This window comes from Frieseomelitta varia, unplaced genomic scaffold, assembly GCF_011392965.1.
Source record: "Frieseomelitta varia isolate USP_RPSP 00005682 unplaced genomic scaffold, Fvar_1.2 scaffold_653, whole genome shotgun sequence".
Lineage (NCBI taxonomy): Eukaryota > Metazoa > Arthropoda > Insecta > Hymenoptera > Apidae > Frieseomelitta > Frieseomelitta varia.
Window position 1 is genome coordinate 13,489 of NW_025110427.1, and position 66,142 is coordinate 79,630.

Genomic DNA, 66,142 nt, shown 5'->3' on the forward strand with positions numbered 1-66,142 from the left:
TCGATTAAACATTTTCCTGACAATCTACATTAATTATTGCTGTAACATTCTATTGTTACATTTCGTTCATTTATTCTATTGTTGCATTTTACGAACGAAACTCTTTCTAAAAAAAAAAAAAAATCATCCTACAATTTCTAAATTAGAGATAAAAGAAAAGAAACTTTTCACTCGCCGCACAAACGAAGCGACAGATTCTTTTTTTTTTTTTCTATCGCGAGATATCGAGCCACGGTCGTTAAACCGGCAATATGGCGTAATTATGATAAAATTATTCCCGAGCGTGATTCGACGCGGACTCGAATTTGCGTGGGAAATTAAATACGCGCAATTATACGCCGCCCGGCCGGGGTTAATTATTCAGCCGATCGGCCAATTAATTTTTGTAAGCGTCTCCGGGACCCGCTTGTAATTCGATACGCGTGTACTGCCAGCGCCCGGTAATCCATTTTCACTCGGCGCGTTTCCATGTATCGGCGCGAAATTAAACGACTGCTAACGAGCCCGATAAAAAGTCGACCGACCTAATTTCTACTGATCGCGGCATCGTTCCACCGTTGCCCGTTGATTTCACGATTTATCGAGCGCAAACACACACGCGCGTCGCTGCGCCACCACCGCCGCTGCCCCACGGTCTTCATTTCCTCTGAAAAGCGTTAATATTCACCCACCGTTCGTACAACTCCCCGCGGCTTCTCGCTTTTTGTTCCGCACTTTTAATTCGCTTTTCACGTCTCGTTTTCACGCCAACTTTCCCACTTAAATCCACCGCGAATTATGGGATAAATATTGCTTTAATTTAAGGGGAAATATTATTCGAATTTCTCGCGTTTCGCCAACGACGCTGCGAAAATTCGTGTTTTCATCGACGTAACAAGAGAGGCAATACACATGTAGAGAGAGAGAGACTCGTTTTATTTGCTCTCGCACCCTCTTTCCACTCGTTAATTGCACTCTGCGAATTTCCTTATCGACGCACCCTTGAGTTCGTGCTCTTCTGTGATTTTCTGCTCGTGCAAGGATCTCTCAAGAAACAAATGACTTGTTATTATATAAGTTCATTCTCGCGGGGATCGATCTTTTTCCACTATTAAAATCATTTATATTACATTATAAAATTAACTCCTCGGTTTAACGAATAATACCGAAATTAAGAGCCACAGAGAACGTGGCAAGCAAGACATCGTTTCGGCTTGCACGTCGCGAAATTTCGACAACAGGGCAGAAATTCGCTCGACCACGCCGCGGCAAGTTTACCAAACCGTTCCCAAAGGAAATTTGAAGGGTCGAGGCCCGAAAGGTGGTCGGAAGGGTCTGCGATCTTTTTCGCAGTAAAAGGGAAAGCCTGGTCAGTTTAGAGGGGTTAAAACTGCGTTTAGGGACACGAGGAAAGCGGAGGAGTTCAGCGACCATTGCTAAGGGAGCTTCTAAAAATCTCTCCACCCTTCCGCGTACGGCCCGTCTCGCCTTCTTCTCCTTTTTTCTCTCTTAACCGTAAAGCGCGAGGGAAACGAACGAACGTCGAGAAAGTGTCCGTCTTTTTTCACCTCGCTTTCACGTCTCTTTCCCGCTCGCTCTCTAAGCGCAGCTAATTCAAAATGGCGTCGCAGCCCCTATATCATTCGCAGCCTTGGCTGGCCCCCGTTGCACCCTCCCTGCCGCTTCTACGATCCACGACCCTAGTCTCGGCAGCGCGTCAGGGGTGGGGCCACCGAACTATGGCGCCCCGCGCGCGTACACCCTCCAGCCTGCACCCTAGATCCTGACGCTCCTCGCGTCTCGGAACTCGACCAACAAATTGAAATCCCGCATTTTCCACGAGCCTAAGCCTAGCTAGCTTTCCGTCTGCTCCGCGTACGATCTCTCGCGGGGCTTCCTGCTAACCTCTGCGCGCCATTTTTCACGACAAATGGATGGAAAACACACGCGTTGCTCTCTGATCAGCTACGAGGAAGGTTTTTCTTTTTGGACGAACGAAGAGGGATGTGGAGGGTCGCGCTTCATTCGTTATTCGGAGTATATTGTCGCTGTTGAAATATCACTGTTGCATACTATTAGAAATATTACGTTGTTTGTAAGATATTGGATTAGGAGTCTTTTCCTCTTGTCAATGAATGAATTTCTGATCAATTTCTTTTTTGAGTGAAACATCAAGTTAAGATAAATTGCAGCGTGATATATTGTAATGTACTGTTGTTTACAGGGTGAAATGTTTGACAATGATTTTTCAGACTGGTTTCAATCTTGAAATGTAGATGTAAAAGAATACACAGAGTGTCAGAATGCAAACATTTAAACCTATTTCCATTTATTTCTGCAGGAGTGTACAACCTACCGATCGAAAACAATATCCTAAAATGTTCGTTCTAAAACAAACAAACCCTAAAGAGGGATCTTTTGATGTTACCTAGTTCCCCCAGAAATATAAAACCTACTAACCCTGCAGAAAAAAAGATAATTAAAAAAAAAAAAGAACAACGTGTCCTTCTACCCTTAAACGTTCTAAACATTCTCCCCTAAAAGCTCCAAAGCGACAACTATCAAAAATGCAAATTACGTTTCCACGAGAGTTTTTCCCCCAGAAAGTCGTCGTTCGTTCGACGAAATCGCAGCCGACAGAGAATCCGGACTGTAGCGTAGAATTTTCACGCGAAATCTGTGTGTATGTGTGTGTGTGTGTGTGTGGGTGTTGGTTGATCGTCGAGTGGGAAAGCAGGAAGTGTGGGTTCGGCGTTGCAGCAAGGGGGTGGCAAAAGAGGGTGGGATGGCTCGGTTTGGTGTGTTGGAATGCGAATTCGGACATCCTGCCGGGGTGGCGGAGGGCCTAAGGGGAGGGGGAGGGCCGCGTCCGTCCCGCAAATTTCGACGACCGCCGAGATTTCGCTGTCCTGTCCATATAATCACCGTGCTCCGAATTCCAGCGCCCGAGATAGTTAGGGCACTTGTGGCGTTCGCGCGCCACTTTCGCACTTTCTTCTGATTTTTTTCCCTCCCTTTCTCTCTCTCTCTTTCCCTCTCTCCCACTCTCCGTCGTTGCCAAACCCTCCGGATTGCCAGCGAAATTGCCGCGCCACTACGGTGCATAATCGTCGTTCATCGCTAAACCGCATAATCGGAGCGGCCGTCCGATGACGGATGCTTGGCCACGCACCTTGCATCCAACTGGCATTCGGGGGAAAAAAAAAAACACAGTATGCACACGCCTGGCTCGCGTTTCTCGCCACCATCGAGACGACAAGGAATTTGATGATTCGAATGATCGTCGTGCTGGCGTTGCATTCTGCATACTTTGATACGTGACAGGGGCGGAATTTTTTCTGACGCGTGACGTGCTCGCTCGTTGTGATTTTGAATTTCTGCTCAATCATTGAAATAACTTCGCGCGTGTTAGTTAAAAATTGGCACAATTTTCGCAATTGACATTTTCACTGAAGTAAATAATTGGAGTGGATGTATGTACATCATTACGTTCTTGCCGGTTTTGTAAAATCCTGGTGTTCTCTCTGACGTCTAGTAATAAGTCTTGCAATGATAAATGATGTATAAAAATACAGGCAGATTAATTAAAAAGGTGCTGAATTTTAAAATTCTCTACTCATCGTGTCGTCACCCAATAAAAGTAACGAACAAGTATTTTAATATGACTTTATACTCACTGACTACTTTTAATTTCTTTCCGCTTGCAACGTCGTATTTTTACTATGAACTTGCACCCCTATTCTAAAGTTCTATTATAATCATTACATCTATTTTAAAGTTAAAAGACATGTGAAGAAACAATATTTAAATTGATACCGTATATAGCAAATACGGCAAGTATATTAATTTCAAATTACCAATTAGACTGTGGATTTTAATTGAAAAATTGTAAAAATATTTTCCTCTCCATATGTACCTATTAAAACTTATTACATTCTTAAAAATATGAATTATGAATTTGCATATTAAAAATCCGCAGTCTATTAACAATTCTTACAATTCTACGTTTGTTGAAAGCAAATCTTTTGACTGAAGCTGTGCATGCGCAACGTGCGGCTACCTGCATTGAATCATCATTTCCATGAAATTCATAAATTTCCCTTCAAAAGTCCTTGGGGAAGTAAAAAAATCCATAAAAAAAATACGTACTTCCGAAAATTTAAGGTAATAATCCAACAGATCGAGAAACATTATCGAAGACTCTCGGGTGATTCTTATGGTCGTATCCTCCAAGACGGTTCCATCCACTGTGGAAGGTCGATACACAAGTCACGATCTATTATGTACGAAATGTTTCACCTTAAAATTCTGGTTCGTTGGAGTGGTCGCAAGAGGGCCAGAGACAGCGTCGCGAGAAATTGCGTGAATTTTTCCACGGCTCGCGTCCAACTGACCTCGCCCTTATTTTTCGCCCCTGTTCGTTCCTTGTTCTCCGCCCCTCGTCCCCCCGTCGCCGACCCTCCTTCCCGCCACTGCGGGATTTTTACGATTCTGCGCGTGGAAAAATCGCCTTTTTCCAACACTCGAGCCTGCGCGCCGATTGCCGGCGAGGTTTCTTCAACCCAATTTATCCTCCAAATCCGTCGCGTAACGTTCTTTCAGTGGAATTCAAATGGGAGTGGGGGGAGGGGTGAGAAAAGTAGATGAAATTTTCCACTGACCTACAAAACACAGGCGAACAGAGTTCGTTTTGTTCCCCTCCGACTGACACGCGGCTGACGGGAATTTCTAAGAAAATCAGCATAAGCACCTTTCGGACGTGGAAGTTCCATTTAAACGGAAGTTGGTTCTTCCCTGTGTTGGCACAGGTAAATCTCATAGCCGGAATACCTAACTTGGCGAACATTTACTGTCAGAACTTCAGCTATTGCCTCAGATAACAATGAGCCCTGATGTAATGTAATATATCATCTAACTTTGTCATCGTGCATCTTCATTTCACGCTAATAACTGTCTCGAGCTACGATTTCGTCTATAAATTACCAAGTGCCCCAACAGCATCAGCGCTCTTCTTTCAAACTATTTGCAAAAGTTCCTGTCGTACTTAATCCTTTGCTTATCCGCAGCTGAGTTTTCTGCGATTTCTTTTTATTAAATTTTTGACACATTTCGAATCGTTAATAACTTAATGTGTTACAGAGTGTTATATAAATTTTAATTTTAATATTACTTGTTTGTAAGGTATAAAAATTCTTTGACGCGAGGATATATCCCCATGGGGGGGAGTAAATTGTTACTAAATTGTCCTAGTTACATATTGATTGGTGCACGTTGTTCTTGAAAGAAACAAGAGAAGCGGAAAAAGTGTAAAATCCATGCGCAACATAATATAATTACGTAGACTCAATGTACTGTTCAATCAAAACCGAGTGTATTGAATTTCACATCGTCTGGTACTGGTACTCGCTAATAAAAATAGAAATATAAAACGGAAACTCGTCGCGTTCTGCAAATGATTTCCGTAGCCTCCGTACGTCTAAATAAATAATTACGCGGAAAATTGTGCCTGGATCGCGGGTGCAAGGGGGTGGTGAACGTTCGCTGTCAAGGAATAAATCCAGCGAAAGCCCTCGGATCTTGGAGTCGCGTTGGCGGATCCCAAATGCGAGCGTAGAAGCGGGCAACTATTATTCAAGAAGAGAGACCGGGCGCGCTCGGGGAGGCGGGGGTCGGATAAGGGTGCCGTCTGAAGCCGGACCGAAGTCTAAAGGAATAGCCGGAGACGAGGCGAAGGGGATTGAATCGAGCCTCGCGAGACCATAAATTCGCTGCTCGTTGCGAAATTCCCGCATACACACGCCCGCGTATGTACGTGCTGTACGCGAACACGAGACGCCTAGACAGAACGAGAGGGAGAGATCGTGGAGGCGCAACGTGGTATATATATATATATATATATATAACGCACACATGCACAAAGAGGGTGAACATATAAATTCGCTTCGCGGAATAAGGATCGGCCCCTTTCAGACGTCGGCCGGGTGGCGTGGTGGCAGCGGGGGGTGGCGTGAGTTCTAGCCGGGGGTAGGTCGAGCCGGGAGGTAGGAGGGTGAGTGCCACCTTCTTGGATCAATAAATGATTTAACATTCACAAAATGGCGGGTGAGCCCCCGGCGGGGGCGGAGAAATAATATAATCTACCTTAGACTCTCTCTGCCGGCTTCCTCCACCCTCTTCGTACCCGGTGGTATCGTCGTTCAGGGGTTGACGGAGGGGTAAGGCAAGACGCAAAGGGGTCTCGTTGGGTGGCAGCGCGAGGGTGGGCGCGTCCCCCTTTTCCAACTACCACCGACACCACCGCCATCCCACCCTCCCCTGGCCGTACCCTCCCCGCGTCGTCAGCAGACTCGAAACCCTGAGAACTCCGGCAATACCTACGTTTCTGCTTGCAGCCGCCCGTTACCCGCCTAAGAGAACAGCGTCCCGCAGCCTTGGAAAATTTCGCCGCGATCCGACGCTGAATTTCCACTTTTCAGATTCCACGGATTGTTGTTGCCCCGACCCCGTCCCCCTCGCTTGCCGGCGTAGAAACTTCTTTGGCGATCGATTCGATCCAGATGATTAATCCGGAGCAGTTTCACTCGTGACGGTGAAAAGGAAGATTTTTTTTTTCTCTCACGAAAAAACGGAGAATTCTCAATGATGATAGTTAGTGCTTTTTATTCTGAAATCCTGGCAAGAATGAAATCGTATGAATTCGTAGATTCTCTGACAAACGAGAATCGAGAGTTTTTATGATGGAAGAATTCTTTCGTTCGTGGCAGATGGATAGAGAAAGGTAAATAATTGGAAGTTATTTAACCACCGAAAGGGATGAAATGGGGATTTTAAAAGGGACGAAAGTGCTGGGACTTAAAATTCGAGCCGGATAGTCGCGCAAGATCCCTAAATATTAAGGGGGTATTAACGTGGTCGGCCATTTTGCAGAGCGACTGTGCTGCGCGTATGCGAAGCCTTCTCTGGCGAATATTATTATATTATAAGAGGGTGCTGGAGCGCCTCCCAAGATTATGGAAATCGCGATGGGTATTAAGGGAAGGCGGTGGCGAAGCTGGAAAGGGAGCGGAAAGGAACGCGAGACCCAACCCACCCCTACCACCGGCGTCGAGCTCCTTTGAAATTAGGAGCAAAACTTGATTTCCCTGTATATAACCCCAGAATTTCTTATCACGGCCAACTTCGGGAAAATCAATAAAACGGCTGCCGAAATTCTAGACATGGTGAAAATGGAAAGCTCGAACGATTCGCGACTCTGAATTTGTAAAGTCAAATGACGAAAGAAAGAAGGGTGAGAGATTCGTGTGACAGGTGGTTAATTCTCAGTGGAAATCAAAACGTTTTTTTTTTTTTTTATAATTCGCGATCAGAGTCTCGAGAGTTGAATGACGATCTTCACGATGCAATTTCTTCAATTTATGATTAAAATCTTGAAAACTCGAAAGAATTTAATGACAAAGAGAAGAAGGATATCTAGAAGTTCTTATGGTGGTTGATTGAAGAACCATGGACGTTAATTCTCATTGTCAGTAAAATCCAAAAACAGCTTAATGAAGATTGAAAGAACTCCCTTTGAAGTAACTGAAAGACAGAGAAGCTCTTTCTAAAGGAAGTGAACGATAGAGAAACTGTTTTCAAAAGAACTAAACGACAGAAGGTTGGAGATACATAATGGTGGTTGGTTCTGTCACATATCTTCATTAAGAGGGTGGTAGCCGGGCAGGGCAGGAGGGTACTTAGTTCGCGGAAGGTGGCAGGGGCATGCAGGAAGGAGGCAGTAACTACCGTCGGAGAACCAGCTTCAGAGTTCCTCCAAGTTTGTTGTGTGAGAAAACAGGGACTGATTTGAATTTATATTACTTGGCCTCCCCTCTGAATACGGCGCTGGCTAAGGAAATTTCCATATATCTGAGAAAGCCCCGGCCGAGTCGAGTCCGCCGCGAAATGAATACCCGGTGGTAAATTCGAATTTTGAACGTCGTCGAACTCCAGCAAATCTCTATTCGTCGATCGGTTCTGCATACAGCGTGAGTCGCGTGCTCGCCTTCTCTCTCTCTCTCTCTCTCTCTCTCTCATTGTTATCGACTACACGTCAAACCATCGATTTGCATTCTGCGAAAGTGTCGCGGACGTGAGATAAGAAAATCAGCTTCTGTCGCATCGTCTGGCAAAAATAATGCATAACGTTTCGTATGTTGGCGGCCTGTAACTTTATTCTAGGAACTCTAGGAATTTTTATCCCCTTGACAAGCATGGGATGTGGAGTTCAAACCTGTCGCGACTTTTGAATTTCTAATTGTTTCATTTTGAAAAAATTTCAAAAATCATTTGACAAAAATGTAGACTCGGCGTGCAAGAAGCTCTTCAATTTTAGAAATCAGAAATTCACTAAATACTGCTTTTCCACAAATTTTTCTCAAATTTGATAAATTTTCCAAGGATAGAAAAATATTTGAGTAGTCTCATTTTTCTGCCCATTACTATCCGCGAAATGACGAAACAACTATTTTATCAGCTCGATTACATGCAAAGATTCGAAGGAAAATAGGGTTCTCGATTTTATTTCCGATAAATCGATAAGCTACCTAAGAAACCGGAGTGGAAAACGTGGAAAAAGCCGATTTAATTCACCGTCCCTCGGCTCCTCGGTCGGTGTCCGTTCTTAATTCTCACTTAACCTGCGGGTTTTTACGCTAAATTTTCGCTGGTCTCACCCTTGTTACCGCAAACGCGAGAGGATGGGTTAGGTAGCCGGCTACGCGTTTAAACACTTTTTAAACGTCCCGTATATTTATACCACCCCCGGTGGAGCCGGTGGAGCCGGGGCAGCCTCGTTCACGGAGCAGGTTCCCTTTCTCTCGTCCTGGTCTCTCCACCACGTTCTCGCACCGCGAGCACGAAACAATTAAAACGTCGAAACGAGGGTCCGACTGTTTCACGGAGAGCATGTTTTCGCACCGTCGTTTTCCACCGCCTCCGCCTCCTCGCTCTCGCACCCTCCTCGGTTACATAATCCGGAATGAGAAAGAAGGTGTCTGTCCGGCAACTCTCCATTTTGCACGGATTCTCCCCCCTTTCCCTCGTGTCCACGGAGTATCGCGGAAAATGATTTAATTCTCGCACGTACAGTTGCATTAACCGCGGATCGATTAACCTTCCGTTCAACACCGTTTCAACTCGCGGACGTCTCGTGGTCAACGCGCTTGATCAGCTTTCTTTCTCCGCGAGACGAAACACGTTCGAATCGTTCGTCGAATTATCACCTTCGCGTCGAACGAGCTTTTCTTTCGTTTTTTTTTTTTTTTTCTGTAAAAATGTAGCAAAGATCTTTTTACTGACAGTAGGATCCCCGAGAAATTTTTCTTTGAAAGAAATTGGAAGTTAGAAAGTTAATGGCAAAGCTGTGTGGCATTATTTTCACGTTGAGTGATTTTTCTTTTGTCTCTTTAATTAACCACCTGCGCTGGCAACTGATTGCGGACCATAACAAGTGACCAACACCGTATACAATAATTCGTCGCTTTCTTTTTGAAACTCGTCGGTATGATATCACTGGATGGAAATTATTGAGAAGTAATAAATTTATTATTTGTTTTGCCTATTTTGTTGTACTTAAATATTCTAAAACTGAGAAAATATTACAATTTTGGAACAAAAAATTCTCGACGTTCACGGCACGTTATTCCAGCGCAAGATGTTAAGGACGGACTGGGAAATTCAAAAGCGGACTGACCTAATCAATTCTCTCCAAGATGAAACTTTCGATAATCGAATCAAGCTCTTTTTACTAGTAACAAGTAGTAAACGATCCACGATCTAACTAGTAGTAGTAGATCCACGAGAAATCTTTTTGCAAGAGGACGAACGAGACGAAAAATTCGAACGATTGGGAATTGAAAATTTTTAGAAACCTGTCGGCTATTTGTGTTGGCGCGTTAGCGACGATCGATGCGAAAATCGCGATGTTTCTTCGGCCAGAAACGATACGAGACTGTCAAGTCCCCGTATCTGAGATCGGCGTCACCGGCGTCTCGTCCACTTCTAAAGATAAACCTGTTGGACACCCGTTGCTGACCAGTCACGTGAGAATCGCTACGCGGTGGCCCGATGAGCATTGTGAAAACAGATTCGCTTTCCGTGGGCCATGAATGTGGGACAGCTCTGCCAGAATTCCCACAGGACTGGTCCTAGTAACCTGTTATCGTTGTTTCTACTTGCATGCTCCGCAAATAGATACTGACCAGTCAACGACTGGTCAAGTCGGTTCGTCATGCTTCCAAGGAAACGTCCCTTGGAAACTTGCATCGACCGCATGGAAATTGAAAGATCGTTGCGACGCGACAGGAGAGTCTTCTCGAACCGTTGTTTGATTCGAACATTATCGAATTAGCGGTAGACCTTTGATTATCGGGATATTGACCGAGTGGAACAATCGATTGTTAGAACACTTTGTAATTTTTCTTGAGAAATTTCATGGACTTACAACGGATTTTTGAACGTTTCAATGATCTTTTGTGAAATTTTATTGAAAATTTCTACGAGATATCTCATGCTGTAGGAATATTTATATGTTCGTATCACCTGAAGTTTTCTGTCTAACGTGTTTTTCGTTTCTTAATGCTAAAACTGGCGGAATAGTGAAAGTGAGCAATTGATGTCTGTTTAGAGAAATTTTGTAGATTTAAAAAGGTGAATTCTTAGAGATCACGAACTGCCTTCTGTTCCTTATACATTCATTTGTCTGATACGAGTATTTCTCTTTCTTGTAGAAAATTACGAGATGACTTTTTTTGCAAAAGAAATTGAAAAATACGATTGAAAACTAAAGGAAGTTGTTATGTTTTTTTTTTCAAAAGCTCCTCTTTCTATTTAATATCAATTTTCAATTCAAAATGAATGAAAATTTATTACGTGAAAGAAACAAAGTTCTTCAATTATCTGAAAAATTCGATTATTTACACCACACGTAGTACTTCGATAAGGAAAATGAATTGTCAATGTTAGTTGTTTGAAATTCAGAAGATAAGGGGGTTGAAAATAAGATGCTAGTGGTGGAGCGCAGCCATTTTCCGACGGCAGATGAACGTCGCGACGCCCACACGAGACGTCTCGAAGATTTCGTCCTCTATCTCGTCGAAATATCGTTCAAGAAATATTCTAGAATCACACGATTAAATGCGACAATAAATACAATTTCCTGCGAAAAGAAATTCCTGTTCTCTCAGTCCTATTCCATTTAAATTGGAATTGATTTAAAGGTCCAGCTTTCGGGATTGTTCTCGAAACTTTTTTTTCTTTTCTTCTTCTTCTTCTGTTTTTTTCTTTTCTTTTTTTTTTTTTTTCTTGATAGTAGTACGTACATGTGTAAATCGCGATTGACAGTGAGACTCGTGTATGCCATTGTGGACAACGACGCGTCCACAAAGGCCGACAATGCTCATTGTCGTGGCCCGCAGGAGAAACTTAAGTTCTCAAAGGCGACAAGTGTACAATTAAGTCGTTAGGGGGACTTCCGGGAACTTGGACCGTGCAAGTTTTCGCACGAGAATGGACCTAAGCGGCCGTTAAACGGTTTGCAAATTGCAATTTCGTCGCCCTTTCGTGTCCACCGCTTGGATTGATCACTGGTTTAGTTCGCTGCACCTCTGCACGGTGTCTAAAAATTACGTCGCTTTATTGTCGTTACGAATTATTATTCTTCGTTTTCAAAAAATACATAATTGTCTCTATCGTTACGTGAATATTATTTTTCATTCTAAGAAGCTACGTGTTTAAATATTATCTATTGCACATATGACTAGGTATGCAGAGAACACTTGTGGCCAATGTGATCAAAGATTCGAATGGAAGAAAATTAATTACGAGGAATATTACGGTATTTTGAATGTTTCATATATTTCCATGTCTTCTCTATATCATGTGTAGTTTTATAACATAAAAAACAAATCAGCTCTCGCGTTATGTCTTCTCAGTTTTCTTTGTTTACTTTATCTCTTTCAATAATTTTTAATCTCACTGTATCGAATTCAGCTTTTAGAAGAATCGCGTCTTATATCGAATACTTAACAACTGGAGATTGAATAATTTTTCAGTTGTTAAGGAAGAGAATTTTTCAACAACTGGTATTTTTAACAGACACTATTTCTACGGAACACTATTTTTAATGGAAATCGTAGTAAAAATGCAAGTGCATCCGTTGATCTTTCATACAAATTCGTATTTTTCGTGGAACCGATTGAAAAAAACAAGTGTTCGTCGGAAAGTACAATACCCATTGAATATTACAACAGGTATTGTACTTTCGTACGTCAAAGTTCCCCATAAATGGAACGGAATATTCCCGCAAGAACAATCGTTCCCGACAAACCAGCACAACCAATCGACTGTTTCTTTCTCCGGGAAAACACGAATTTCTCCAACGTACCTCTCGGGGTTCTTGACAGTTCTCTCGACGAAATCGAGCGAAACTCGTTCGAATCGGAGTGTGAGGCTAACGTACGGGCACATAGGTATCGCGAGGGTGTGGAGACCGACGCGGTTCGCTTCGTAAGACCGACAAAGAGAAAGGTGGAAAGCGAAGGTCGGAGCTCGACTCTGCACGCTGTTCGTTCGATTCGATATTCATCTCGAGATTGAATTCAATTTCCCTATAGGTATCCCGCCGCCGTCGTCGTCGTCGTCGTCGTCGTCGTTGTCGTCGTCGTCGTCGTCGGCGTCGCAGCGCAGCGAGAATCGCGAGTTATTGGACGAGGGCGAGACGAGAACGAGCGACAGAGAAAGAAAGAGGGTAACAGAGAACATGTAAAAGCGAGAGAAAGAGAGAAAGAGAGAGAGGGGGGAGAGGGAGAGAGACGGAGACAACGAGATGGCTAGAGAAGCTGGAAAATAGGAAGGTGAAAGGGTGGGCTGCAGGGTGCAGCATTGAAAACCACCGCCTACCTCCTCGCCATCTCTAAGAGGAGATAAAACGAGCCATGCACACACAGAGGCAGCCCTTGCGCCGCTACCCCGCGAACGACACCCCCTTGCCATCCGCGCTGGTACCGCTGCCACCCCCGGCCGCCTCACCCCCCTCGTCAGCCAACTCTCTCACGATGGCAGAAGGTACTACGCCGTCTCGAGAAACTCTCGTAGAGTGTGCACGAGGGTAGCTGGAGGCGAGGTGAAGCGAGGCGAAGCGAGGCGAGGCGAGGGGCGGCGAGGAGCGGGAGTGGGAGAGGGGGTGCTGGAAACTGTTTTCCACTTGGTCTTACTGTACTAACTGTACCTAACCTACGCTCGTATCATTAATTATCTAAATTGAAGCTGCCACGGCGCACCCGAGTGTCTTACATCGAAATTCTCAAAGGAACAGCTCCACCCCTCCGCGACCTCCGCGTCACTCCACCCACACTCTCTTTCCCTCTTCTGCCTTGTATCTACCGAGGAAAATGGCGGATGCTGCGCCGCGCTGGAAACTATCAAGTTTTATCTTCGCCACTCGTTCCCAATCCCTTCCGGGGTTTGCCGTTTCGATTAACAGCGTCGGTCGAGGGCGAGCCGGAGACTCGTTTATAAATATGACACGACCGGTTCTTTCGTTTCGAAAGGGACTTGAGAGAGGTAAATTGGGAAGAGGGATACAAAAATAGTATTACTTCCTCCCTGCAGATCTGTATTCGTAGTTTCGGTTAATTCGGTTAATTTCTTTTTTGGAAGAAATTTTGCGGAAATTCTTCTTTCCTTTGGGAAAAATTTTGAAGAAACAAAGAATGAGTGACAGAAAATATAATGTAAATGACGAAAATCTTCTACGCGAAACCCAGTTCAGATTCATTTTTTTTTAAATTAATACTGATTGAAGGAAATTTCTTTTCTTCTTCGGCAGGAACAAACCACAGAAGAGGAACGACAAAAGGAACATCGAAAAATAGAAGCTCTTCAGGGAAAATCGCGGAATACGTGGAATACGTGGAGAGAACAGTATAGAACAACGCTGATTAAATTTTCGCAATACCTCGGTTCAAAGAAAGCTGTTGCCGAGGGAGGAATGGTGGTGGATGAAGGGAGGACGGCGGAGCAAAGACGAGGGTTCCTCAGGTCGTCTCATATCGACGTATTTTAGGCGTTTTCCCGGGATCGTCTTGCTTGAACCTAGACTGAGGATCGTGTGTGACGGTGTGTGCGTGTACGTGGACGCCTGTGAGTGCGCACGAATCTCCCTCTTTCAAGCCCTGGAGTCTCTGCGCTCCCCTACGCCCTCGCTCTGCCCTCTCAACCCTCGACTTCCCCGCGACTAGTGAGTAACGATTTTCCTCCATCTTACCCCGATTCCGGAACACACCCTTGGGGCACCGTCCTCCTCTCCCCCTTCCACCCTCTCCCCCGTTCACCCTCCCTCCCCCCAGCAGTGCCGTCAACCCCTTTCCACTGCCGCCATCCCTGATTCCTGCAAGCTGCTGCTCTCACGTGAGCCGAATTCGGATGAAATCGAACGATAGTTGAGCGGGAAAAAACTCTCCTTTCCTTTCAGTCGATCACACCGTCTAGTTTCCTTTTTCAATTGTCGGTGAAAATTACTCATTGAGAATCGCGCAGCACGGCTCGTTGCGAGTATTTTCTCAATTAAAGGGTTGTTGATAGTTGAAGATATTATTAACCTCTTCTTGTTTTTTTGTCTTTTTGTCGCGAGCGAAGTTATTTATCAAACAGCTTGTAATGTACAAGTTATACGAAAATATTTCAATTGAAAAATAGTTACAAGTGAAAATTCTCTATTAAATGGTGTGTACGATAGAACGATATCATTTTATTGTACTTTAATTTTCTCTTGTTTCATTCGAATCACAAGCGAAAGATACTTGGTTCGAACGAAATACCGTTTTACTAATTTTCTCCTTTTTAAATTACGAGCAAAAGTTGTTTAGGGAATATGTACGTGCAATGAAAATTTTCCTGCGATTAGACGCAATTAAAAGGAAACGGGGGCTGGATGGTTCAATAATCGCGGAAATGCATTTTCGAGTGGGAGTGGTAGGTAGTTAGTGAAACACACCGCGGAGAGAGAGGAGTCAGATTTTTCGCAGCATCGCGCGCACGTTTCCATGGAAAGTTTTTACCCGCGCCCGCTCTCTCCCGGCTTTCCTGCGCCGCGAAGTAGTGGAAGGGTGGAATGTGAGGAAAAAACGGGGATTCGTCGACGGAAAACGAAAAGTCACACCCACTGAGTCACGGAGACATCGATGCAGGGTGCAAGGATATTCTTTTCACCGCGTTTCACCCCTTCATTTTTTTTCGTCTCGCGCGTCCGTTTCATGCTACTCTCCTCACACCTTTTCAACAGATTCTGGGACAAATTGACTCTACTATAAGCAACTGTTCATCAATTTCTATGCTTTTCTTTAAACAATTTTAAATTTTCTAATAAATATGTCAACATTCGTTTGAATCCTTGGTCTTAGGCTGAAAATTTGGAGTATACTGATGTACTGATTAGAATTCTACCTTAATGAATTATATTTGTCCAAAAAAAAAAGAAAAAAAAATGTATTGATGTTAGTATCTTCTTTCTTCATTCATGTATTTTTCCATCTCCTTCCTCGAGATTTCCCTCCTCCCTCATTTTTCTCAATTTCCTCCCTGTCCCTTCTCACGATACGACGCTTAAATTTTTCAGATTTAAAGACGAAGAACTTTTACTCGATCTCTCCGAAACCTATTTAAAACAATAAATCGAACAAACGGACGAATTTCCAATTTATGAAGGATAAAAAAAAAAAAAGAAAAAAAATCTACGGAACATGAAATGAGTACTGTTCTACGAGACAGATTTTAGCCCGGATATTAACTCTGTACTAACTAATTACAACGAGCAAAGTAATTCAGGAATTGCAATCGATGCTGTACGCCGAGTTGTTAAGTAAATATGCAAGTACTCACGTCATCGGCGATGCGCGTATATCTCAGCTTAGCGACTCCTTTTCCAGTGGATTCTGTGAATGGTAGGTGAAATGGAATGGGGTTGCTCGGAGGAGAGAAACAACAGTTCAGTAAGGAGGGGGTGGCGGAGGATGACGCTTCAGCAATGAAAATCAGACGCGTCTCTACTGATTACACGAGACGAGCCTCGCGGGTGGTGTTGTCTTGCCAGTTACCCTGGAACGTTCGCCACAAGTTCCGTCGTGTTTGGTCTTAGCGCATTTTCAGAGGATTGCTTGTCGTACGTTGATGATGCCTTGTTCCGCGACTAGATCGTACTGCATAAACACCAAAGCGCTGCTCGCCTCGAGCCTCACCCTATCAATCCTTCTACGCCTCGAACATTTTTTCGGTAATATCTTTAACTTTGAGTTACGAGATAAATTACACAATTTATTAAACAGAAATTACACGTTTGATATTCAACAGCGTTTTACGTGAAATTGCACACGAATCTGAAAACTGATCTCGGATCTTCCCGGTTTATTATGTTGTTCGAGCACAAAGATTCAGATTTTAAGAGAAACTTCTTCGAGTAAATAAATATTTCGTTCCCGACACTTTCGTTCGATCAACTACCATTAAAAATTCCACGTTATAAATTCGACTGCTCGAAATCTTCAGACATTCAACCCAAGACACCGCCATCCATCTCAATTTCAAGTAACTGAATTCTCCCCTGACAGATAACGCGGACGCGGATGGTTGATTCTTTCTCGCCTATCCGGGCGGGAAAGCCCGGGGCCCGGGCGGAAACTTGTAAAATGCATAATCAGATGCAAATGGAATCGGGGTGTTCGGGTGGCGGCCATATTCCGAGGAAACGAAGCGGGGTGTTCCCAAGACAGTGGGTGGTTTTAGTAACGAGTCGGAGGTGCACCAAGGCATCAAGGAATGTACGCCGGGATCTGCGGAAAGAGATAGACGGGACCGGAGAGAGGGTTGGCGGTTCGTGGGCGGAGAACGAAGACAGGGAGACAGACAAGTTGCCCCTTCCTCCCGTGACGGTATCTTAAGTCTTACAGGGTGGCTCGGTACGCCTGACAAGCGACGTTAATGTATGTATGAGATCCAAGAGAGCGCAGAACCCGTACCTCATCCAACCCATCGTTTCATCCCTCCCCATCTTCCCCCCCGGTTTTCATTCACCACCCGCCACCTCGCGGGGGCATCGAAACCCACCCCCTCACCCTCCTCCCGCCTCGTCGTCGTTCGTCGTCAGTTCCTTCCAACATTGGTCCTCCTGCCGTCATCTATCTGCACGTGTACGTGAGCCTTTAGATTTCCGTGAGAGGCTGTGTACAATGAAACGAGAAACATGAGAGACTAAGTAGAGCGGAGATCTGCCGCCGTCAACCAGCTCGTCTCCTCTTTGCAGTATCCTCTTCCAGCGTCGTCGTCGTCAGTAGGGATGGGATCAAGTCCCGCGAATCCGAGTCTTGGTATTTTCACCTGAAAAATAAAAATACTTCATGATCAGTACGGGAAGTTGGTTTCGATTCTGAGAATGAGCATCGTATCACCGGAGATTTTTGGTGAAATTGACACACGGTTACGATTACGAAATGATCTTAATCTTGATTACTTTTAATTCCTTGGTTTTCATCGTAGAGAAAAAAAACTCGTTTCGTATCGAAGACTTCAAAATTTCGACTCGCCGATCGACAATGTCAAATTCGTTCTCGCTGTGAGTTAGATAAATATAATAAAGTCAAACTGCATTGATGTCTCAATGTTGTAATAATCATTAGGAGAGTAGTACATATTTCAGTTTTGAAAATCAGAATTTTAAACAAAGGCTACTTTACACAGATGCAATGAAGAAGCACATTCCTATTTTTCTGTTGCATATACACGTTCTATCTATACACGTATTCTACACACAAATACAAATACAAAATAGTAACACGCTTCCTAAGACTCGTGACAACTCGTCGGCAATTCCCTGAACTAAAATGTGCATTGTCAGTGTATTAAAAGGTTCGAATATATAACTTGTGAGGCACTCGTTCCCATCTCTAGTCGTCAGTCCCCGCGCATATTCATCCGTTGAAGACGAATAACCTGATGAAAGCGCGGCAAACCCGAACCACACACAGCCTCGTTTCCAAGGAATCTTCCTATTTGAATGACAAAGTGACGCAACGCGTTGGATGCGTCTCGCGCAATCAGAAACGACATTCCTACGGTATGCTGCCCTTTGCTTGGGAATTCCATCGCTCCCCGAGGAAGAACACCGGCTCCACCCGCTAAATGATTTATGCAATCTGCATTGTTACTGACTTGGGGAGTTCCGTGTACCGCAAGTCGCAGCGATGGCGGGTCGGGCGAAACATTGACAGTGATTCGGTCGAATTTTGTGGCGACGTGATTACTCTTGTATCGAGTAACTCGATATGAAAATTCTGGAATTTTCGGAATTTCTACAGATTCTGGATGTAATAATAGTATTCGTATTTCACATATCTTTTTTCTTATCTTTTCGATTTCCAAATTTTTACATTCCCAAACGGCAGATTTTTATATTCAGAGTTCAGGACATATTACATTTGTAAGTCATTTATTAGTATAATTATTATTAGTATTTATTTATTATATGGTTATTAAAGTATTTATTAAAGTATTTATCATAAAGTATATTAGTGTGGCATTAGTATAGTATATTGGTATGTATTATTAGTGTAGTATAGTATATTAATAATATATTAGTATATTATCAGTATAGTATAGTATATCAGTATATATTATTAGTGTAGTATTTATTAGTAAATATTTGTAAGTACACCTGATGATGACTTCAAGTTCTTCCCATCGACTAGCGCATTTTGCAATTTCCCGATCTTTCCGTTTCCCTCGCGGTTCCCTCTCTCATCGGGAAAACCAAACTGAATGTTTCGTAACACTTTGGAGGAAAGTCTCGAGGAATCTCGCCCAACTGTGGTTTCTTCCAAAGAGAGGATCTTCGCTCTTCCCTTCTACGAGAGAAGATCTTGCGAGAGAAGAGATTGGAAAGCCGATAGAAGGACGAGTATACGTCGGACTCGAGACGAAGGAGCATCGTGCCACGGGCAAAGGGTGTTTGCAGGAAGGGGGAGAGGTGGATGGAGGAAGAAGGAAAGGATGGTCGGGTGTGCAAAGGGTGGCCTGGGGTTTACAGTACAGCATAATATAAGGGTAGTTTGTGTTGGAGCAGCTAGTGGTAGTACGCCGTGCACGTGTCTCCCCCTTCGTCGACACCCGCCACCCCCCCAAGACGCCCAAGCTGAGCTTCTGATTGGTCGACATTATTCAAAATGGCGTCTTTGCCACATAAGATCCGTTTTATTAGCATACCGGGGAAAGGAGAACGTCGCCCGTTCTCCTGATGACGCGCGAAAAATCTTCAACCGGCCGCTGGCATTCCGCTGGGCCGCCGTTTTTCATCCATTCTTCGATCATCAACGCCGCGAGCGTTGTCCACCGTCGCGTCTGTCCACGGCAGAGGGTCGTCGATATTGACCTTGAAGGGTGCGCGAATATTTGGTCTAGCTTTCTACGGACAACACTTTCTAGAGGAGGGTTTTAAGCCGCCACCTCTAGCTAGCCGGGTACCGAGAGGGGGGAGGGGGAGGAAGGGGGGATCATAATGTTGGATCCCAGGAGCCTTGGATGTTCAGAGGGAAACTTTCATTACTATAGCGGGGCTATATATTTATCGCTATGTACTCGGTACTAGGAGAGAACGCGCGCGGTCGGCTGGGTAACGTAAATCCTATATTAGCGTCCTCTGTCTGAAGACCGTTGCAAGGAAATTTCGTTACGTTCTACTTCCTCGTATCATCAATTACGCTAAGGCGGAATTAAATTGCAATCCCCTAGGCGCGTCTCGGCCCGATCCCCGCAAGTATTCGTCCGGTACCGTTTCGCAGAGGGAGAGGCTCGAATGTTCCCTCCAGCGAATCCTTTAAGATTCTGATTAAACGCGTTTTTCATCCGTGAAATATACGTAAAACGGCGAATAATGTTGTACCATCATATTGTTCTCTCTCGAAATGTATGAAAATATAGAATTGGCAATTTCAATTGAATTCTCTTAGACGAAGGATTTCAATATTTTTAAATACTTTCGACTATTCTTTTTTTTTTTTTTTTTTGCGAAAAAATCAGTGGTAAATTTGAAAAGAACTTTCCAAAATCCACTATGATCTTGATGATTTGAATTTTTAAAAAGTTTAAGAAACCTTGACCTTAGATATTCAAAGTTCAATAAAATTCTAAAAAATTCTCCGCGCCCTTTCCCACGTGGAATGGAAAATTACAATATTTTACTTCGATAAACAGAGATTCACTATATACGTGCGTGTAATTTATTTATACGTACGTGTTCTTGCATGAGTTCGTATTTTAATAAATTATACAAACCTTTGGTCTAAAACTAGAACCGTCGAAATATCGCGTGAATTCAATTTTTCATCAAGGCAAATTTTGCATGAAACACAATCTGCGAATGACGAACGAACGACTCGAGAACCGGAAAGGCTAAGAATCCCGAAGAACCTTACCAGCACGATTGTCGAAGGACAAGCCGCCCTTAATTAGGCAAACGAGAGATTTACGCGAACTTTGAAAAGAAGTCTTACCAGACTGGTCGTCCCCTCTTGCCCTCGAAGGACGAGTCATAAAAGCAATCTCGCGTGTCCTTCGGAAACTAGACCAGCGATTCTGGTCAGACGAGTAAACGTGCGGTCGCTGTAGTTATTGTATCCTGTATGAAGGAACTGTGGATGCTTTTTTCTCAGGGATGCCAAGGTGGCGGACCACCCCGACGAAAACCTGTTCGCGTTCTCCCCAAACTCGCGGCGTGTGTCTTGACAGGAATTGCGTGGAAACTAATATCGAAACAAGTTTATCGAGATATCACGTGAACGGTGTGAGAAGGAACTGGAATCTACGCGATCCTGGCTTCGTGAGAAAATTCGAGCAAATTGATTTCCCAGCGATACTCTGCTATAAATAATCGTCCAGTCTTAAAACAGCCAATTATTTCGAGGATAATTATTTTAAGTTCGATCGAAGTGTATCGAACATTCACGACTGTTTCACTATTTCGAGGAACTTCTCGACGATACGTGTGCATAATTATTTTGCGGTTGAAATCATAGTCTGCGTATTCGTCTATAATGGATACTCTAATTAGATTATAGATTATCTAATTGAATCACTTTCTGAAAGTAAACTGAGATGTTGATTCCTTATCGCCTCGTACGAGTACGAAAAGTTGATTCACCGTTGCTCACCGTTAAAAATTGCTTTTCAGAAATAAAATGGTCGTGCGGTCTCACTTTTGGATTTAAGATAGGACGTTAGCTCGCCAATTCTCGATTAAAAATTACTCTCCAGACGGATGTTAATCCGGCGCTGGTTAACTAAATTATTTTCCAGAAGTGAAACGGAGTGTTCCTGAGAATAGTTTTAGAAGTAATGCATCGGGGGAACGATTCGGAACCAGTAATACCAGTGAAGGAGTTTCTAGGAAGCACACGGCACTTTCCCACCGCTGACCAGTGGTCAAGCAACACCGGAGACCCTTGAACTGGCACGTAGTAACCGATACCGAGCGAATACGGAGAAACAGTTGCCCCAGGTATCGAGCTTCTACAGAGCGAACCGGTGAGATTATTCTCCAGATAAGGGGTCAAATAAGGGGAAATACAATCGCGCTTGTGTCCCCAGAATTTTTATATTTTTTCACCCTTTCGTTCGAACCACTATTAACCTCTTGCGCTGGAATGACGTGCCACGCACGTCAAGAACTTTTTTGTCCCAATATTTTCTCAGTTTCAAGTTTTCTTACTCCTCAATAATTTCTATCCAGTGATATCATACGAGTTCAAAAAGAAAGCGACGAATTGTATACGGTTTGGACACTCGTTGTGGTTTTCAATCAGCTGCCAGCGCAAGTGGTTAAACGTACGTTTATACGAATAAGTTAAGTCTTAAGTAGAAACCAAATTTCACCATTAATCACTTGATTAAGAGGGAACAAAAATTATTTCATAAATGTAACATTGTGATTTTCTTTACTTTTCAATCTGTGTCATTAACGATCGATGTTCACAAAGTGTAATAATTTTCTGCTATAGTAATATAAATCTTTTGTTCTAATCACAATCTAGAAATGTTATACGAATTTTTTTAGGTCTGTTCAAAGAACTTTTACACCGTGGAAAACACAAGTAACTCTTATTTATAGCCTGTGATAATTATAAAAACACTCGGATATTGTTATAGAAACAATTACTCAACTTCAGTTTTTCAAATTATATCAATCGCTGATGTTACTAATAAAAAAAAATTCGATGAAATAACTGGTAGATCTCTATCCTTACCTCAAACCCACTCTGTCACGTGAATTACTTTGTTTCTACATCTGAACTGACGGGATTCCACGGTATCTTCAATTTATAAATTCAGAGTAAAATTACACACGAATGGAAGACTGGCTTTGCGGACGAAGCACAGAAATTGAAAGGGTTCAAATTCGCGACGCGGGGATTAGCGATCTTTCATCGATCTTGCCTGCATGTAACGTGGCTGCCAGACAACGCGACGGATTGTCAGAGAGGCGAGAGAGTTGCAGTCCGAAAATCCTATTCGAACATTAGGGAAGTTCGAGACGCGTGCACGGCCCCGGCAACAACAAACTCTAATTACCGTAATTAATCCCGTTTAACTCGGTAAATCGGATTTTTCAGTTAGGACTGTGGCCGCCTTGTCGAGCGGCGAGTTCCACGACTGACGTCGTCTGGACATCAAGGAACATCTCCGAGACAATTAGCGAAGACCGAAGGGCCACAGGAAACGCTGATGAAGACCGTTTCCTCAAAATTGTCCCGGTTGTTTCCCTAACTGCACTCCCGTTTGTCTCGTCTTGCGGCTTCGCTGCATGTACCTTGCCAAATAAGAAGTTGAACATGTTCAAACCGTGGAATAAGGAATACGTGGAGCTGTTTAACCTTTTGTCCCAAAATTGTAATATTTTCTCAGCTTCTTTTTGTCCCAATATTTTCTCAGTTTTGAGTATATTTAAGTGTAAACCAGGCAAAATTATTGAAAAGTAATAACAAGTAATAAATTTATTACTTCTCAATAATTTCTATCCAGTGATATACCGACGAGTTCAAGAAGAAAGCGACGATTTGGTCACTCGTTATGGTCTGCAGTCAGTTGCCAGCGCAACTAGTTAAAAGAGATTGACTTTGTATGTTAAGAAGCAAAGAGGGATTTGTCTTTTTGAGATCTGTATCTCGTCTTTATACACTTGTAAGATGTGTATAACAGAAACTAATTTGTGAGGCTAACCTGGCAACTAATTTGCGAAGCTAAGAATCATAGCGAAGAATTTTGAGGAGATTGATGAGAATCAGAAGGAAGATTGAAAAATAGCGTTCCATTTATAAATGACCAAGATGGAATCTCTGCAACCAAAAGATAGTTACCAAGGAGCACATTTTTCAATCTTCCTTTAACCGAGTTTCACTGTCTCGTGACTAGTAAGAAACTGCACCATACCACGCTCAGTAAACAAAATTCATTCGTCTACATATATATATATATATAGAAAAAAAGAAAGCCTATTAATTGCTCCAGTAATTAACGTCAGAACCAACCAACATTCCTAGCTGTAAAAACCCGCGGAGCGGAGAAATTCGCTCGAAGTTTACAAGTTCGCCGATCGGGGGGCAAGAGCGATTGGAAACAGAGACCGGGGCAAGACACCAGGTCGCAGATTCTTCGCACGACACCACGTGATATAATCCATCTCTCGGTGCAGCTACTTCCGCTAACTACCTCCGCGCGTACAGCCCGCGCCCAGGAGGGAGGATGGTGGGTTCTTTCGTGAGAGGTAGGACGATGATCGTTGGCAAGCGCAGCAGCGGAGCGAGGTGCGATGGCAGAAAGACGATGGCGGAGGCGGCGGTGGCGAGGACGGAGCCGAGGGGGATGGTGTAGCTGCTTTCGGGGCACATTAACGTCAATTTCCATCCAGGCTCTCGAGAACTTACTTCCAGTCCAAGTTGCTCGCAACCGAGGCAGCCCTGAAGTCTGCAGGTGGAGGGCGGTGCACACCCTCGCGGTGACGAGGGGCAGAGGCAAGAGGGGCGGAGGCGGCTTGCGTTCCCTCTTCGCTCGCATTATTAATGTTACGAGACACGTGAGCGCCGGGACGATAGAGCAACGGAGAGGAACGCCATCCCGGGGCCCACCGCGTTTCCGGATAAGACGGATTTAGGAAGAGAGGCGCGCTAAGGCACCGTAAGAGGTAGGCGAACGGAGGGAAGATCAGCAGTCAGCCAGCCGAACGAACTTACGCCTGCTGCTGTTGCTGCTTGTACGAGGCTGTTCGAGCTACGCTCGGAGATGCTGCTGCTGTTGCTGGTGCTGCTGGTGCTGGTGCTCGCAAGAGTCCCGCCGCCACCCGCCTGTCCTTTAGTCTTTGCTAATTGTCTCGGGGATGTTTCCCGAGGCAACTCGGCGTTCGAGTTCAGCCGAGCTGACGATTCGAGCGGCAGTAACGAGGGAAACGGTTGCCATCAGCCTGGAAGCTCGAACGAACGAGATTTTCCTACTTATTCATGGTGATCGATGGAGTTTCGTTCCGGTGTTGGGAGAGAAGGGTTGTTTCGACTGTCTACAGAGAGTAACGCGTGGTTCTTTTTTTCTTTTCGGAAAAAGATAGTTATTTTGGATTGGACGCATCTGTAATTTCACGGAATGCTTTTCCATTAAGGGTATCGATTCTTCTAATAAATGGACTTGCAAAGAAACGATCTCGTGATATATGATTCTATGGAAGATGAATTATTTCGAGTTAAGTATTTCTTATATCGAACCCTTTTCTACTTATTTTAATCGATACACACTTTGGTCAAACGTTATAGAAGGGATTTAATCTCATCAAATCTAATTATTTTATTATTAAACTATAAGAAGGAGTCGTCCATTTCTATCCAATCGTCCGCGATAACAAACACGTGTTAACGACAGACCACAAACCCGCTACTCCTCTCAATCCGTCAACGTACGTATTCTTTTCAAAAGAGAAAATCATCCCGGATTATACAATCCGCCTGAACCTCTCGGGCTCTGAATAAAATTGATTAAACGTAGCTTGGAAATTGGAGGAGACGATTATCCATGATTGAGGCGAACCCTCGGCCCGCCAAAAGGGACTTGAATTTCTGCGTTGAAAAATAGGGTTGCCGCGACATGGTCGGCGTCTCGTTTCTTGAATTAAGGCCAGCGTCGTCGTCGCTGGATAACACGTAGACCGAGGGTGGGCCGAGGTTGTTGGAACTCGGGGCTACATAAATTTCACCGGCAACCGGATTACCCTGGTAATTGCGTAATCGAGTAAAATATCGTCTTTCGCGCGCGCTCGAGGAATCGAAGGACACGAGGAAGGGTTATTCGCCCCGCTTCAAGGGAAAGCCGAGGCCGAGCTGCGGCGCAGAGACATCGCACGTTAGAAGCGCGGCTGGTGCTGCTCGTCGGTGTCCTCCTCGGCGTCTAACTTATCGATTTCTCAGGATATCCTTTCGCGCGCGCCGGGCTTCCGGATATGCCATTGGCCCCCCTTAAAGGTTCGCGAAAAGCGAAGAAAAGCGAGGCGCGGAGCCAATGGCCGTGCCAGGTCGCTCTCTCGCCCTCCAGGCCTTTTTCCAGCGACGATTTTTCCAGCGCGGCGACGCCTCTAAGAAAGCAGCCGGCAGCGAATCGCAGCGGCGCAAAATCCGGCTGGCCGCCAGCCATTGGAGGAGCAGCAGCGTCTTGACGCCGCCCCTCGAGGAACAACCCGGGAAAACAGAGCTCTCTCGACCGAGTTCGTTCCGTCTCTCTTCTCTACTCGGCTTTTCCTTCCTCTACGCTTCGTTTTCTCTCGCTTGCGCCCCGGTTTCTTCTCCGGTTCTCTCCTCGTCCGCCACACGGTGGCACATCTCTAGCTCTTCCTTTTCTCTCTAGCGGCAACGTGGACATCGTCGTCGTCGTCGTCGTCGACGACGACGATGACGACGACGACAAACACTACACAGAGAACGAGGCGCCGAGCCTCGTTTCAAACCCGCGTCTTTCCTCTCTTTCTCCCGGGTCGTTCCTCTCGACGCACGGTCGGGGCCTCTCTCTTTCGCCTCTCTGTCTTCTCGCGATCCTCCGCGTTCGTCCGCAGTTCGTTCTTTCCCCCCTCGATGCGCCGGCTTTCCCGAACAACCCCACCTCTCCCCTCCACCACTCGAGCTTTCATTTCTCTTTCTCCACCCTCTAAGCGTTTCGTTTGCTCCGTTTCCTTCTTGTTCCACGAGCCGCTGCTGCCTTCTATCGAAGGACGAAGAGAGAGAGAGAGAGAGAGAGAGAGAGGGGAGGGGGGTTGCCGAAAGAGGTGGCGCGTGGAAGAAGAGGAAGGTAACACGGAAGAGGAGGAAGAGGGTGAAGCTCGAACTCGGCGAGGCGCGCTGGTAGCACGACGACGTGCGCTTCCTCAGATATTAGATTTTACAAGGAGCGTGCTGGGATTTTAGAGGGGTCACGGAGAGGGACGCCACCGTCGGCTCGTACACAGCCACCTAAAGGGGGGAGGGAGGGAGGGAGGGAGGGGGTGGGATAAATATTAATTACGTTCCTAAGGGTTGCCTGCGGCTACCGGGGCCGTTATACTTCCCGGTGTATCGGTGTACAAGCCGCGCCACGGTCTTAGCTGCCACGAATCTGCGGAATTACCTTGCTCCCTTGCTTTCTTATTGATCATCTTCCACGGTTCCTTCGAGCTCCCTGAACCCAAGGTAATATAGGTCCCTTTCAGTCTTCGTGCTTATTTCTGTATTAATATCGCTACTTTTCGTTCGTTTTTAGCTCGTATTTACTCTTGTACCGGTAATCCTGCATTCGTTTATTTTTTTTACTTTTTTTCTCGTTTATGTTTCCCCTTGATTCATTCCTGTGGCGATGTGCTCTTTTCCAATCCCTTTTATTTGTTGTAAATAAGCAAAAGACGAAGCAACATTTTCGAAAGTTATCGACAATTGTGTCGATTTTTATTTCTTAATTTTGTGTGATTCCTTCTTTTGCTTCTCAGTGTTCTTCTTATTTCGAGAGACGAAAAGAATATTTGTATCAAAGTTTGCGTCTCTTTTCCACGTCACTATTATCCCACGAAAAGATAAGAAGATCAAAGATCTCGTAAAGTTAGAAAAATAAAAGCACTAAGTGCTACAGGCACATTAACTTTATTATTTCGTAGTCTCAAATCATGTGAAAAATTATAAAACGCAAGAAAATAAGTGAGGATGGTACATAGCAGGACTCGAGAGTTCCCGTTCGAACATGATTCATTCATCGTACTGGCATGTTAATTCAAATAGATTTGACAGATGACTTAACAGAAAAAAAAAGAAAAAAAAGAAAAAAAAAGTTTTCAGTATTTAAAAAACAGACGTCTATTTCGTATATACATACATCCGAAATATACATACATTCGCTGCAAGTATATACATATGTAAATAAATGTCCTACGTTCTCTGGAATGGAACTGGCAGCTTGAAAAAGAATCGAAGCGCGCTGTCGAACGCGTCGTCGATAATTTCAAGTAGTATCGCACGATGCGTGGTCGGACGTCCGCGCCTATTATTGGAAGACGTTCTTGCACAGCAGTCCTCGTCGCCGGGAGTGACGTTTATCGGCGCCGCGGAAAAAATACTCGATACGAGTCCCGATGCACGGACAAAAAGTGACTACTATGGCCGTTCGATCGAGTTCCACGGGCCGGTCTATTATCTCGCTCGCCGGTAAATTGATTCGCATTATTAAACGCAGGCCTGAATTGGCCGCGAAAGTTTTTCAATTTCCCTGCCACCGTCTCCGGCCGTAAATTACATTGATAAATTACACAATGCGGTTAGGTGGGAGGAAACCGAGCCCGAAGACACGTACTAGACGCGTCTAGACGCATTTGTGCAGTTCGAACGAGACGAAAATTTCAATTTCGCCCAGCGAAAGCGAGCGTCGTCCGCGAAATTCGAGATCGAAGCGTTTGTTTTAGCTTCTTCGTGAGGTAATCTTCGCGAAGGTAAAATGATTAGATAATCTTGAGTAAGACGAGACGACGATGTAGTCGATTGGAATTTTTATACATTTTGTGAGAATTCGAGGGTACGAAAATTCATAGAATAATTTTAGAGAAAAATTCATATATCCTTGGAATTTTTATGAACATTTGATAGGTAAGAAAATTTTTAGTTACTGCAAAAAATGAGCTAAATAAAAAAATATCGAAAGTGGAACATCTATTGTAATATTTAATAGATATTTGACAGAAATTTTTCTAGCCAAATCGTAATTCTAGCTAAATTAAATTAAAAAAAAAAACTTAAATTTGTACAAAAATCCGCACTCTAGTCGTGACAATATTTGCTAAGAGTGTGTTAAATGATATAAGACACAGAGGTGTACGATAACTATGAAATAGTCATCAACATTCATAACAACAATGTTGCTATTTCAATAGAAACAAGAAGTCAGAGGAAATAACCTTTTACCAAGAAATTCGAGAATCTCCGGATTTTTCTACGAACAATATCTATGAATTTTTCTGGCATTAACATTTTAAAGAAATCTGCTTACGTACTTTTACAATAATCAATCGATACCTTCTTTCGTTTGCAGGGTATGCTTGATTGATTTTCAATTACAATCGAAATTGAAGGGAAATACGATTAAACCACTCATCGACACCTGAGGCGTTTGATAGTTGATCCATCGAATCTGCGGGTAATTATACGAGGTGGTGGTGGTGGTTAAAATGGAATGATCGCGTAATTTCGTGTTATGCGTGGCCGGTGATCGCACTCGATTATCCGCAGAGTACTCTCTTTCGCTCACTGGGTAACGAACCAGATCAGAGTGATTCGTTGGCCAGCCTGCAGAGAGACGAAACGAAGGGGTTGCTGGTTTGAAACTTGGCTGAGATAGTCGGTGCTGCCACATCGTGGACGATTTGATAGTCGAGGATTGGTTATTGTACAACCCCTTCACATGCAAGAATACAGACATTGTAAATATTTTTAACATAATACTCCAATAAACGATACGTGATTTTTTGTTTTTGAAATGTTACGTAATTTTCTTTCATCAAAGAATGTTTTAGAAAATGTAACTTTTATTATCTTTGATGTGAGCTTCCGTAATTTTACGAAGCCAGTATTCCGTCGGTGGTTGCGGATATTATTTGAAAAAATTTCTAGAAAAGTTTAAGAGCTTCCCAAATGTACTTTGAGATTTTTATCAACCGAACTGAAGTGTCTAGATAGATTCAAGAAATTCTGAAAAATTGTGTCAAAATATTTCCAAAGAATTTCACGAGGTTTCAAACAGTATTTTATTTATAAAAAAAAAAAAAGGAAATCCAGAAAATTTTGAGAGCTTCCAACTGATAAAATTTCTTAAATTCATTCGTGACGTAAAATTCTGTTGCTGAAACGAATTTCTACAACAAAGTTCCCAAAATATTTCACGACTTTCCAAATTGACATAAACAGTCCTTCGAAGCGGTCGATTTTCTCAGATCGTCTTCGATCACGAAAAGGTCTGAATCGATCGATCGATCGATTTGAGGGATCATCAACAGCCGGGAACGCGGCGCAATGTGGCAATCGAACTTCGCCATTAACCACAAATGACGTACTTAGGTAGCGGTGATTTCCCATTGATTTGATCCTACCGTCAATGTTCTGTTCCTTCGGACAATGATTCCAACCCCTTGGGTGTACGGCGGTAGGTTCATGCCCCCTTCTTCGTTCACCCTATTGATTTTCCATTCGGAAGAGGCTTGCCGCTTGAGGCGGCAAACGTCCACGCGAGCTGCTCGACCGATTGACCGACATTCGATTATCAATCAACGCGTCTCGATCGATCGCCTTGCAACAATGAGCAAAACACTCTCGACACGCCTACGCGCCACGCTCCTAAGGGGCATCGACTTCTCGACACGGTTCGCGCCTTCCTCTTACCACGTTCTTTAATCTCGTCTTTTTATTCCCAAAGAATTCCTCAACTTTCCGGAGAACAAATACGTACAAATTTTCACGCGTTAAATCTATGCAAAAGTATCCTTTGATAATGGTGCTCTCGTAGATAGTTCTTTTGGGAGGGTATTTTTACCTAGATATACACGAGAACAATCAACTTGAAGTGATTGGCAATGCTGATCCAAAGTAAAGCAATTTGTAATATTTAGCATCTGATCAGGTTTACAACGGCAGGAAATTAATATAAAAAATAATTGTGCAAGCAATTATACTGATCCAAAATGAAATAATTGTTGTGATATCTTTAGCAGCTGGAATTGATCTCTTCAATCATACTAATTACGTAAAAATTCACGTCACATCGTCTCGAAGAGCGTTCAAATCTTTCAGTGAGGTAACACGAACTTTCCTTACGACAGGAGAAAAGTCAATTGGAAGAAAGAAAACCGCGAGGATAGGGAGACAGTAATTAGTCGTACTGTTTGAATTGGACGTCGCGGAAGATTCGGGGCTCTGATTGGCGTAGACTTGCGCCGGCTGGCGCCTTGGCTTTCGAAGGAAAGAACAGCCCCGGGCCTTTCCCTCTGAGATATGATGCGAGACGAAGGCAGAGGAGACGACGAACGCGACTTAAGGAGCCGGCGAAGTCGTCGAGTTCGGATGAGATGAGACACAGTGAAAGAGGAACGGCGACGAGACGAGATGAGAAACAGCAACGTCGGAATGAGATACTTCAGGGGCGGTAAAGGTGCACAAAGCTGGCCCGCGAGCTGTCTTCTCCGCTTGCAATAACAACACGCCGCGTTTCTGATAACAGTTCACCATCTCCTCCTTTGTGTTTTTCCCTGCTGAAATGTTTAAGTGAAATATCACATATCGTAATTCTCGATATGAATTTTTCTCGTTTCATTAAGGACTTGGAATTTCGTTTTACGAGTTAAAGAAGTTTACGTTTTGATGAGTTAAAGAATTATGTAGAAGACGGAAAATTTTTTTTTTTTTTTTGTATCTTTCAGACTCTGTATGGATGTACACGTTTCTTGTATTTTTTAATCATTTTTATGTTGTAGAATAAACAGATCTATGTTTTATTCTGTGATAGTAAAAATATAGTGTATTGTATTACAGAATATATATTATTATATAATTTTTAATATAATAATATTGCTTCTCTGTTTGGAAAATAATATTGTGTCAAAATCCTTTGAACCCTCCCTCGACAAGTAACACTACACGCGAATTATTCTCCAATTTCTTCAATCAAAAAATTTTTTGATCGTACAACATGACGTTGATGTCAACAATTATTATCCTAAAAATTTCTCAAGATATTCCAAAGACGAGAACACTAAAATAAATATCAGTTCCAAATCAGTTTGGGATATACCTGTCTATTTACCGAGCGTTTTCAACAACGAGTTGAAAATTCGAAAAATTATTTTCGAATCGTTGCAACTGGAATACATACAAGGGAAAAGAAACTGGAATAACCGTAGGGTCGAATTTATAATTTGCTCGAGCAGCGAGTAACTCGAGCGCGTGTAATTCATAGAGGGGGAAGGAGGGGGGGTTTGGACAAGCTCTTCTTTCCGACCGTGGAAAAACCAGTTTGCAACAACGATACTAACGAGCGGTACGCTTCGTCCTCTTCAGAATTTTTCCCAGCTGGCTTGGATGGCGTATTTACCCCGGTCGCCAGGCGGATTTTCCGTGGGCAAGGAAGGGGTGAGGCGAGAGGATGAAGACAGCGAAGAGGGTGGAAAAGCGAAAGGAAAGGAAGGCGTAGTGCGATGGGGCGAGGAAGAGGGTGCAGGATGTAAGACGAAGGAGGCGTGGCCTCGGCATTGATCCAGAATCCCCACTCTCGTGCTTAAAAGTACGGCCCTGGCTGCTCCGTGCTGTGCTCACCCCCGTGTCGACCTCCTGTAAGAAACCGGCAAGAAATGAATATTCATGAGCCACCGGCTTCGTCGTCTCTACCTTCTTGATTCGACCCGGACCAACCAGCCGGCGAAAAAACCCTCGGATATTCCGCAGGAAGATACGCGACGTTTATTAAATTTCGCGGGCAAACTTTGCAAACGGCCAACCTAAACGTCCCTTGCTCGCCCGTGGGTATTTTTTATTTATTCCCACACTTCCTCGTCGCATAATTCAGGGACTTTGCTCGGGTATTACACTGCCACGCCTGTGCAACTGAATTTCCTCTCCGCGTGAGATTATACCATTTAATTATTTATTTCGTTATCTCGAGTGATTAAAGAACTACCAGCAAGGCAGATTGTTTGATAAGTTTTTCGTTGATGGGATATTTGGATAATTCGTAATTTATGTCATGTATCTTCTTGTCTCTGCGACTGTTGAAAGTGAGAACATTTTGACTAACTCGATAGTTGAAATGAATAATAATGAGTAACTGAATAATATTAGTAATTTGACAAGTCACGAGTGAATCAAGATTTCTTATTAAAAAGGAAAAAACAAGTAATTTACCACAGCTTATACTCCTTCCAACTTGCAACTCGTGATAATAATAATACGTAATAATATAATAATAATCTAGCAATATTATACAAGTGTAGACTCTTACTGCACGGCAGTAAGTTGTTTGCCGAGGATTCATCGAATCTTACAGCCTTAGCGAGCGTAATTCTTCCAGGAGGGGGAAAGTTAGATCTAATTAACAGTGGAACGTCGATCAGAGTGGGAATTCAGGGAATCGGTTCCGCTGGAAATATACCAGCCTCGGATGCGTTTACACTAATTATAGCAATCCTATTTCTATTTACTGTCGCAGGATATTGCTTTATCTAATTATCTAATCGGCGAGAACCGTGTATGGGAGGGAAAGTGACGTTGTCAATGCCAGGTTATAAACTTCCGACTCCCCGTTCTTCGTTCCTACGATTAATACCAAGTCTGATTAATACAAGCTTGCGCATACGCAGCTACTCGACAGAAGAATTCCTTTCGTTTTCCTATCACAAACTGGCGCGAGCCTGTTTAACCCTCTTCTTATCGCGGGATTTCATATTTTCTCCCTCTTTATTTTCCAACCTTTGAATTCCGCGTTAAAAAGCTCTTTTACTGCGGAGATTGCAAGTCGTTATTTTCAACGTCATTATTTTTAACTTCATGTAGTAGTGTTCAACATGATACTAATTTTTTTCCTTTTTACTCTTAAAAATTGTATTACGTAGATGTTTAAATTAGAGAGAAATGGTGTTAAATGAAGATCGAGGGAGGATTAAATTATTATTCTTAATTTGAGAATATTTGAGAAGTGCGAAGTTTAAGAGTTATTCAAATTTTAATTAGGGAGAAACTGTCATACCTAATAAATTATAACAGTTATGTATAAATAAATTAAATTGTAACAATATACTTTGGGTACTTCATACATTTTGTTCGTGTCAGCTTCGCAAATTTCTCATATAATTAGAATAAACAACAGTAATGATTGAAGAACAAATTCGGACCACCAAGTGTGATATAATTGAAAAAGCAGGAAAGTGAGTTGTTGAAAGATTAAAAAAAATCAATTCATCAAGACGAAAAAATAAAATTTTGATCTCCCTTCCATTTTATTGCCAAGTATAATTCTTCTATTTTGTATTTTTATTCTTCGGCTTTATATTTTTATTACACATGTTTTTCCCAATGTACAATTCTTTTACAATTATCCAACTTTATGCTGCACGTGTTACAAGATTTTGACAGACTTGAATAATATAATTAGGTATTATATCATATCTCTCTTTCTACTCTCAAATTGTCCCTCGAAGCTTAACAAATATCCCAAAGCAATCGCCCTACGAGCCCCTTTTACGTTCATTCTCCGATCGAAAAAATATTCTCAGAAGAAAAATCGACCGTGCTCGAGTCGGACAAAATCGGAGGCCGGCTGCATCTCCATTTCCAGATAGACCGTGGTGGATGTTGTTTTATCTAATTTCAGGGATGCTTGCGGCAGACGAAGATGGAACGAGAGCGACCAAAAGGGGGGTAAACGGGGGGACGGTGCGCCGGTGGATTGGTTGCCGGCTACGACGTTCCCAGAGTACACTGGGAGTTTGTTCTAACTTGCAGTCGGTGCCAGTTCTCCTCAAACAGGATAGATTATATTCCAACGTCTCTCCATTTCGTTCCCGCCTAGCCCGCGAATCGCTTGCGCGCACCGATTGCTCGTGTTTGTTCAATCTAACTCCACTTCGCTGCCGCCATTTCGCTGATTGTGAAAAATATCGCTGGCCCGTTGCGCACGCCACGAGCCTCAGCCATCGACTGCTGGATTCTCCACCCTCGCGAAAGATCCCCCGAGAATACAGCCGAGTCCTCCAAGATCCTAACCGCGCCTGGATTTCCCTTTCAACGCCGTGCTCGCAGTTGTTTTTGATGCAACAAACTGTAAACTGTACGGCGGATTCTTCGATCTCCATTGATCCATGAATCCTCTTGTTTCAACTTGACTCTCGTTTTAAGAACGTTTTAGCAATTTAAAATATTTCCAAGATGGTGTTTTATTTTATTGGTAATATATTTGCCATTTTAAAATAAAATTGCTTTATTTTATATTTGGGGGGGGGGGATCTAGGAAATTTATTAATGACAAGTTTTTTAGGAAACTGAAACACTTGTTAGAAACCTGGGAATCTAGGGAATAATTGATAAAACGCTGCAAAGACAACTTTGGAGGAGATGCACTGCTTCCTAAAAATAAGTAATTTTTTTCATAAGCAATCGCAAAGTAAAACGAATGAATTACCTTCGATTATTCTTTGAAGAATAATGCTTCAATGATTGTCTAAAATTCCCAGATTTAACGGTATCTCGCGTCAGAACGATCGACGAGAATTTTAAAAATTAATAGGGAACCATTCACGGTAGAGAAGAGGGCAGGAAAAATTTGTAGGAAACGGTCGTTTAAAAGAGCTACGAAGGCTTCCGGCAGACTGCAACGCGGACGATATATTCCGCGAAGCCTAGTTAATCCTATCTTTCGGATCTGAATTCGAGGTTTCTGTTATACACCGCGGTTGGCTCGGTCCGCGCGATCAAAGTGAATTAAATCGCGGAGGGCGCGCTATATGCGAGTTTCTTCTCTTTTCTCTCTCTCTCTCTCTCACTCTCTCTCTCTTTCTGTCTCACCCTCTCTCACTTTTTAGTCTACCCCTCAAAAATATTCCAACGGTAGGAAACTGGCGCTCGTTACGACCAATTGAAGTTACCGCGATCCAAGACGCACAGAGAAGTGGAGAATGGTCGAGGAGATAGGTTACGCCGTGAGAATCCCTCGTTTCCGAATGGCCGCAATAAAACTGATGATCCTATTTTATCGGACACGTTAACGGCTTCGTAAATCAATCTCCTCGGCCGTTTCGAATTTAACGCGATGCCGAGTGATATTCACGATAAAGATAAGTGCGTTTGAGAGTATCGTGAGAAAACGTTGTTTCTTTTCCTTTTTAAATATTGGATAAATTTTAGATTGGTTCCAAGTCGAAATGAAAGTTTGTTAATGTTCGAATTTTACATTGAATCGCTGTTGAATTACACTGTTAATTTCTTTCAAGTTTCAGGAGAAACGTTCTCGTGACTTTTTTTCCAAAGCAAGTCCTTCTTTTTCTCATTTATTTCCGCTATCTAGTAACAAGTGCTTTGCTTTCGATATTTCATTTATTCTGCATCTTTACTGTGCATCTCCAATTTTCCCTGAAGCCCGCAATGTAAAGAGTCTCTCTTGCTCATTCGTCTGTGAAACACACACATACACACACACGCGCGCGTGATGCACACGAAGAATATTTAAAATGCTCTCCACTGGCGCGCTACCTGCATCAAACGAAACGAAAGTAGGGACCGTAGATTATATTTAAGTGCATCGCGAACCGGTGTACGTACGTATGTATATATGTATGTACATATGTATGCGTCTGTCGGGTCTCTTGTGAGGAAACACCATTGAAACAGAATTATCGAAGATCGACTAGCATCCTGTGGTCAAAGTAGTCTGCAACATCAAATTAAAATGTCAGCTCACAGGTTAATTATGGTCACTTTAAGGGCCCTTTGAACCCCACGGCGGCGTTAAAGGGTGAGCTGGTTCCACCGGTTCGGTCCCGGTGGAGGTCGAAGGATGATATTAATATCGGCGCGGATGCAGTTTTCCATGGTGCTGGCTGCCACGTCTTTAAATTGAAGTGTATCCAGCGGCGTGGCGTGACGAACTCATAAACTGCATTCTCGCGATCCTTTCAAATATTTAGAGGATCTGGGCGGAGGAACAAAAGAGAGAGAGAGAGAGAGAGAGAGAGTGAGAGTGAGAGGGGGGGGGGGGGGGGGGGAGAGACAGGACGAAGCGCAGGAGGTGTAGGTGGCGGAGGAGAGACTCATCCAAGTTGGCAACTTTCGGTCGTATTAGCTTTTGTATATATATTACCTCATTTGCGAGAGGAAAGCTTATACTTCTACCCCCTGTAGACACTATATAGATATATGTGCACTCACCTAACCACCCACCCCTTTACAATATACTCGTACACGTGCTTCGGCTATATTCCAACCTCGTCGCGAAACCGAGTCGCTTATCGTACCTGAAACTTTTTTCCAAGTCGTCTCTCTATCGAGAAGATGACTTCAGAAATCTAAGAAAAAAGAAAATAATACACACATCCAAAAGAAAAACAGAAAGAAGAAAGATCTTATTTATTCGTGGCCAACTTTTGGTTGAAAGAATCATCAATTGTTGCGAGACTTTCAGCGTTTGTCGGACAAAGTTTCCTGTTTTCGTTATGTGAGTAAGTAGCTAGAAGCAATTGACAATCTTCTCTTGTAAATGTAAAAAATATATAAAATACAGAGAAATTACAGCCATTTACTTCGATGGAAAACCTGACAATCAACGGTCAATTCATTCATCCGATGCTTTTTTTTTAGTGATGTATTCGCGAAGTGCAACGTGTATTCACTTTCAAGTTACGTGACAGAGGGTTAAAGGAAATATTCGAACAAGTTCAACGATTGAGCCAAGGGAATCCAAGAACAACTTTCAGAGAGACCTACCTCAATAAATTCAATCCCCGGTTGCCAACAATTCCGAATATCAGCAGACAGAGGAAGAAAAATCAGGAGACGGTCGGCGTTAATATAACAAACGTGCGGGGGCAGAAAAGCCGGCGAACGGCTAGGTATCGGGTGCATCCGGCAAGTATTGGCCGGCTGTCAGATGGTAGTGGGTAGAGTGGGTAGAGGGCTTGGGTAGAAGGAAGGTACCTATGCGGGAGGTTAGGTCGGAATATAGTTTAAGCTAGACGAATGGGCTGGTGGGTGGCTCTGGAGGCAGAAGAGTGAGCCGAGGCGGGTAGTTTTGCCTGGGTACCTCCGCTCCACCTCGCCAACTACCCTCTCTCCCTCCCACCTTCTCGCCGCTGCACATCCCCCGGTCGTCCCTCCCGAGCCGCTGCCGCCGCCACCGCCGCCCCCCCTCGTTCGTAGTTACTACTCCACCACCTTCTCCACCTCCTCGACGACGCCATACCCTCGTTCATAATATCCTGCACGTCAGACTTTGAAAACTCCAACAATTTCCTCCTGCCGCCTGGTTGGAGAGCCGAAAGAGGAGGTGGGCCGGGGGGTAGCGAGGGGGGCGGCCGGGGCTCAGGGGGGTGGTTTCTACTCCGTGCTACGTGGAGATGGTTCCGTGCCTGCTCTGATGCTGGTGCCGGTGCTGGTGCTCCTCGTCGTCCTCTTCCTCGTCGTCGTCGTCGTCGTCGTCGTCATCGTCGTCGTCGTCGTCGTCGTCGTCGTCGTCGTTGCCGCCGCCGCCGTCGTCGTAGTCGTCGTTCGTGGTGGTAGTGGGTGGCGGTGGTGGTGGCGAACCGACGGTGCGAGGGAGACGAGTTTCGAGTTTATATAAAGTTCGGGCCACATCAATAATTATAAGTAGAGAGCCGAGGCAAGATGGCGCACCGTCGACTGGCAAACCCCATCCCACCACGTGCCAACCGAGTCATTATTCAAACCATCTCTTACTTCCTCTTGTTTCCTTCTCTGTATCGTCCTCAACCTCCCCCGGACCAGACGATCCGCTGCTACCACCGGGGACGAAGTAGGGATGATCGACGTGTCTCTGCCCACCGTGATCGAGAATCGATCTCCTTTCCAGGAAGCTTCGCGTTTTAGGGAACGCACACGGTTGCTTTTGTCAAGCGTGCAGCGGGAATCCGAGATGCGTTGGATGAAGCAGTTGCGTGACAACCTGAAACATGGACTGATTAAGTGTGGTCTAGTAAAATTAGGACGATGGAGAATTTTTAATTGATCGTTCTCGGTATTTTGATATTAGTTCTCGATATTTTGATATGCATTTACTATGGACGACAGTACTCTTTCATTTCTCCAATTTCGAAAAAGATTTCTGGGGATGTGCACCTGTATGAATTATTCAGAAGCCACACCGATCAACTCCATAAATTGAAAAATAGAAGAAAGTACACTTGTTTCTAAAATTTTCCTCGAATTTTATGTCATCTATATCCGATGAATGAGTAATTTGTCGCTTGAAAAACGAATATTATTCGCATAAAATATTGACTAGAAGCTTTTCAGGGGTTTCTAAATCGTAATTTTTTATTCTGAATAAAATATCACCTTTCACACACCGTAACAGGTGTGATGACTGTACGGAATTTATGAGATAAACGTCCCGTTGCCTGCCACATGATCGCAAAATTAAAGATCTCTCTCCTCGCGAGTATTACACGTCCTCGCTTGCGCTCCACGCTAACCCTTCTCCCTTTGGAATTAAGTTCATCCCCTTCTGGAGACATTGTCTAAACTCCTGAAGTTTTGCCTTGTTGTTGGAGAACGTCAAGGTCACCGGTTTCTCTAAACGATAGAAGGTCACTGCGAGTCACTCTCGATATCTCACTCGTTCGATATAATTAGCCTCATTCGACAAAGAAGTCTCGCTGACAAATTTAAGAATTGCAATGAAATATTACGAACAACGATTATTACGAAAATAGGAGAAATGGTTCTTCGGGGCTGTTCAAAGATTTAACGAACCCGGGAATTATTAAGGGGGCTAAAAACACGCGAGGGAAGGCGATAGGAGAACGCTCGGTTTCCTGCAAAGATGACGGTTGATTAATGTTGGGGGTAGTTTCTTACTCACCCCCAGCGCGGTCCGGGATACTCGGTTACAATGGCGGCCGCCACCTTAGATAACGCGCAGAATTAATATCGCGCGTGGAGCGAACTGCTGGCTACGGTTCTACCCTGTTCAATTTATAATTTTAAAGATCCCTCTCCGATATACAGTCCGGCTAATAAACACGAAGAGAAGGGAAATCCTTTGTATATCACGTCGAAACGTTAAAATGCAATTGGATGCTTGCGGACAGTGGAATATACCGTTATTACTCAGACGAAGTGAAAATCTTGAGATTGTTCATCTCATTTCTCGTTCTAGCAATAATATGAAATTTATATGATCTATTTAGCGACTAGTAAGAAAGAATGGGCTCCTGAACGAGGAGATGAGAAATTTTCTGAAGAAATTAATTGAATTTCTACGGACAGTAGAACAAACTGTTATTTATCGGACGGAGAAATTATTCTCAAGAAAAGAGAAGAATTGCTCTTTGTGTTAATTATCATAGTTTCTTGTTAACAATGAATTGATTAGTGACCATAAATAGTTTCTTTGATGAAGGATGAAAGGATTTGTGGAAGAAATTGGTCCAATTTCTATGGACAGTAGAACAAACTGTTGTTTATCGGACAAAGTAAAAATTTTATTTCGCACCACATATTAATTATAAAAATTTGTTGTTACGAGTGAATATTATTGAAACTATTGAACAATTAGTAATGGAGAATGGAATGGAGCGAAGAAGCTAGCCAATTTTATCGAATTTCGACAAAAATCCAATCAAACTTCTACGAACAGTAGAACAAACTATCATTAAATAAACGAAGTAATCATTGTAAGAAGAAATTTTTTCACTAATTTTTCTAATTATGAAAATTCATTTTATTTATTATAAAAAAAAAACTTCTACTGATTTTGAAAGGTTTTACTAGTCGTAGAAAGAAAAGAATCAGAGAATTTTAATTATTATTATATTATTTTAAAAGAATTTTATTATTTTATAAAATTATATTATTTTAAAAGAATCATAGAACAATTTTCCATCAATTAGTCTGTTCGACGAAAATATAATTAAATTTCCACGGTGGACAGTGGAATAGTTCGTCATTAATCAGGCGAAGCAAGCGCTCTAAAAAAGAAGAAAGAAACGTTTAAATTTTTCTCTTGCTACCACTTGCGAAATTTATTCGCCGCAATTAAAAAGCTTCTGCAAGTGTTCAATCGCCTAAAGAGTGATGACGGAAAGGTCCCAGTGGCAAGGGAGAAGAGGAAATTTTTCATCAGCCAGACGGTTTCCTCCGAGTTGGCCAACACTTCCGACGCCAAAGGGTGTTCGGCTGCAGCCGGCCGCATAGATACACAGTGGACCACTGGCCGGGAGATCGGTTCGAATCTGTCCCTAACGTAGTTTTCAGTTGAAACGCAGATCTGGTGTTGCCCTAACTCGACTGGGGAAACTCAGAAATCTAATGCCAGGAGGACACACACAGGCCACGCCAGCCAGCCCCATGTTAACTTTTAATGCACGGGATTAGTGGCGCGGGTGCACGCGGGGCTGCTGCCCAAACTTTGCGCTAATTTGTTCGTCTATTAATCTCGTACTTCCAGCAACTGGTCGCACACTGACTGTGAAAAGAACCAATCGTCCTCTAAGATGATTTTTCCAGTCCTTCCGATCGGTAACGTGCGTGATCGAGCACTCTTCGCGATGATCTTCTTCTTTTTAATAGAAATATTTTTATTTTAATTGAAAACATTGAAATTAAGGTAAAAGTTTAGGATACTATAGCTCCAAATTTGTGCAAACATTTCCGGCCGACAGATATTTCAAGGCGATATTTTAACAAACCACTGGACCGCGAACGTTCGTGCAATTTCTTACGTTTATTAACCTCTTGCACTGGAATGATGTGTCACGCACGTCGAGAATATTTGACTCAAAATTGCAATTTTCTCAATTTTAAGTATATCGAAATATAATCCAGGCAAAAAAAATAATAAATTTATTACTTCTTAGTAATTTCTATCCAGTGATGTACCGATGAATTAAAAAAAAAAAGACGAATTAATATATACGGTCACTCGTTATGGTCCGTGACCTAGTTACTAGCGCAAGAGGTTAACAAAACTGAAGATATTTCACGCCATGTATTTTTATCCATGTCTGTAGCAACAAGTTTCTCGTAAATGTTTCCAACAACACGTTTCGAATTCATGAGAAAGTTTCGTTTCTCAGCGATTAATCGAATTAAATTAAGAGCAAAATGTTTGTTTGAGGTCAGAAAGAAGAAACAGTGATATTCGTGCGATCGCGGATCGAGTCGAGGATCAAGAAGCAGGACAGGAGAGGGATGAGCTCACCCTCCAGCGAATTCGTACAGACAAAGTCGGGACGTGACCAATCTCGTCCGTGTTGAACTGCGGTTTGAACGAATGTTTTGCATTTTACCGCCGCGGGCTAATTTATGTGAGAGAAATGCCACCCTCGTTTCACACCCTCTTAACCGGCAGCTCGAGCGTTTTATTTTCACTTAGACCCGCCGACGAGATTCTCAAACGGCCCTCACCGTGCCTCCTCTCGTTTGTCACGGTTCTTAAATCTTCACCGCGTTTCGAAACTAAATGAAATCGCTTGCAAAATGAATCGTCCGTGATCTCTTGCTTTTCAAAGACGCGGCACAATGGAGTTGTACATTTATCATATATTACACATTTTTTTTTCTCACGTGTGTTTCAAAACTATAATATTTTTAGAAAAATTAGAGAAATTACGTTTCATGTGCTATATGAATCGCTGATCAACTGCATTTGCACTGAAATGTAGAAAGAAATTAACAATTGTTAATATTTCTAACGAATTAATTTCTCTAACATTCTCTCTAAATTTCTAATATAAACAACTTCGTTGATAATTTCTTTTTATTTACCTTGAACTCGTGAAAAAAAAAGAAAGTCCTTTGTGAATCCAGGTGTCGTAAGTTAACCAGGGACACGCGGATACGAAGAAGAGAGTGGACAAAGATAATGGCAATGAAAAACCAGTGAAAAAGAAAAAAGAAAGGCCTATCCTCCCCCACCGGTTATCGCCTATAAAGCCAGTCTTTCACTAGGAGACAATTAAAAAGAGTGTCGGCCAGTAATTTGCGGCGTGGTCAGATTCGCGTGCGAGTTGAAATTAATGTGAGATTCACTGGTGCCGGACCCCGGTTGCCGGAAGAGGAAACGAGAAAGAGAGAAGGAAGAGAAGAAGGAAGAGGAGTTGGTGGTGGGAGGGTATATTTAGCACAAAAAGCCTCTAATTTCCAACGAGGGTGTAAAAACGGGGGTTGGCACCCGGCTCGGTATACGCGGGTTGCTTGTTGGGTCTATAAAACGCCGCTTAGCTTTTTTACCTCCTACCTCCTCTCTCTCTCGTGAGCTCCCGAAGGGGTGGTTTTAACCCCGTTAAGCTGTTTCCCGTCTTTTCCTGGCGTTCCTTTTTTCCGCGGCCGGTAAATTGAGCGCGGACCCTCTTCCCATCCCGTGATCCTTTCCACCGGTTACACGCGAGCCACACTCTCTTCCTCTTCTCTTTTTTCTCTCTCTCTTCTCTCCTCTTTTTTCCTCTCTTCGCCCTCTTTGCTCTGCCATCTCCCACGACACCCTAATTTTCTTCTCTTTTTACACACCATCCGCTGGCTGCCACGAGCCACCCGACCCAGATTCCTCTCTCCCACTCGGACGATTATCTCTGATTTTACCGTGATTGCGTTCGTGCCTTGCCTTCGCTCTTCTCGCTTGGCTCGAGGCTTGGTTCTCTGTTCCTTCCTCCCCGGAGATTAAATGTAAATTTTAAGGACGAGAAATGAGTCGAGTCTCGAACGTAGATTTTTGAAAAAGATTCGAAATCAACGATAAAAAGACTATCCTAACAATCGGACTTGTCTCGTCTCTATCGCTGTAAACGAAAACCTGGGTGCGTGGTTCGAAGCCACTTTCGCCGACGATATCCAACCAGCGCTACGTTACCGCTATTTCAAATGGATAATAGCGCACGGAGAAGGCAACAACTTCCTGGAAGTGGAAATCTCGACCGGCGATCGGACCATTGTCGCTCGACATCCGGTCCAAGAAGCAGTAAACGGTAGTGCCAGCAGGAACGACAGGACTAGCACGGGGGAGGTTGTCCTCCCTAAATGGGGGCCATTTTTAGCCAGTACACCGGCTATCGCGTATCGGTGATTACAGAGGATGCAATACCCATGGGCTCCATCGAAGATGCAACTAGCTGAAAATTCATGGGTCGCACGAAGGAATCGAATATCGCGGTTGCATCGGAACCGATGTATCTCTGGCTCCGTTATTCCCCCGAGGGGGTGAGTCGAGAGGTTGAATCGGAACGACGAACGTTGCTACTCGAAGGCGAAACGTTTCTCCAGGCGGCCGAATAGGTGGTACCGGTTCGTACGTATGTGTATATACATATATGTATTTATATATATATATATATACATGTGTACGGGGAGAAGTGTGGGCCCAGATAGCGGCAGATACCGGCAGCAACGACTACCGAGGTTATAGGTACGAGAAAGGTGTACCAGAAGAGGAGGACGAACCATCCAAGAGAGGACTGGATGCGAGAAGAGGGTCTGGGAGAGAAGAGACGGAGGGGGAGGGGGAGGGGGGGGGGAAGGAGTAAGGTTTGTAGGTGGTAGCTGAGCTAGCTCTCTCTTTCTCCTTCGCTTCTATCTTCTCTCTCTCTCTCTCTCCTCTCTGCCGCTTCTGGCTTTCGAGGCAATATAACTCGAAAATGGTGGCTGGCTTGCGAGTGCCGTTATCATTTCTTAGCCCGGTATCAGCCCGCCCTCCCGGTTATTACTGCACCCCCGGGGCTACGCCATGGACTCTTAGATAAGCCACCCACCGCGAAGGTGTATTGTCTGTTTCACCTACCCTCGCCTTTCTATAGATCTTCCTTCCCCTTTCATCCGACGCTTCTTGCACACGCTTTCTCTTGTTCTCTTCTCTCTTGCTCTTTCTATGCTTCTCTCTCTCTCTCTCTTTCTGTACTTCTCTCGCTATCCTTGCCACTCTCCAGCCACTTCCGACACTCGGGAGATGTATAGAATTGTTTGAGAATCGCCCGAAGCGCCGCGAGATTACTTGGGAAAACGGATATGTCGTTCGCCCGGCACCGGCCGATAGCTACCGAAAAGGATCGATTCTTCCGCGAACCGGACCGACCTGTCCTGCTCTAAAGCGACCTGTTGGAGAACCTTCTTCGCCGGTCTTCTTTCCCCATTGTCTTGGATAATCGAAGGACAAACAGAAGAGGGTGGATCGTTGCAAACCCGGAACTCGTGTCGCGTGACCACGGGCGATAACGCTCGGCTGGTAGCCGAGGTGGGTTTCTTCGAGAGGGAATTAATTCCCGGTCACTGGCGAGCGAGAGGAATGCCCCTGGGTTCCTTACTTTCGCGCAAGGCTCGAATTTATATTTTAATGTGGAGCAACGAGTGGTTATTCGTGTCTCAATGTTTCAGCGAGTACACCCGCGATGTACTCGTTTCCTGTATACTGGTTCTATATTTTCGAGTAGTCCCCGAGAGTGAGGCTTCCGAAGAAGTACACGCAAGCAGTTCGAAAACGTGGGAAAATTCGAAACAAGCAGATCATACTTGTTTCTCCATACACTTTTGAACGTTGAATTTTAATCGCGACATATCAAACTCTTTATAACTATATGTTATCGAAAGCCGCGAGCTTTGTCAAAACCGACAATTAAAACTCGTCCATCTATATGAAAATAGCTTAAAAATCCTCTGAAACTAAAGGTAAAGTCAAACTGCGATGCATACTCGCAACGATTCTCGTTAAATAACAACGACAAGTCGCAATCGTCCACCGATCGAACTCGATCAGGAAATAAATCCGCGAAGGAGGCGGCAATCCGCGGACGAAGAAAGGATATTCCCGTTGAGTCAGAGTCGGAGGCCGAGAGCGCGAGATGGCTTCGAGAGTGCGAACGATTCCAAATGAGGTCGGGCCGACTGACTGATGACGTCATTACTGTCAGGCTTAATGAAAATTTCCGGAAAGTTACCGCTCGCCTCGACTGCTGACGCCATGTTACCTTCGCCGGGGCACAGGAGGCGGGGGCGTGTGTGTGTGTGTATGTGTGCGCGCGCGAGAGAGAGAGAGAGAAATAGAGAGTAAAGAGGGAGAGCGAGAGAGAGGAGGAAAAGGGGTGCAGAAGTGGGTGGTTGGCGCCCGCGAGCGAACGAGAAATTTTACGAGAATTTCCGAGACTAATTTCTCCGGCGCTTTGCGCTCGAGGCAGGCGGGCGTCGTTAATTTCTGACGTTAATTGCTAAACCTGAAGTTTCTAGAAATTTCCTGGGCGCCCCTAACCTCGCCACCCCCTCCCCCTCCCGCCCCTCCCGAACCGGTCTATACCCTACAAGCCAAACCGTTTCGCCGTCTCTCTTTCGCCGCTTACTTCTATCTGCGTGTACGTGTGTGCCGATCCACCAACGCGACTGGGGGGGGTATCCTCTTTCTGGCGCGCGCCGCCGCTCGCTTCGCCCGCTTTTCTGATATGAAGATTAAGCATCGTTTATTCAGGCCCGAAGTCCAGCGTCCGGTGTCGTTCTTCACGAGGCCGCCGAGACACGCGCTCGCCCGGACCCCGTCGCCTTTCCACTCTGTTCTTCGTGAAAAATTGACCGAGAAACGGGAGTAGAAAGTTTTTGTTTAATTAGGAAGGAAATTGGGTGCTCGGGATGTTTTCTTTATCATTTATAGGAACTAAGAGTCTTTCTGCTTTATCCTTCGTCAAAAATTGATCCATCGAAACGGGATCCTCATTTGCTCAGAGAGAGAGAGAGAGAGAAAGCAGAGCGTTTCCGTTCAATCAGGAAGAGCATTAGGTGACCGAGAATTCCTCCAAGAATGGAAGAATGAATTCTTCATCATGCGGAACTTCTTTCGCGCCAACTAAATTTTAATCAGTACTGCCATTGCGTTTTATCCCCCGTGAAAAATTGATTCGTCTACGATGACTCTCGCTAGAGAGAGGACGTTTCTGTTCAATCAGAAGTGAAATTGGGTGACCGAGAAATAAAAGAATCCGCGTCGGAAGTGGAAACTCTTTGTTGTACTTGGAATTTAACGAGGGTGCAGAGACAAGTATTTCATGAATTATTTTGTCAATGAGATAATAAACGATATAAAAACTAAAAATTTCTAACACAGATATATAGATATACAGATGTTGCGAGTCACATAGAAAACAAATTGAGGAAACAGTTAGCTCGAGACATTCTTCTTTCGTTTGACCGACTTTTTCAATCCCTAAAAAAAAAGTACTTCGTCGCACGACCGTGCCGGGAATAACCGCAACAAGATCTCTTGGTCATTGCTCGCAGCGTCGGCAAGGGGTCATCGTAGAAAGTCGACAGAAAGGGTCGCGTTCCCTCGTTGGTATCGCGTAGCAGCAACGACAGGAGGACCGAAACGGGGGAGGGGAGAGGGAGGGAGATGAAATTCGTCGCGATAAAAGGGCGAAAGAGGAAGCGAGAAAGGAAGTTGTTCCTTGCGCCCTCGCCTAGTTGTTTAGTTTTCCGCCATCTTTGTTCGCGCTTAGACGAAACGCGGCAGGAGAAAAGAGGGTGGCTGGCGGTGTAGCGGCGGGTGGAGCAGAAGGGAAAGGAGCGGGTTAATAGCGGGCTCCAGCGGTTCTGCAGCCCCGTCGAGGGTTTTCGTCGTCGCGGCTCTCTCTCTTTCGCACGGCGACAAAACGAGAGAGAGAAAGAGAGAGGGTGGCTAAAAGCGGGAGGGATGGCGGGAACATCGCGTAGCGAAAGAGGGGGAACGACATGCGTTGAAACGACAGAGGGAGAGAGAGAATAGAAAGCTCGTACGAAGGGTGGGAAGAAACAAAGAGAGAGAAAGATGCACGAGTTGGACGAAGAGGCATTTCTGGTAGAAATAGCAAAAGACAGAGACGGGAACGGTGGAAGCGAAAGGCGAAGAGAGGGAGAGAGACTTTACTTACTTACACCCTCGCCGAGACTCTCTCTTTCTCTCTCTCTCTTTCTCTCTCTCTCTCTCTCTCTCTCTGTCCGTGGCCCGAGACGAAACGATGCGAGGTTCGATGCGGAGGAAAAGGAACGTAGGAGCTAGGTATTTCCCGTAGCGCGCGCGCAAAAGGCACCGTAACGATTTTCTGCTCCTTCGAAGGAATATGAAAGGCGATATTTGCGCGAAGCCCAGGACCAGAGAACCGGCGTTCGCCGGGACGAGAGAGAGAAAGAGAGAGAGCGAGAGAGAACGGCAAGGCTCCGGCAGACGAAGAGGGGAAAGGAGATACCGTCGAGCTTCGCTCCTTTCTTACTCTCCATCTCCTCGGCTTTCTCTCGCTCACTCTCTCTCACTCTTTCTCTCTCTCTCTCTCTTTCTTGCACGCTAATGATGGAAAGCGAGGGAGGCTGGGTCGCTCCGGCAAATACCACTCGGGTGGGATTTAAGGGATGAAAAGGGGCAGGAAGCCTTCTTTGCTGCCTCCGGCAGAGAGCTCTTTGATGTCACTCGACCTGCCGCCTAATTTTCACCCCGGTTCAGGCGACCCACTCGAAAGACGCGCGAAAAATTATTAATGCCTCCTTGAGAAGATTATTAATGCGAGAGAATCTGAACGCGACGAAAGTTCAACCGGCGTCGCGTGAAAAATTTATTCGTCCGCGCGCCAACGGTCTTGGTTTTCACCCGCGTCGTTGAAATTTCTTCGTGGATCTTGATCTTCGTTCGATCTTTCTCGCTTCTCACTCCCGGAGGAGTGAATTCTTAACTTAATTGTTATCACTGTCTCTCGTCTTTCGCGAATCCTTTCGTCGACTCGCTGTTTGTGAAATTTCACGTTCAAAAGAGAGAAGTATTTCCAAAGAATATGAACAGCGTTGTAAACGTGTAATTGAATTTCATTTCATCACAAGAGTAAAACAATTCGCCGCAAAAGAACGGGGCAAGGATAGAGGCTTTCGTTGTCGAACGAAAATTTGGAAAATTCAAAGGGAACAGCCCTTTGCCGTCAGGACCTGATGGATGTTGATGTCGTTACCCGGCAATCGCGGCGACGCGATGGCGTGAGCCGGTCGTTTGCTCCAAGTTCGACAGCGCCTAATCCGCGACTCGAAGTAAATCGAATGAAGTCTCGAATTAAATACAGCCCTCTCTGTATTCCGGGCATACCGAAAGGGAGATGCAAGAAGGTGAGGGGGTCGGCGCGGGAAAGAGAGACGGCGAGCACGAGCTGACTCCATGCGAGACGAGGCGAGGCAAGGTTCCTTGTATTTAATTACCAACTCTAAGTCTCCAGCCGGGAATGAGGGAGCTTCCACCCGAGCACACCTCTTCTTCGCCACCATCCGCAACCATCCTCGACCCCACGGTTCCTGTGCCCACAACCTTCTTCCCCCGCCTCCGTCTGTTCTTCCGAATGCCACCACCATCTCCTCTCCTCCCCCTCCCCCCCCCGAGCTTTTGCTACAAACGACACCAGAAGCTTCTTACCTCTTCGTTTCGCTTCTTCGGACCACGGACGATAATTATCGGTTCGTTGCGCGAAGAAAATGCCCCGCGTGCTTGGAAACCGCGGAGCTTCTACCATCGCGCGTCTGACCATGACGGTACGTTTCTACTGGCACTCAACTTGAGGCTGGAGATCGCGGTTTCGAACGTGTACACAGTGAAACACACGTGTACACGTGCCACGTGAAACGTGTATCGGGGAACTGACGATCCGAGTTGTTAACGCGTTAACACGTTTTGTTTTACGTCTTTTAGTATTCGTACGTATCTCTGTATATTATACGCATATTCAGCGTTACGCGTCTTTCAATGTTAGTCTTCAATCTCCACTTAAATTGAACGAGTACACGAACTACTCGAAAAGGCGACTATTCGAAATCGGTTAGCCAAAAGTCTCAAACTCTGAAACACGAGAAGCATGTTCTCATTTTTCCACAAGCAACAAGTTTGAAAATCGTGCGCAGAAAAATAGGAACATTGACCTCGTCAAATTGGCAGAATCTTTCTGACGTTGAAAGACATGATACTAAAAATTCGTAAAGAGCTGAATGTGAATAAACTACGAATACCGCGAAAATATGTATATCGCGAGTGCGACATTGTAAGGATGCATTCGCGAGCGGGGAATAAGAAGGGTAGGAAAAGGGGAATTTTCGCCTCGCGAGCAGGGAATCTCGATAGCGAGGGATAACGTCTTGAGGGCAAGCGGCCCGACGACCCGGACGACGTAGATAGGGGAGGTGAGCTCCTTTGCGAACCTACAGGGCAAATGCAGGTTTCAGGTTGCTTCACGTGCACAATTACCGGGCACAGGATGGGCGCGGGCGGGAATGAAATTTCGTCTTGTGTAGCGGGAGCAAGCAAAGTGTGCGCGCACCCTCTCCGTTCTGCCTCGGCCTGGGGAATTGAGTTTCGCCACGAGAGAGCGAGGAGACTGCCGCGGAGCCGGCTCCGTCGAGATAGAGAGAGCCCCCGGTGTGCTGCGAGAGCGCGCACCTCCAGACGAGAGAGAGAGAGAGAGAGAGAGAGAGAGAAAGAGAGACGAGGAGAGAAAGGCCTCTGGCTGGCTGGATGGGCTGCCGTAACACTGTTATTGCCAATAATGGCACGACTACGCGCGTATATGTCTCGCGCCGGTTGATCGAGAAATTGATTTATGAAAAGAAACGCCTCGGACCGATCGTACGTTTCCATTCTGGGCGCCATCCATTTATCATCCTGGATCCCAGCTGCCGATTCCTCCGCGAGTTCTTCGACCCGTTACTACCTGCACCGTGCTCCACTGGCTCTCCTCTCTTGACGGTTCCGTCTTTCAGACGTTGTACATAGTTAATGTTATTTCCATCCTTTCATGTTTTCTCAGCACCTTACACTTTTTATCGACAGTTTGTAGCTGCCATTTGATCAATTTATGATTTGTAATATCGTACGATCCTGTACGATAGTTTCTATCGGCTGATTCGTTTCTTAACCCGTTGCGCTAGCAACTGGTTCGCGGACCACAACGAGTGACCGAACCGTGTACAATGATTCGTCACTTTCTTTTACTTTCGAACCCGTCGGTATGATATCACTAGGCAGAAATTATCAAGAAGCAACAAACTTATCATTTGTTTTGCCTCGATTACATTTAAATGGACTTGAAACTGAGAAAACGTTGCAATTTGGAACAAAAGTTTCTCAACGTGCGTGGCACGTTGTTCCAGCGCAAGAGGTTAAACAATGTAACGTTCAAAAGAATCACTTTGCACGCGATCAGCCAATAAAATATGTCTAATAGAGCAATTAGAAAGAGGAATCAGGCGTTTTTTTTCCAATCACGGAACCAGCTTTACTTTGCATTGAACGTTGTCAAGGAACACCCACAGGTCGATGGGTGAATGAATTGAACGAAAGCTAACAACCTGGCAAAAGGAAGAAATGCCCAAGAAACTTCCCTCGAACGAAGGAAGGAGCAAACCGAGGGAAGGAGGAAGAGATGGGAAGAGGCAAAGGTGGATGCTGCGCCCGGAAAGCTAAGGAAAGGAAAACAGCGGACGTAGCCAAACAGAGCCGCTAACGTCGTTGGAAACTTGAGCGGGACCGGCACAATAAGACGGCTCAATGAAAAGCGTCCTTTACTGTGGCTGCACCGTGAATGCTTATATGCCGTGTTCTCCGGCCGGTGTTCGCCTCTCTCTCTCCCGCTCGCCACGAATCCAGCTGTTTCCCTCGGATCTCTCTCTTTCTCTCTCTCCCGATGGTGTGCTCGTGGCCCGTCGTTTCGTCGTCGCTATTTGCGCGATATCTCGCTCGTTGGGCGCCGGCTCAGCCAATGAAAGCGCGCGGAGGCGAGCTTTTACGGCGTTCTTACGGCATGGCGGGGATCGCTGAGGGTGGCTGGAAAGAGGTTGAGGCGGAGGGAGGGAGGACCGCTGCCTCCGCAACGTTCTTATTGTTTCAGCCACCCCGTGCCACCCTCCTTCCTCACTCTCTCCCACCCCCACACCCTCCCGCGTCTCCACTCCGCGCAACCACCCCGCAGCCTCGGCAACCACCCTACCGGGTACTACTCCACCACCAGGTTTACTCCCTCTTCTCAGCGCGCCGCGGCACTGTGCTTAGAATTTTAATGGACCGGCTTAGAAATTGTTGGCGGAATTAGATTTTAGGACGAGATTAGGCGGGGCTGGCTTGCGAAATTACTGCAAGGAGCAGCAGGAGGAGAGAAAACGGAGGCCGCGGGTGGATAGCTTTTGCCGAGGAAGACGTGAGTGGGTGGGTGGGTGGGTGGTGTGCCTCGCCGACGAAAGAGGCCTCACCATGAATTTATGCCATTGTGGAAAGAGCACGCGGCCCTTGCTCGTGAATCTCGGCTTGCTTCGTTGAATTTCCAAAAGGGCGGGGCGGCGGAGGGGGGAGGAAAGGTTGGGATAGCACGCCGAATTTTACGATCGACCTTGCCATCCGGCTTCGCGCCCTTTCAAACTGTCGAGGATTCTAACGGAGGGGCGGGAGATTCGCGACGCGCGCGATTTTCTCATCGTTGCTCGTCGATTGACGATCAGTCTTGCGCTACATCTTAATTAATCATTCCGTAATTACGTTACGAAGGTTGCGTGACATTCACGTATCAAAGATCCTACTCTTCGTCTGTCAGTTGCAGTATTATAAAAATATGGAGAGATTTGTTGATAGTAATTAGCGGTTCTCGGTTACAGTTAATTAAAAATCGCTTCCTCTTGTCGAACAGCTAAATTTATGGATACTCGAACAAATAAATATTTTTTAATAAATATACGTACACCACGTTAAAAAATACTGGACTATAAAATTGTCGATCTTCGAACTCCTATAACATCGTGGAGAAAAATTGTAGAACACTCTTCAACTAGGTAAAACTAGGAATTAAAAGTGACGCTTCTCTTTCCTCTAAAATTCAGATTTTACAAATCTGAACGATTCTACGCAGTTTAAAAAGTTCCAGGACTCAATGTGTGATTTTACTTTCAATCAATAGCGTGCGAAAATTGAAATTTTATTGTGTGTCCTAAGTAAAACAGAATTTTGAATTTCATCTTCTAGAATCCTTTAATTCCTCGAAAGAAACAGATGCTAATAATGAAGACAAATGAAAATAATAACCAATTTTCAAGGCGATAATCGTCGTGATTGGTCCTCAATTTAGAAAATTTCGCCAATCAGTATTACATTACCAATTATTATTTATTACTTCGAATTTTAAAGAAGTACTTCGAGATAAGAAGAGACATCGTCTTCCAGAATTATACAAAAAAAATATATAAATGAACGAAGACACGAAGAGGAAAGTATGTAGGTAGGATACTAATCGAGTTTCCAGGTGATAATTATCGTCATTGATTCTCGCCCAAGGAAATCTCAGTCGTCTTTCGATACCCTTCTCCCTTGGTCCTCCTGGCGTCGCACGGATGAAACGGCAAGACGCGAGCAGAACGGAGAGACGCAAATAGGGTGAACCGGCCCCCGCTGGTGTTTGAGTTTGAAATTACGAAGCGAGAGAATTTATATGCCTGTGCCGGCTGTTCTTGCGTGGCATGGTAGAAGTTTCATTTATTTAAGGCAACTTGTACAAAAGCGAGGAGGAGGAGAAGCAACCCCTTGAGAAGAGGGTGAACGTCGGGATTTCGCTGACTGTCGCACCCTCTACCTCCCTCACCCCCTTCCGCCCAGTTCGCTAGCTTTCTTCCGCCACGACTCAACTCGACTTACCATGGGAATTTGAGTGGTCGAGCGCCTTATGCTCGTGTCAACCGCGCGAGGTCAACCTCGTATTTCAACCCTTGAACCGGGAAAATTTAATGGGAAGCCGAGAGAGTGACTCGAACGCCGACACCGATTTGTAAAGGTTAACAAACCATTATTAGAAACATGGACTTTTGGATTTTGCAATTCTTCGAGTGTAATTTCTTCGTGCAATTCATTCTTTGGAGAAGAGTATTTTATTCCGGAAGAATTTGCGAGCGTTCCGAGGAGGACGAAATTACATAACAAAATGGAACCTACGTGTTTCCAGTAATAAATGCCTGCTAGCTTCACACAAACGACACTTATATCTTTTCATCTGATCGACGAAACCTTTATACCACTGTTGAAACGACGCAGTCAATTGTCAATGCTGCACTGTTATCGTTAAGTAGACACGTTTCTGTTGACGCATTCGAGGCCGATGACACGACGGTTCGAAAGAAATAACGACGACTTCTCGAAAATTAAATATCCTGAATTTTTACAACATAACATTCATTGCTATTGATACTAACTATACGACTCTCGAGGATGAATTGAAAGGGCAATAAGCATGCACTTTTCGAGTAGCGATCATATCAAATGTAGACAGTTACATTCTCTTAATGAAATGTAAAATTTCGAATTCGAAGGATACATATATATACCCACACAAAGTCGCTTCATTGGAAAATAAAACGTGCTCGAAACTTCGTGGGTGAACTACGGTGAAGCTGGAGATGATCGACGACCTGCTCGAAGCGAGACATTTGACCCAGAAGGATGCTCGTTTATCCTTCGCGAGTTCCAGTTGGAGGTGAAAGACGAAAAGGTGGATGAAACAGCGGTAATGACAGAAGGGGTTGGGGGGGAGGGGAGGGGGGAAGGTGTTCGAAACCGGTCGCTTTGAGGCAGTTGCGCGGCGAGATGCAACGAGACGACGTGCCCCGAAGTTCTTCGAGGTATCTCCGACGCCAGGACTTGCGTACCCTCCGCGTAGACTCCTCTGTTCCTTCCAACGGAATGCTCTGTCTCTCGCCCGTGCCCGTCCTACCCTGCAGCCCGTGTCCTCTGCCACGGGCGGCTTTGTCTGCAACTTCAGAGCCGGGTGTTTCGCGATTATAATTTAACGACGCCGGCAACGAAGCGAAGTTGGCCCCAGAAATCAATGCGCACCGCCGAGACAAAAGCCGTCGACGACAGAAAGTCGGAGAGAGAATGAGACAAGGGGCCAAGAGGGTGAAAGAGCGAGACCGCGCGGACCGCTAAGTAGAAAGAGGACGAAGACAGAGCGCGCGGGAGGTGAGGACCGAGGAGAGGGCTGTTTTCACAGAATATAAGGGAGCCGCGTCTCGAAAGGGAAGGAGACGACGCGATACTTCGAATCGTCTGGATCGAATCTGTTTGCCAGGAGATCGCTGTTTTCAACGAGCGTTTCGAAATATCGACGTGAAACCGTGTGTCGAGGAAAACTGGAAATCCGTGTTCTTCATGCACGTCAATCCTCAACCTCTTGCGCTGGAATGACGTGCCAAGAATTTTTTATCCCAAGATTGCAATATTTTCTCAGCTTTAAATATACTGAAGTATAACCCAGGCAAAATTATTGAGAAGTAATAAATAATAAGTGTATTACTTTTCAATAATTTCTATCCAACGATATCATACCGGCGAGTTCAAAAAGAAAGCGACAAATTATTGTATACGGTTTGGTCACTCGTTATGGTCCGCAATCAGCTGCCAGCGCAAGTGATTACGGACCATAATATATGCGTGTCTTTTGATTCGAGGAATCTCCGTTTTATACTTTCGAATGTTTCTGCCATTGTATCGATAAATTAAATTTACTGCTTGTGAAAGGTACTTACGATTATGTTTCCGAAACCTCTAGATACATTCCTGACCATAAGTCACCGAACATTTTCTCACTTTGAACAACACGACTGTTACAACATTAATTGTTCTTAAAAGAAGCAAAGGGAACAAAAATATAGGCCTCTTGAGAATGAAAGTTAGCTCAATTTAACTAATACTATTTATTATGTTTCCCAATGAATTCAATTTTAAAATCAGATAATAATTTCGGCTAATAAATTGATTTGATTTCGTCGAGTCTTCAATAGTGATCGATTTTTGACAGAAAAGTTAAAAGAAAAAAAAAAAATTCTATCGTTCCATGTGTGTGTGACTGAATTGATTAGAATTGACAGAAATAAAATGAAAATTCCCGTTTGGTTTCTTTCTTGGTCGATTGTAGATTGAAATTGAGAAGAAGGGGATAAAACGATGGCGCTTAAGAAGAAATGGAGACCGACGAACGTTTATGGTATCGTTTGCTCGTTGCACCCTCTTTCGATCCAGTGCACGACAGGGACCACCCCCAATTCCTGAACGACGCAGGCACAGACGCCAGGCATTTGCGGCGGGTATTAAGAAATCTCTGCGGACGTTTGGCGGTCGGCCAACATTCCCAGCGAATTAAAATACCGTGCCGAACGTGCGGGGTGTCTCGCATTGCCGAGGTTTTCCTAGTTGCCACAAAGTACCAAACGATCTGTCTTCCAAAAACGAAACCTCCCTGCCGATAAAACGACCAAGTGACGATAAAAACTGTCACACGCGAAACCTCGGTCTTTGTTACTAGATTCTCGATTATCAATCGATCGATGGACGATAATTTTAATTTTTGCGAATGTCAGACATACTTTCATGGAAAGTTGTCTTTGAGATTCGAGGAATATTTGACGTTTTGGATTTGACATTAAGCGACGACGCTATTACTATCATCGGGCATTTCAGCGTTCGTAGCCGAGATCATGAGAAATTCGTAAAATTGATAATAGTAATTTTTTCCTCCGTCGGGATAAGGAAACTTCTGCTACTTTAAAAATCGTCAAGGACCAAAGCTATACACTATTTCTGATATATGTGTCTTCGTTTTTCCATTATTCAATAGTCTTCCGTGAATTCGAAGATCATCGAGGGCACCACCGAGAATCAGGACGCGAGGTCCATGTTGTTAACAATTAACGAAGCTCCTTTCGCTTCTTTACTCTCTTTTCTTTCTCGAGTATACGCGTTCCTCGAGTATCTTCGTTGCGCTTCACCCCGCGGGGAGTCTCGCGCGCGCGCTCGAGGATAATCAAGAGACTCTATTGAGGATCGGGTCGCGACGATATTCGGTATTCATTGAAACGGTACGCCTCCGTTGCCGCGTTTTGCATCGGCAAAGACAGAAAGGGAAGTCTTGTCCTTTGCAGTGAGAAAGATTCAGACCGGATTCTCTCGTATTCCAAACCAGTTCGTAGCTTTCAGCTCTTGTGCACGCTCTCTCTGTTTCCTCCCCCTTCTTCCCTCCCTCTCACTCTCATTCTCTCTCTCTCTCTCTCTTTCTCTCTCTCTGTCTGTCTGTCTCTTTCTCGCCCTCTCTAGTCGCGCCTCTCTTCACAGAGAAGATATTTCTCCGTAGGAGCTTCTCGCAGAGTGAATGCTCCTTAATTTCCTTTGAGCCGTTTGCTCCGTAGTAAAATCCACCCTCCCCCTCCCTCCCCCAGCCTTCTGTCCGCCCTTCCTCCGCTTTTCTAGGCAGACCCCCACCTCCTCCCCCTCCCACCCACCCCGTTCGCCGTGCCACGGCAACTGCTCGTCGCATAACCGTCGCCAGAGCTCGATGCTGACGCCAGCTCTCTATTCCCTCTCTTTCTTCAGCCCTGCAGCACCTCCTAGCCCAAGCCTTATTCTGTAATTTCGTTTACAAATGAAAGGGCCGCGAGCTACGACTTTGTAGCGCGACGGGTTACGCGCGACTGCAAACGCTTCAGTCCGTGACTCTCACCGAGGGCACCATCCGAGCGAGAGGCTCTCGGTAGCTTGAAAACCCGTCTCCTTCCGTTTCCTTAACGCGCGATGCCTCCCAGGTCTCTCTACTCGTTCCTAGACGACCGTTTCTACTTCTGTCAACCAGCCACCGCAATAGTAATTCACCCGTTATCGATAATGGCATTCGCCTCCCCTGTGTTATTATCGTTATTATCCGACGAGGTGAAACGATCGGTGATAGGTTTCAGGATTGGCGAACGCGTCGCGATTACGTTCGGAAGTTTTGCGTGTTTCGAGGAGAAGGGTGGGAATTGAGAAGGCGAGAGCGGTGGATGCAGACGTTCGAGAATCGGGGAAACAGGTTTTGTTGAAAGTTACGTGGACTGAGATTTATCGTTTTATGTGCTATACGCGTATTTACGTATCTCCAACTTATTTGCGAAAATATCAGTGAAGAAAGAAAAGATCCCTTCTTCCTCTCGCCGATGCAAAATCATTAATTTTCTAAATTCACTTGCGACACTTTTGAGTGAGAAATCATACACACATATAATCACATTATATTAGACCAAGTATTTTTTTTTTTTTTTGTGTGTAGAGGCGAATTTTTCGTGAAAAAAACTTTATTGGACAATATATTGTTCGACTGTTTTTCACAATTTCGCGTTCAAAGACGTTCTTGTTTCTTTTTCGACAAAAGACTATTCCAAGAACAACTTGATATTCTCAGAAATTTAGCAAACCAATTCTGACACTGGCGCAGTTTTAAGGCTTCTTCGCTATAACACGTCAGGTAATTTTTTACGAGCTCGCACAGCTCAAGAAAAATATGACGAAAATGTTCGAAAATTGACGCCGAACAAACACTTCTTAACGCGAGATCGTGCATTTTCTTTCTCTGAAACAATCTCGATAGATATCAGATTGCACAGTAAATGATTTGCAATGAGTGACATTTTAAAAATATACATCTACATAAAAACATGTAATTACTTTTCGGCCAATCCAATAAATAAAACGGCATCAACGAAAAGAGGAAAAATAGAAACTGCTTGGTGTACGATTGAGTCTTCACTGACACAGGAATGTTTCGTGCGAGTGCTGCGAAGGTGCATTCACGCGAGAGACGTGAATGAACGAACGTGAAGAAAGAAAGAAAGCGGAAGGTGACTCGCGAGCTGCTCGGAAGCACGGGAAAACAAGGGAAGGGTGAATAATTGGAAGGGACGGGGAACGGTCTGGAGCGAGTCAAGGCGAGCAATTTGTCTCGAAAACCGAGTCATCCGTTTCAGAGATTTTCGCAAAGCGCAATTTCTACCATAGGAAAAGCAATAAAGGCAGCATGGAAGGGTGAATTCCCGATGAAGCTTCGCAAGCAAGGCGGCATGCTTGAGAGCGCTCTAGAAGCACCATTGCCCTCATCCTGTTTTTCATCCCTTATTTTGCCAGAGGGGGTAGAAGAGGGTCGGTAAGACGGGGGTGGCAGTATGGCCGCTTTACTCCGGGACTCCGCCCTCGAGTGGCTTCCCTCGAAAGGGGAGAGAACTTGGAAAACCTGACTATCCTACAGGGTAGTACAAAGTACGTACTTACGGAGTAGCGCGAAACGAAATGGGGGCGAAGCAACCGCCTAGCGGGTGGAGGCTGGGTGCAAAACGTCGTCCCCGGTGCGCGGCATCTAGCAAGCGTTTGCTATGCGCTACGTGTTTATTTTTATCGCGTCGCCAACTGCTATCTCAGGCCATCTTCAACGAATGTTAAACGTCCGACGAATGTAAACTTGAAATGATGATGAAGGGACCGAACTCGAAGAAGAGACTTGTTAATTCCCTGACCTCTCTTCGTTTTGTTCTAATTTGATCCAACCAGTGGTATAAATACGCGAGAGAAGAGACAGAATTGAATAAAAAATGATCACCTTGGGAGAAATATAAATTTCATTGAGAAAGGTCTTTCTTTTTTTTTTTTTTTTTGTTTGTTTTTTCCTTTGCTTCGAAAAGATAAGAATTCTAGAGAGGCTACGTCGATAGTTGAATCGAAATGACAAAGAATTTGGATATTTAATGTTGATATTTTTTACTTTGTACAGAAATAAAGTCTAATCAAAAGGGCATGTGTCGATAAATCGAAACAAGAAGGGAAACTAACTGAAGGTAATCAGTTAAAAATTACACGGTCTTGAAATTTTTCTCGATATTTTAAAAAAATACAGATACTAAAATTGCACCCTCTTTATTTCGTAAAAATAAGAAGAAAAAAAACTAACGAAGAAGGACCGCTCGAGATAAGAACGAAGATTAACAAAAAAGTTGGCAATTGAATACTGTACTACCTTAGTTTATCCATGTTTGGTTATCAAGCTGAACGAGTCCAATGGACGAAGCACCGACGATCACGGGTCAAAATCGTAAACTGACCAAAGGACGGGCACGCATCCGGGAACTGGTCAGTTTCTGGTGCCCCACTCTTCCTGTTTCCCCCTAAGTGACCGGCCAGACCCCTGGATATGTGGGAAAGAAAACCAGTTTCCATGCTGGGATAGCGGGCCAAGAAAGATGGACAATCGGCTGGAGGTCAATCTGACTCGGACAGGACAAGAAAGAAAAGAAAAAAAAAAAAAGAAAGAATGGAAATCGAAGTGAAGGAGACGAGACGTAAACCTGTTCTGGGTCAATCTGTGGCCCTTCTGACCCAGAGAAGGGATTCTTCCCCCCCTTTCCACCCAAAATCCCAACGCCTTGTCGTATCCATCGCGTAATCGGTGGGAAAATGTTCACACTTTCTCGATGATATATTTTCGGGCAAAAATTTCGATACTTGCAAGCACGGTTTAGAATCCTCAGAAACTGCAGTGTTCTGTAACATAATGATTCACACATATTTAGATTATTTCAATAAATATTCTTCACTCGTTTATACTATTATTTGGGCAATAAAAAGGTGAAAGTGTATCGAAATATCGAGATGTATTCCAAGCTTCCATTTCGAGTATCTGTTTCCTTGAAAACTTATCACCTCGGAATAGTCCGTCTCGAAATTTCAATCTTGATTTTAATCTTATTCCTCGCGGCAAAATTATATGGCAGTCGACGAAAATAGAAAATTCAGAATATTTCTGGAATTTCATTTACGTTGCCGCGGTTTCGTCCGAAAGATTTTGGATAACATTGGCGAACGAAGTAGAGCCACGTTTAGGCAAATTTGTCAAGGTACAGATAATTCGTATCACACAATCATATAACTTTCTTCAATTCTTACTATTTCTCGTTCCAATGTGATAGTGAACGAAAGAAAGTACGAATTGATATTTGTCGCTGTGATATTCTAACATTTTTAATATTTATGATGTAGATAATAATCATAAGTAATTAATATTGATAATTACGATATACATATTGATAACAAACATACACTGAAAACTCTTGTATTTATTTCAAAACTGGCGAAATTACATTAGGTATGTATATTCTATGCAGCAAAGAATTTCGAAAGTGACAATACATTAACAATTATGCTATAAAATATACGTGAGTTGAAAAACAGGAGAAATTAAAAATAAAAATATTCGAAATAGATAGGGAAACCGTCCAAATAAACAGACTCGATCGATAAATGTTCAGTTAATGCAACATTACCTATATCACCATTATCCGCCCCAATGAACCAAGTTCCATCTGCCTAAAGATACATCTCTTTACTAACGAACGATAGTCTTCCAACGCGATACAAATTTTTCTTCGCGTGAAGGATCGACCATTGATTTTACCGGGGACAAGAGAGACCGGATTTGCAGCCGGACAGTTGGGACCAGTTTCGACGATTCGGTTTCGTGGCGCCTATTCGGGTAGGACGTCTAGTTCGACCAGTTTTCAAATATTTCTGGGACAGGACAATGTCCAGAGGAAGCGGCAGATGCGGCGTACGATGAAAGAGCCCGCGCTCCCCCGAATGAAATTTACTTTTTGATTCAAATGTCTCGCAGCGAAAAGGATTTATCGCGAACCGGCCGATCGAGAGACCTCCTTTTCCCATCGGTTCCTTCCTTCGAAACCGTACGAAAAGGACAGAAGGGAGAAAACGAAAGAGAGAGAGAAAAGAAAAAAAAGAAAATAAAGGAAGAAGGAACAACGACTCGCGACGTACGTGTCACGTCTGTGAAAATAATGGAGAGTTCCCCGTGGAGTTTCGTGTGCCGATACGCCGGAAGGTAATGACGGGTGCACCAGCGACGTTCATTAAGAAACTTTAATTAAGTTCCATCAAGTTCGAGCGAAACGGCGGACGAATAAGAAGTCCTTCTCGCGTTAAAATCGACGTCAGTGCCGCAAGGATCTCCGAACACCTGACGTGGATTATTTCGCGATGACAAAATATCCGAATGAATTTTCATCGAAATTTCGATCGTTTAACGATCGTTCGCCGATGACTGATTAAAAAATTAATTTTCCAACTGCGGATGCGAACTTGCAGTTTTATGAAACAGAACTTTGATGAAAAAAATTGCGTTGCCTGTTGAAATATTGTATTTTCGCGAATTGCTTTCTGCGCATTTGTACTACTAAATTTACTTAACGAAACATGTGCGCTCATTCCGAATGTGTTAATGTAATTTCGTGATTCATTTATAAGATTTTTCAATTCTGGAATTAAAATATTCTCAATGATAAATCGAAGATCGTTGCTCGGATGGAATAAAAAAGACAGACATTCCTAATGGCCAATCACTAGATAAATTGTCTTAACACTGAACGTTCCGTGTGTAACTATAATACTTTACAGCAAACGTCAGCTAACGATAAATATAAATACAACGAACGAACATTTCACGGCCATCGCAACCGATAAAAAAAAATCAAAAGTCGAGAAGCAACAATTCAAACGGTAATTGAGAATTACTTCCTAGTCTTACCCTCACCATTCGTACGACGGAAAGTGGCCAATATACATGATCTCAACAATTCGATGCGCTCGCGTAGCATTTCGCAAGATTCAACGATCGCCGGCCAGTTTCGATGGATTAATAGTCTTCGGTATTAATCACAGTCGGAGTGACCAATGGCCAGGAACTAGTTCAGTGGCAGTTCGGTAGAAGGACTGGACAGAGGGGTGCCGATGCCTTGGGGCGATGGCTGCCTCTAATAGAAAGGCACACACAAGTTGCCCGTGTGCATCGCGTGTTCCAACGTGGTCAGCACGCGCGTCCCTCTCCCTCCATCCGCTCCAGCCCTTTTGTCGCAATCTTATGCGTCCGCGCGATCTAATGAGCCGTTGAATAATTGCTTATTAATGATCGACTGACCGCACACCAGAGAGAGAGAGAGAGAGAGAGAAAGAGAGAGACTCCGCTTCATTGTCGCGGCACGACACCGCTGAGCTAATAACGAGCCACCAGAGAAAAGAGAAATTGTTCGGCTGACCATTGGTCGACACCGGATCGCAAGCTCGATTTCTCTTTTTCTTCGGTGGTGCACAACCCTCTCTGTGACTGTGCAGACCAACGCACCGGTTCGGTGGACACTGCGTAGGGATTTCCGGAGTAAGTGATTCGCGATTGTAAAAAGCGAAAAAATTCTTGAATTAACCCCTTTGGATCTACCACCATTCTATAAAAGGTATAGTCTCTCGTGTGCAATTGCTCGCGAGTGTTCAGAAAGTATTCAGATAGAACTTTCACGTTTGTAGGTATTATGTGTATGTTGTACGAAATATTTTGAAAATAATATCGTAACGAGATGTGACTTTATTGTAATTTGAAGTTGCAAGGTATTTAACGCAAGTGTATATTTAATAAAACAGCAGTGATAATCTAAAATAATTGTAATTAAATATTTAGTAATTCTCTACACATTTACAGATTTGTTTCAAACTTCGACCAACCATATTCATAACTACTATAATATCGAAAATCTTTTACATGAGAGACACAAAATCGTGTATTAACCGTAACTTACTTTCATCCTTCGTTTTTCTTCAATCGCAACAGATTCACATCGAAAGCTGTATCTGCTCGAAGAAGAATCGCTCCGTCTAAAAAACCTACCTCCCCCTTGCCGAGCGAAGATGTTCGAAATCCCGAGAATTAAGTTAATAAATAATACAATAAGTAATGTAATAACGAGCAAGAGGATGCACTGGGAGGGGGGGAAGGAAAACGCAAGGGGTGAACAAGGGTGAGCACGATGATGCAAGACAGGAGAGAAGGATAACACGTCGCGACAGAGACAGACCGGCGAAGAGGCCAAGAGAGAAAGGGATGCGGGCCAGCAGTGGGCGCATGCGGATGGTAGTCGCGAGCATATAAGTAAAGTTTGTTCGCAACTTATAATAGGGATACCTCCTCCTCCTCCTCCTCCTCCTCTTCGCCACCCCTCACCCCTCCTCTCCTCTCGCACCCCTTCACCACCTGTCTCGGCATCGCGAGAAGGATGAGGTTCGCAAGCAAGGTTCGGAGGCTAGGTTACTCTCTCGCAGACGAACTTGCACGGTAATAGACCGTGCAGGTGCAATCTACGGTAGCAGGCAAATTGCAAAGAGGACTAACGGTAGGCAGGACGTGGTTATCGATGCTTTGTCTGCGGCCCTCTGTTGCGCCACTGCCTACAAGGGGTCTTGTCTCGCCGCGGAAGCGTTACACATACCCGGGCGAAACCATCGCCGCTGATAACGACCGCACCTACGAAAATATCATCTTCCTTTCAGCTCAGAGACTACTTTGACTGAAAACGTCTCGGGGACGTTGAAAACGACGGCGAAGAAATTTGGTTATTCCTGGCGGTTGCCTCAGGGTCGAAAGGGGTATAATGAAACACGCGAGCGTCTTTGGAGATCAAAGCAGTCATTTTTAGAGGATATGAACTTTGGGATGGATTGACAGAAATTGGATAATATGAAATTCGGAAAAATTGTTAGAATTACCTATAGAAAAATTCGTAGATCTTTCAGAAGGTAGGAAAGCTAAGATTTAATAAGTGGGGGGAGAAATACTAAATGTTGGTTCATAGAAAAATTCGTAAAATCTACGTTTTAAAAAAATATGCAACAAGAAGGAAGAAGGAAAAGAATTACTATTGAAAGTGAAGCTAAGGGAGTTAAAGGAGTAGGACTATAGAAAAATTATCTAGATCATCTGAATTCGGAAGGGTGACGCCCCTAACACGAAGGGTACCTTTACACACCAGGCCTACAGGGGCACCGAGGCGGGGCCTGTTCCACCCCTAATCGTCTGAATCGACTGGTTAAAAACATGGTCGACGCTGGAGAAAAATTCTACCCCGTATCATGGACTGTCGATCAACTAGCATGCAATTTTATTATTTCCTATGCAATTCATACAAAAAAAAAAAGAGAAAAAAATGGGGTGAAATTTTTGGAAATATACGAACACCAAAGTGAATAGTCGAGTGAAGAAATTCTTTTATATTTTGTACGACGTCCAATTGAATTTTGTACGTACTTTGAAATAAACAGATTATTATCATTGTGTTTCTGTACAAATTCCTATGTAAAATGTACCTTGTATATATAAGCAAATTTTTGGAAAAACGAACCTATTAAAAAATCCCAGCCGTCTAGAAATTGAAAACAAGGATATTGAGTAGAAAAATGCAAAGAAGGTAACAAATATTACATGCACTTTGTGCAGGTAGTTCAGCGCATCCAGTAGCTGCATAGAGGTTGCATTAGAGAACTTTTATGCAGACAGTCGATAGGAAAAAAAATAGAAGGGTTTTTCTCTTTTCACTGCAGAGGACGGGATGGTAGAATTCCAGACGGTAATGCAGGGTTGGAAAGTTTCCAACGGGACCAGCAGATGTCGGGCGAATCCCGCATAAAAAAGCTAAGGGATGATAGGGTGGCTTTTTTCAACCACCCTTTGAAAAAATGACCCCGTACAAAACGTACGTGCCAAAACCAAGATCGCATTCCAGAGGTAACAGTATTCTTTTTTCAAGTACTTTTTACCCCCAACCTAAGTACTTTAATAAATCTTACAAGAAATGTAGCAATGATTGAAAAATATACAGTCGCGATTTAATTAAACGAGTGGGAGAGTGGCGAAAATTTTGAGAAAAAGACTCAAACGATGGAAACGATCGTTGATAAACGATCCGAGATGAATATAAAACGCGCCCTCGAAACCTACGGCAATTATTCGCAACCCTCGGAGGCTCGACTCGAATTCTTCGGTTCGTTCGTGCGTTCATCCCCCTGCGCGGGGAATTATTAAAATCCAGATTGAGACGAGAGCGATCGCTCGCGAAAATCCCGCCCCGTAGCCACGAAACAAAACCGACCGACCCCTCCGTTTGCTAATCGGAATAATCTGTCCGAGACGAGTCTCTCCAACCCCTTCGCCACGGACCGTTCGTTTTCTTTTCGTATAAGCGCGAGAGAAGATGCCGCAACTTCCACTTGCAAAACAATGCCTCGAGTTTTCAACCGTCTTTGATTAACGTCGTCGAAGAAACTCTCTGCGCCACCTAGAATGCCAATATTTCAGAAAATGGACTCGACGCAACGTTGATTAATGAAAATAATTCTTTTCAGCAAGTTTTCAACCAGCATCTGCGTCAAGGAAATCGTCGGAACGATCGTGTTGGTAAATTTTCTTTTCGCGAATATTCTTTCCTGTCTGGACTTTCTCTTTCAGGGAAGAAAGAATCCTACGTTTCTAAAGAATTAACAGACCAGTCCCTGGAAAGCAATGTCCCGTATTTGACGGACGTCCAAGAGATTGTTAAACTCTTGAAAAATTGTAGTTCCTCGCGAGCAAAAAGCAACCCTTTTTCCCAAGGAATGAACAAGGAATCGGTAGAACGGGCGTGTTCGATAATTAATTCGCAAAGGAAGAAGGAATCCAGCCAGATTTCAGCGAGAGAGGTGCGCATCCGGCCACCCTGGACAGGTTTCCCTTTTTCAAGGGCGCGCTCTCTCGATCCGGTCGGTGGCCAGGCGGCTGGAAAGGGCAACAAAAGGAGAGAATACCCCGGGCAGCTCGCTTCGCGCAGTTATAAAACGCTTGTTACTGGCGCTGGCTCTCGCAATGTTTAATAATTACAACGGCCGAGAGGGGTGGGCGGTGAAAGGGGTTCGGGTAGGAGCCGACCGAGGAAGAAAGAAACGGGGCCTGGCAGGAACGGCAGAAACTAAGGAAACGATAAAGAAAGACAGAACGCGCGCGGTAACGCGGCCAGAACGAGAGAGGGTGTGCAGGGTGGCGGGTAGGTGGTTGAAAGCAGGACGAAAGGAACGGACGGCAGACTCCGAGGAGGCTGGGCAGAGGGAAGAAGAACGAGGATGCTAGAGTGGAGGCTAGGTGGTTGTCTGAACGAAAGAAAGAGCACGAGTGACAGAGAGAAGGGGGGGG

General features: G+C 44.4%; 1 protein-coding gene across 2 annotated transcripts; it reads right to left on the reverse strand.

Annotated features, from left to right (window-relative positions):
• Nucleotides 1-35,579: 35,579 nt before the first annotated feature.
• Nucleotides 35,580-59,147, reverse strand: LOC122534977. 2 transcript variants are annotated; one of them, XM_043666109.1, is made up of 3 exons: nt 59,108-59,147; nt 38,127-38,247; nt 35,580-35,742 (listed from the first exon to the last, which is right to left on the reverse strand). In XM_043666109.1, exons 1-3 carry the CDS (start codon nt 59,119-59,121, stop codon nt 35,680-35,682), a joined length of 198 nt encoding a protein of 65 aa, XP_043522044.1. In that variant the 5' UTR covers nt 59,122-59,147; the 3' UTR covers nt 35,580-35,679. The 2 variants fall into 2 exon arrangements, with proteins under 2 accessions (XP_043522044.1, XP_043522043.1); XM_043666108.1 differs by lacking the exon at nt 35,580-35,742 and having other exon boundaries at nt 36,347-38,247.
• Nucleotides 59,148-66,142: the final 6,995 nt, after the last annotated feature.